Source organism: Coffea arabica, chromosome 5c (assembly GCF_036785885.1).
Source record: "Coffea arabica cultivar ET-39 chromosome 5c, Coffea Arabica ET-39 HiFi, whole genome shotgun sequence".
NCBI classification, from domain to species: Eukaryota; Viridiplantae; Streptophyta; class Magnoliopsida; order Gentianales; family Rubiaceae; genus Coffea; species Coffea arabica.
In genome coordinates, this window is record NC_092319.1 from 1,746,061 (window position 1) to 1,818,149 (window position 72,089).

The window sequence follows — 72,089 nt, forward strand, 5'->3', positions numbered from 1 at the left end:
ATAAATAAATCAAAATCAAGATTTAAAAAAAAATTGTTGAGAACATGTAAAAATTAAGGAAGATATTTACAATTTTGGGACAATCTCAAAATATAGTTTTACGTACAAAACGTGCATTTTTACACAATATTACCAGTCATTATAAAATGAACTACTATTTGCATTTGCAAGGGAAACAAATAATCATGATTAAATAAATTTCTGTTTGAACTCTTCTCTCCCTTCCTCTTACTCTGTCAACTTTAGGGCAATTTATTAAGGGTATATTCTCTTTTGTATTCTTCAATTATACCCTAATTCTCACTTTAATCCTTAAACTAAAATTTATAACCCTTTACTTCCTAAAATCTTACTATCTGTCAACGGAATATTATAGTTTTGCTCTCGCAATTTGACAGTTACAAGGCAGGAAGTAGCGTAATTTATGACAATTAACAATGAGTATAGACCATAAACTTGTCACAACATACTAGCCCCATTTTCCTGCAAATCAATAATGTCATCCTGCTGTTTTTTTAGTTGTTCTAGCCGAAAATTTTCCGTTTGACCAAGTCTATTTAGCCTCTTCTCCCATTGCATTAATCTATATTACATTTTTTTAGCTCCTTGAAAATTGTCCCTAGCCCATTCATCATAACTCACAATCTCCAACGGTGTAATTGAAACAATGGGCACCTTAGATCATTTATACTACAGTATTTACTCTCAAACGAAAATTTACTTATGGAAGATCTGAAAAGAAAGGGATATATCATATATACATAGACTTATTTCTAGGGTCTTAGTGTTTAGACTTTAGAGAAGGATTCTTAGAGTTCTCCTCACTGCTAAATTCAAGATTTGAATTCTGTGCTTGATATATAGTTAGGGATAGAAAGGACGTATGGAGGGTAAAATAAAAAAATAAAAAATAACATTTATGAATTAGCTAAATTGTTAAAGGTAACTTAATTCTGTCCAAAAACATTGATAATTTTTTACCAGGCAGGATTTCACCCTTTGATATTGCGAATTCCTGACTAGAAAAGTAGAAAACTATTAATACACTTATAAATTAGGAGCTCAACTCGTGGCAATTTTGGGGAAAAAAAAAAAAGGAAAACCATTTTATTTTGATTTGCTTGATTTTATTTTCGACTTAATTATTGAAGGCCTTGATCAGCCTACCCTATCAAGCCAATCTATTTGTCCTGGACTTTGTTAGATGCTAATGGTTATATACCAAAGCCTAACCAATTTCGTCCCAGCTTCTCTTGATCTTGATACATATGGTCTACAATCATGGGAGTTATATTCAAGTGTTGTTAACATTTTTTGCGACTATAATGACAATAATATTAAAATCCATGGGTCATTTTCTGTCTGCGAAGACCTTAATCAGCTGTTACAAGAATTTTATACTCAAGTTAGTTCTCCTTGTGGGCATATGTGAGGAGCATATTCTCTTCCCTATCCCATTCTCACTACTTAAACACAAATTCATTGATTATATCGATACTAATTAAAAATGAAGGGGATCCAATAACAGCAAAATATCTAAAGGGTTATTATATGATTGTGAATATAGTGTTAATAAATAGTAACTATATTCTCTAATTTAGTCTCATCGGTTATCTTCTGACTAAAATGACACGGGAAACTCTGTGATTGAACCAGTATGAAGCCAAATAAGCTAATGCTGCAAATCAATATGACATATAATGGACAAGAAGAATTCAATTCTGCTGCACTTTGTGAGATTTTTTTTTAAACAAACCTTGTTTTATAAGCTAACATTATGAATTAGATTAATATTTTTTACACTAATAGTTTATATAGTATTAGCGTTGGATGAATGACAATTATGTAAAATTTGAATTTAACATTCAACTTTTGCATATATATCATAGATTTGTCAGTGATAGGGTTCACAATGTCAGTATATATAAAATTTATTCTTATGAATTATTTACATTTTACTGTATTGTTTAATGCAGGATTCTATATATTTTCTAGAATTCCAAATGATTCATCTAGATATGCATATATTCACCTTGCAACAATTTCTTCTCGGATTCCAGTTTGTCAATTAAACATCGTAGAGACTATCAAAACAATATCAAATCTTCTGAATTTCATAAGTCATTATCCTAGTTAGTAAGTACTTGTATTATATCCGTATAATGTACATTCATATGCATAATTTAAAAAACTTCTGTATTTTATATATTTCAAAAATATTTTGAAAAATACTTGTACTTTTTCACGTAAATTTATAAAACACATAATATATTGTTGGCTATCCTACTTCCTGTATTACGCTTTAAATTTTGGAGAAAATTTAAAATTTGTATTTTAGTAATGACATATCTTGATAATTATATATAAGATAGCAGCTACTTATATCCTAATTTCAGTAGAATTATAGATGTAAACGTATTAATGTGATAAAGTTTTAATCTATGTGATGTTTGATACACAAGAATAAACGGTAAAAATGGTATTCATGTAGCATTACCTTTGAAAATTATAATAAATTTACTCTTATTTCCAATTCTATAACTTTCAAATATATTCATACTATTCACTTATAAATTTATATGTATAATTTTGTCAAACTCGTATTTTTGAGCCAAACTTTAAATTGTACTTTTGAAAAAAGTTCTATATGATATAAGTAAATATTATATTTCATATTATACATGTCCTGATTTTTACTAAGTATGGTCATTATATGGTAATTTTAAGTATAATGATTTGATGGCCCATTTGATACACATAGTCATTATATGTTGGACTAAATGCGTGACAATTAATTTTAATTTGAGTTTAACATCTAAATTTTGCATATATGACAAGCATCAAACATCAACAGTGTATAAACTGTCAATGTATAGAAGATTAATTCTATAAAATAACTTAAATGAGAAAGCCAATTTCTTTATTTACTTGAAATTTATTATGTGCAACAGCTGCACCTTCACCACATTAATTACTGCAAGGAATCAACTCTGATTAGGGCTAATGCTGGATCATGTAGCTTGATTCGAGCTCGCAAGCTACTCGGTCAGCAGGTTGGCTCGAGCTCGAGTTCGAGCTGCTTGATAGAAGCAGCGAGTCGAGCTCAAGCTTCAATATTTGACACTCGAAGGCTCGACGAGTCTAATCGAGTTTTTTATAATATGTATTTTAATTTTTATTATTGTAAAATGTCAATAATATCCTTTATTTAAAATTATATGTAAAATATTAATTTTTATTACGTGAGATTGATTAGGTTTGATTGAGCTCGAATAGGCTCGACTGAGCTTGATTTGAATTGATTATATTTAATTAAACTCGAGCTCGAGTAACGTAAATTGACGTCGAGTTCGAGCTTGAGCTCAAATTCTAAAAGTTCGACGATCTCGAGTTCGATCTCGAGCTTAGTTATTTTATCTCGAGTCAAGCTCGAGTAGTTCGAACGCACCCCTAACTCTTAACTCTGACGAACCACTAGATGGTTGATTATATTCATAATTTCCTCAATTTTAGATACTTCCCCTAAATGTAGACGAGGTCAAGCATCTGCTAGTTCTTACAGATTGACTCTATGCACTTTAATCATTTCACTAAATATGCTTCCAAAACATTTCTTTTTCTTCATAATCTTATGCACATGGAGTCTCTATTAGGGTGCAATCTAGTTGAGTTGAGGTCAAACAAAATATTACTCGAGCTCGACTCAAGTTAAAAAACTTCCACTCAAACTCAACCTTGCGGTCGTTGGGCTCTTGAAAGTCAAGTTTGAATTCGAGTTTGAACTCGATTTTGTTTTACTTTACTCAAGCACGAGCTCATGCTAGTGCAAATCAAACCCAATCAAGCTTAATTCGAACTCAGTCGAGTTTAATCGGGCCTAATTGAGTTTAAAAAATCTATATTTATATTTTGTATAATTTTAAACAAGGGACAAAATAGACATTTCATACTAATAAATAATTTTTTTAAAAAATATATAAGTGAAACTCGATTGAGTTCGATTAAAGTCAATGACTTTTGAACTTCACACATTAGATTCGGGTTGGAATTCATTAAGCAGCTTGAACTCGTACTCAAACTTGGTCAATACGAGTCCAAATTCGAGTTTTGATTGAGTAAACTCGTGAGCTACTCGACTGATTTCGACTCATTTGCATCTCTACTCTCCAATTGAACAAAAAAGTAGATAAATAAATAAACAAGTATTCAGATTACTCTAGATGCATCAAACTGTGCGTCACTGCCTAATCATCAGAAACCACTGCTGCTAATTAATTAATAATTAAATAGCTAAGTAATTACTAATGTAGAAGAGTTCTACAGATGTTTGAAACAGCTAGCTGCTAGTTAGTTGGCTATGACTTCATTAGAAGAACTAATCAAGAGGTTTCCCATCTCAACTTCATCCAACAACGATTTCCCCTTTAGTCGCTTTCCATTCGAGGTTTTTTATGTATATTTGTCCACTCAAATATACATATTAAATAATTTGCCACCAAGCAACCGACAGGGTCATGATTATGTTATTCCGTTAATCCATCTAATCTGATTGGTCGAGGCAACAATATAGACCATATTATAAATAATGGTGAGTAGGATTATAATTACGTTTTGGGTAAACTACTTAGGATTTTCTCAATAATTAACTTTTGGCCTTTCATCCATTTCAAATTGGCTCCTCAACAAGTGAAAGCGTCAATTTTGATCTTTCAATCTATCAACATCGTTAAAGCTAATGGATCTAAATTCTAATACAAAATTTCATGAATCTAAGTGTGAAAATTGACTGAAGGATCAAAAGTTAATAGTTTTTATTGTTGAGGAGTTAATTTGAGATTTGAAATAGATGAGGTGCCAAATCTTGACCATTGGAATAGTTTAGCGGTTCTCTAGGTAGTTTACCCTTATATTTCACTAATTATAACGAAAATAACGACTTTTTTTCCTTTCTTTTTTGTTATTAGGAGAGGATTGGGGAGCTAAATTTCTCAGCTTAGCCCTTTCAGACATGATGAAGCATTTTTAATAATGTGCAAAAATTTTCAATTTTCAACTTTTCAGCCAAGTAATTATGCTAAATGGACATAAAGATTAATCTGTTGCTTAGTTTAGAATAATTCAAATGGATGGAACTGTGGAATAATCAAGTTTTGGAGAGCTGCCTTATTTATTCTTCAACAGAAATGCTCTTCATTCTATTACAAGTCTCTAACACTACTTTTTAAAGTCACTTGCAAAAACTGTCATGGTGAGCTACAATGTGAGTGCTCAAACAAAACTAGTCCTTCTATTGAAAGTCCCTGCAAATGAATTTCAGGTAGTATTCTAATTCATAGAAGCCAAATACTAAAAACTTTGTTAAATTTAAAAAAAGATAAATGTAAAGAAAAAAACCCTTATTTATATTCCCACTTGAGGATGAATAAATGTTATATTTGCCATACTTCCTGAGGGTACCTTCACTCCCAAAGCTGCCAAGGTTTGTTTCATTTTTAGATTGTTTGGAGGCCATCAAGAATAACTAGTATTTAAGTGAAGTTTGGCCAAGTCCAAGCTAGTTTCTACCTCTGTTTCTTCTGGGAAACTTCCTATATAATTGAATATTTGATTTCGCCCTCAATCAGGCTTATAACATGGAGCAGGACAACAGTCACCAAACCATTACAATATCCTTATTGTTTCACGCATCTTCCGACTTTGATCAAGGGTTAGATCAGGTCATCAGACACATTGACTTTGTTGGCTTCAGTTTTCAGTTACTTGATCTCAGACCCTTTCCACATTGAACTCTAGCTATAGCTGATGGTTTCTGTTCAAAGAAATATGAACTTTTCCATCTGTTTACTGTAGATATGAAGTTATCAACTGAGGAAACAATCATGGGGAGGAACACTGATGACAAAAGAGCTGTACCAGTGGGAAGAAAGGTATGATCAACTTAACTCAAAAGCTAATGATTTATGTTGTAAGTCATAACACACATATGTATAACTGTTTCTCGGAAAATGCTCAAATGTCTGATATTTTGACTTCAACAAAATGGTCAGGGGACAAAGGAAGATGATCTGAGAAAATCTTTATTCAAATCTATCGCGAGATCACCTGTTGAAGATGGAAGACCAAGCAGTATGATTATTAGGGTAAGCTGGAAAAATAGTTGATGCTTTATGAAGCAGTAATTTTAGCTAAAATTGAGTTTCTGATGCACATTTGGCATTATACAGAAAAAGAACACAGTCATTCCGGCTCATATAGTAGCAGAAGCAATATCTACACTTCATGGTCTCGATCTACGATGGTCAGGGCCAATTACACCGGCTGAAATGCAATATGTTGAGCAATATGTCCTAGCCAAGTATCCCGAGTACTCGAGTGCGCTGGTGGAAGGTGGAGACAAGACGGATTTATATGATCTTTGCATCAAGGGAGAGTTCTCAGAGCTGTCACCTGATGACAAGAGAAAGTCACCTAGGACAAGTGTGGGATCCAGAGAACCATCTACACCCTCTTTTGGTAGCAATCTTCCTGATATGGACAAAATCCAATTGGAGCCATCAAGATTACTTGATATCTTAACCAAGAAATCATCTTTCTTAGGGAGCTTCATCTCAATCCCCGAAATTCAAGCTCGAAATAAAGTTCTAAACCACTGTGGATTACCTGAAGAGGACTATCTTGTTCTTTTCACCCAACAGTACAAAGATGCCATGATGTTGGTTGGAGAGAGCTATCCATTTTTCAGGGGAAACTTCTATTTAAGCATTATTGGCGAAGAATCAGATTATGTAAGGGAATTTGCAATGTTTAAGGAATCAAAAGTCATCCTAGCACCAGAGTCCTGGCTGGATTTGAGGATTAAGGGATCACAACTCAGCCAGTATTTCAGAAGAAAATGCAAGCACAGCCCGAAGGGGTTGTTTTCTTATCCAGCTGAGGTCAATGGGATGCGATACTCAATGCACTGGGTTTCTGAAGCTCACCGGAACTCATGGCATGTTCTGCTTGATGCGACAGCCCTCGTGGTAGGACAAGACAAGCTAAATCTTGCACTTCACAGGCCTGATTTTGTTCTTTGCAGCCTTGAGAATGGTCATGCCAACCCTTCAAAAATCACCTGCCTGCTTGTCAGGAGAAAATCGTTTGATGTGTCCATAGCTCCAGCTCAAGCATTCAAATAATAGTATTTGCTAGAACAGAAGAACCGTTAAAAAAGTTGTGCAATGCTGTAACATATTTACTTCAAGACAAACTTTTCCTGTTTATATATGCTTAACTAATCTGTCGAGCTTACAGGAAAAATCTTCAAATTCAGCATCCATGGTACACAACAGTTACCAGAAATTGTTGGCTTATTTTCATAACTAAATGTTATGAAATTTCTCGTGTAATTGTCAAGGAAACCACAAGATGGAAAAGGGAGAAATGCAGAAGAATTTTACAATGACTGACTTTTCTGTTCTGCTAACCCCTTTGTTTGCCTCTATTGTTTGATCAGGGATCAACTGAATTTCCCAATGTCGCAACTAAAGCTAGTTAAGATGAAATTTGGAGTACTTTTCAATAATTTTCGTCAGTTATTGCTAAGAACTTATAAACAAAGTTTTATTCAATCTTAAGCTACATAAGTTTAATTAGTTTCAAAACTAGGATTTTCATTTTGGCTTCTTACCTTCTATACATATATACTATTTTACTTCAAAAAAAAGGTGAGGAGTGCTTGACCAGTGGAATAATAATTCATTTTTTATGTTTCTTATTTTTATGTAGTAGTTCTTTTTCATTCTAAGAACAAGAGGTGGTGAAGATGGAAATTCTCAATTAACAGTAAAGTATTTAGGAACAGTCTGCAGTTGTTAGAGAGTTACTTAACTACAAGAGTATTGCTGCACATTTCCAACCTCACAGATCAAGATACCTTCTCAAATTGTTGAAAAATAGGAATTCAATCCCTTTTGGTAAAAACAAATCCTTCGCCTGGTGGAAATGCTAATCAAGTTTCTTGAATCCTTCGTGAACGCTTCTCTTGTTTGTTGTGGGATAAGCCAACTGAGGATTGACTGCGGTTGAGTGATAATAAACAGGAAAGGTTATTGAACGACGAACACATTTATCTAGATGCATCATGCTGAATTCTAAAGCATAATTGATTCTATAAATTCATGACCACAATATTTTTTTTCCATGCTCCTCTATGAAGACAGTCATGTAAGTAAGACAAGCACTCTCATTCAACATGCTACCGACAGGCTACTGCGGAAGTTAAAGAATGTAAATTCTGACATACCAGCTATTAGAAGTTTATGACTGCTAAAATGCTAAAACTACAAACCTACAAGTAGAAAAAGGACAAGATCATGAGAAGAAAAGAAAGCTCCAGAATAGAGTAAATGATGACTTTGTTCTGTTCTTCAATTATATGTCAAGCCGTAACAGAAAAAGAATTCACGTCAGAACCTGAGGCCACAGCAGACAACTATTGCTAGCAAATGACCATCTGGATAGGTCTACATCAGGCATGCAGTGATTTCACAATGTTGAAAGCCATATCTTTAAACATGTAAGTTATATATATTCAAAAACGATGCCTTTGTCTCATTTGTTAGATTAGAGTTCAACTATATTTCCCATTATAGCAATTAAGAATTAGAAAGATAAAAGCAGCTAAGAAATGAGATTAATTTTTTTAAACCTTCCAAGATCTAGGAATTTCATTTTGGCTTCTTACTTTCTGTAGAGTATTCTTTTCTTTACTCGATATAAAAGGTAAGGAATTCTTTGTCAGAGCATGACTATTCCCTTTTCTGATGTTTCTCGTATTCATACTGTAGTTTTCTTTTATTGTAAGAAAGAGGGGTGGTGAATATGGACATGCTGATCTGAGCACATGAGAATACGTTAAGGAACAGTGCAGAGTTAAGGTGCAAAGCTTTGTAACTACAAGGTATTGTCGCAGATTACCATCCTCACTGATCAAACTGTTGGAGTCTAGGAGCTCAAATCCTCGTCTATAACCAATTCCTTCATCTATCTTGCTTGTTGCATCCTTCAAGATTGTTTCCCTTGTTAGTTGAGGGCTAAGCCAAATGATCATTGACTGAAGAAAATTAGGAGGAATGGTTATTGAAGGGTGAACACTGATTAGCCTAAGATGCATCTTACTGGATTCCGAAGTATAATATTTGAATAAAACAGCACAAGGATACCTTGTTTCACACTTACTTGTCAAGACTCAAGGCAATCATATAAGAACAGGAAAGTATTTAACACGCTGTTGACAAGAAGAAAAGAGAGCTCCAGAGTACAGAAAATTACAGGCTTATATATATGGTTGTACAATACTATGTTGATCCATAAAAGAAAAAGAAAACATGCTAGCAAAGGACCATCTGAATAGTTCCACATCAGCCATGCTGTATGTTTGATGAAATAGGACACCTTAGAACATGTAAATATGTAGATATTCAAAAACAATGTCTAAAATAAAAAAAGATGATAATTCTTGGATTCCACATGATCGTTTCTCTTGCCTGTAGAGGGCTAAACGCAAATGAAGAACAGGGAGAAATTTCCTTACCTATGTCATACCTGTTTGATAACCTAATTTAGCACTTAAATTTAATGGATTTCTTAATATATTCAGATCATTTGATAATAAAAAATTGAACATCTGAATTAATTAACTGGCATTGAATTTCCTAGACAAAACTTGCTTCCAAAATTAAGTGATAAACTATTTACTTATTACTGAATATGATATGTATTCAAATGTATTAGATTTAATACTTAACAATTCAATAACTTAATAGATGTAGACTTCATATTTCAGTTTTATCAAACACACAATGTCTCTTCCAAATGTGGAGAAAATGCTTATATATGAAGTCATCAGCACACTAACAGCAACACTTCGATCAAGATGTTATTTTGGAAGTCAAAAATCAAAATGAAGAACATCACTCATTAGCCAGTTCAGAAGCTTTCAGTTAAAATAACATCTTAATACATCATAAGAAGAAGAAAAGAGACAGTGCCAACAAACAGCAAGAAACAACACTTTTCACAAGTGGAATAATATGTTCGCAGTAAGCAGAAAGCATAATTTTGCTCCTCTTCTGGGATCTCATTTATAGAAAACTGTCAATTGCTAAAAATAGATGGTCAGCAGCTCGCGAGACAACTCAATGCTTTCATTGTAATGTCAACAAAAAGCCACATGCGCTGCTGAACCTATGACACTTGCATGAATCCTAATGTGGTATGCACACAACAATTACAAAACTGCACACAGCTGATAATTTAAGTGGCGTATACTCCAGTTGAAGAGTAGGAGTAATGCAACTATTGCGTTGGCCTTGCGTTAGGATTGCAATTGACAACCCCCACTCAGTAAAGCATCTAAGTTAAGTTACCCGACACTGTGTAGGATACCGTATGTCAGGGAGCCTGCCGACAAGTAGCCTATCAAGCTTGTTTGTCTGATGATCATATGAATAAACAATTGTAAAGCAACTGGGCTTCTTATTTGGTAGGTCGGAAAATAATATCTGCCCAGTAGGGAGGCTGCCAACATAAGCTGTTCCCCTTGCCAAAACTTCTGAAGGCAAGGGAATGTCATGCCTGCTCCAGGATTTACCTTCATTAATGTACGAGTGACAAAACACCTAAGAGTTTCAAAATCAGTGGGAATCAACAGACCTATACGTCTCATGAATTGTACAAGCTCCCATCTGTTTCCCTTTATCCTGAATAATGCATCGTCTGGCAGTTCTATCAATTGGAATTTCTCTATGTTGAGATCAAAAGAAATCAGCCTTCTACAATCATCCTCACAATCAACTACCCAATACAGGATCCCACCAACCAAAGGCTCTCACTTGAAAAGATTTTTCTATCGAATTTTATCAGACGTACAAGTGTTGAGTAAAAGAACTGAAATTCTACGGGTGCTTCTGTGTCAGGGTTTTCTAGTTGATCAGATCTGGCATCAATGTAGACTGGGATGAACATTGGGATGCCACCATGATATGATTGAGCACCAATACTTTGAAAGGCACTTGCACTTGTGCAGATTCTTGACCCTTCGAAGCCTTACAAGTATTTCAAAAACCAAGTCATCTGATAACTGCTTCTGTTGTGAGATTATTGAGCCATTTACAGCAGTGCCTTCTGCTGTTTGATTAGAATTCTGACGATTCCTCTCATCCATTTTTTGATCATCAAGTGTCTGAATCCATGATCTTCTCCTTGGAATATGGTCTGCTTCTTCCAGGTGAGCTGAATCAGGGATTATTCCCCAAATCCGTGGAAAATACTAAACTTGGATGTAGGAAGATATCCTACAGGAAAGATAAACAATCCCACAAAATAATACATCAGTAGCCTTGGACTAATACATATATGTAGACTGCTAAGATTTCTATAGCATGGTTTCCAAACCAACAAAGGAATCAATTATACAATCGGACTCCAGCTTCTACAATTTGGCAACTATCAAATAAAAGAAACTTGATTTAATTCCTAGGTTTCCAAGATAGTAAATAAAGTTCCCCCACAAATCCTATCGTTCTCTTCATAAGAGTTGGAATCCTTATTCCTTTATTATTTCATCTACATTTTCCTGTTTTCTTATTATATCCCATCTGGTTTAGATCCTAGAATAAAATGTATAAAGCTACAGCAAAGAATGTAAACAAAAAAAAAATCCAATTTCTAATATGATATGATATGATGTCTGCGATTATTATTTCGCAGCATAAGAAACTTGATTTAAGTTCAACAGCGTCCACTACTTCCTAATGACCCTCACTGAGCAAAAAATCTAATGGGGCAAGATTTTCCTCTATAAAAGTTACCCCAACACCTAAATTTGTAGCATGACGTATCTGAGGTGGGCTGCCAACCAACAGCCTCTCAAACCTATTTTTCTGATGATCATATGAATAAATTGGCACGCAAGCTGACTTCGACTTCTTCTGATCTAGTAACTTAAGGTTGGAAAACAATATTTGGCCGGTGGGAAGATTGCCAACAAATACGGCAGTTCTCTCTTCTGAATCTGATCCAAGTGGCCAGGGGATATATTGCTTGATCCAACATTTGGCGTCATTACCATCATGATCTAGCAAGTGAACCCCAAAACAGACATAATCAGAATTCAACAGGCCTAGGTGTCCCTTGAACTGCACAAATTGCCATTCCTTTGGATGGACTAAAAATTTGTAATCCGGCGGGGGTTGAATCAGATCAAACCTGTCTTTCTTGAAGTCAAAAGAAACTAGTCTTGGCTGATTATCAAGGCAATTAACAATCCAATACATTACTCCTTTAACTAAAAGGTACCAAGCAGAGGAAAGGCCTGACCCTTCAGAAGACACGACCTCGTCCAGCTCTGGGGAGTCGACGTCTAGTGCTGCAGAGGAGTCGGCCGAGGAGGGAACTGTCGAGACCACCCCAGGGTTGGAATGGGTGGTTCCGAGATCTTATATAATGACGATCTCGGAACTGAAATACCCCACAATGAGGGCGTGCTGGAGCCGGTCGCACCAAAGGATGTCGCTGAAATAAACTTCGGCAAGATGCTAACAGGTGTCGAGCCTGTGCAATAAAAAATACCTGCTCGAGAAAAATAAATTTTCTGTGTATAGTAGTGAGCAGGGTCGAATCCACAGGAACTGGAAAAAATTCGATTCTTTTTAAATTCGAGACACGGGGGATTTTTTTTATCAGATAAAACTAAAAATAAATAATTTAACAATTTAACTAAAAATAATTAATTAATTAATTAATACAAATGTAAATAGCAATCTAATAAATAATAAATAAATTCTAGCCAAGGATACAACTACGCAAACACAGTCCATTCATCCGATCATTGATGCAAAGAAGGTTCACTTAATTTTATTAACAGGTTAGTTATAGTCGCCGATAAACTCTAACGACCAGCTTTTCCTTAATTTATTGATAACCAAGGTACGGCCGTTGATTATCCCTAACCAGGAAATACTCCTAGGTACGACCATAGGAATTAATTTCCTAATTGCATTAAAAACTATAAAAACCTAACCCAAATTAATAACACGCTACGAGGGTTATTTAAATCAGATTGCATGTTCCCCTAGTATGTGAAAATGCTAGTTGTCACTAATATTAACCAACTAAACAATTACGGATTTAATTGATTAATTTGACAAGAGATTAATAAGTCAAATTGCACATCGGGCCCTTGATATCCAATTAACAAAATAATCCCATGGAAATTCAAATAGAAACATATTAACAAATTAAGGAACACGTAAAATTAATTAGATCTCACAGATATTTGGGACTGCATCTTCGCGTTGATCCTTGACTAAATGAGAAAATTAGCCACTCCTCATAAGAAAATTCCCACGCAATTTAATTAGAATCAAATACATAAATAACTAACTAAGAATTTAGAAAGAAACTTGAGTCTCCGTAGACTCTTTGAAGAAAAGTTTCGCACCACACAACAAGAGAAGGAAGAACTCCTCCTCCGAAAACCAAAAACTACCTCTATCATCCTACGGAGCTTCTTTGGAGAGAACTCAAAACTAGTTTTTATATATTCTGCCTTCTCTCATAGCTTTTTTTTTTATTTAGCAGAGATTTGGATTTGACTGGTATTTCTTTAATTTGCTGCTTATCTTACTGTTGTCTTGATGAATAAATGTGGCATCTCACTCGTCTATTGCTGGTTATGATTTGTTCTATGAATTTAGTTTAAGTGGCAAGTAAACGCATGTTATCTTCATGAATATCATGAGTTTAATGACTTGGTGCAAATTGTGGTTAACTTGTTTAGGCAATATAAATATTTTATTAGCAATTGTTGTGTGGATTGGGCAATTGTTGATCTTAGTTCTCCATATTAGGAGATGACGTGGGCCATGATCTTTAATTATCTGGTATTCTGGTGCTTTAATTGTGATTAATAAATGACTCTACTCCGCTAGTGCCGTCACCCAGTAACCGGGAGTCTTCACCACAAGTGTCGACTTTCGCGTCAAAAAGTGGCGATATCTATGAGTAGTTAGTCCTGAAGCTGTGAAAAGTTGAGTAACTGGGCTCTTTTATCTAAAAATGTCAGAGTTCACGTCAAAAGACTTGAATAGCTTGGGACTGAGCATTTATTGAAATTTTTTTTATTATTATCAAAAAAAAAAGAAAAAAAAAGAGAAGAAAATAATAAGTAAGCTTATGATCATATTGGTCTGCCGATCCTTGTTCTTCAATGTTGAGATTTTAATTTTCAGTTGACCCAATTGCTAACTTTTGCTAGTTTAATATTTTGATTTCTTAGACGAGTTAGCCATGAATTGGACGAGTCTATGATTTCAGGAGCTAACCGGGAGAAATATGTCTTGACACTTAGCCACTAAAACTTGATTTTGGGATAAGCGTAGCTTGGCAGTAAATGAAATAAGAGTTAGCCATTGTTGAGTTTAGTATTCCCATACTTGAGGACAAGCATGATTTAAGTGTGGGGGGAATTGATAGGGTATTAATTGTTAGTAATTTTATCATTAATTCTCCTCTTTATCCTTGCCAAATATTGTTTTAATTGTCAATATATATTTATATTTGGTATTTGGATACAATTTCAAGGAATGGAGCAGAAAACTACTAAAAAGGGGTACTTTCTTGAGAAGATTAATCTACACGTGAAAGCTTCTGAAAGCTTCACACAACTAGCCCACATTGTGCAAACCAAAGGATTTCCTTCCCTTTCTGCTAATGAAGAATTGACTTGATCTGATGAAATTCACTACCAATAAGAAATTAAAAGAAAGGAAATGACCAACATCTCAATTAGGCGGGGACCACGTAGAAAGTTTGTTCTTATTGTGGGAGATATACTCATTAGCCAAGGTGTTGGCTTTGATGATTGAGCTTTTCCAATTTGCTTCTTACGTCACTAGTTTCTAAGAAGCAAATTGGAAAAGCTCAATCATCAAAACCAACACCTTGGCTAATGAGTATATCTCCCGCAATAAGAACAAACTTTCTACGTGGTCCCCGCCTAATTGAGATGTTGGTCATTTCCTTTCTTTTGATTTCTTATTGGTAGTGGATTTCATCAGATCAAGTCAATTCTTCATTAGCAGAAAGGGAAGGAAATCCTTTGGTTTGCACAATGTGGGCTAGTTGTGTGAAGCTTTCAGAAGCTTTCACGTGTAGATTAATCTTCTCAAGAAAGTACCCCTTTTTAGTAGTTTTCTGCTCCATTCCCTGAAATTATATCCAAATACCAAATATAAATATATATTGACAATTAAAACAATATTTGGCAAGGATAAAGAGGAGAATTAATGATAAAATTACTAACAATTAATACCCTATCAATTCCCCCCACACTTAAATCATGCTTGTCCTCAAGTATGGGAATACTAAACTCAACAATGGCTAACTCTCATTTCATTTACTGCCAAGCTACGCTTATCCCAAAATCAAGTTTTAGTGGCTAAGTGTCAAGACATATTTCTCCCGGTTAGCTCCTGAAATCATAGACTCGTCCAATTCATGGCTAACTCGTCTAAGAAATCAAAATATTAAACTAGCAAAAGTTAGCAATTGGGTCAACTGAAAATTAAAATCTCAACATTGAAGAACAAGGATCGGCAGGCCAACATGATCATAAGCTTACTTATTATTTTCTTCTCTTTTTTTTTCTTTTTTTTTTTGATAATAATAAAAAAAATTTCAATAAATGCTCAGTCCCAAGCTATTCAAGTCTTTTGACGTGAACTCTGACATTTTTAGATAAAAGAGCCCAGTTACTCAACTTTTCACAGCTTCAGGACTAACTACTCATAGATATCGCCACTTTTTGACGCGAAAGTCGACACTTGTGGTGAAGACTCCCGGTTACTGGGTGACGGCACTAGCGGAGTAGAGTCATTTATTAATCACAATTAAAGCACCAGAATACCAGATAATTAAAGATCATGGCCCACGTCATCTCCTAATATGGAGAACTAAGATCAACAATTGCCCAATCCACACAACAATTGCTAATAAAATATTTATATTGCCTAAACAAGTTAACCACAATTTGCACCAAGTCATTAAACTCATGATATTCATGAAGATAACATGCGTTTACTTGCCACTTAAACTAAATTCATAGAACAAATCATAACCAGCAATAGACGAGTGAGATGCCACATTTATTCATCAAGACAACAGTAAGATAAGCAGCAAATTAAAGAAATACCAGTCAAATCCAAATCTCCCCCCTCACTTAAAGCACACATTGCCCTCAATGTGACAATTAAACAGTAAAAATAAGAAGAAGGGCAACGAAACTCCCCTGAAGTTGTCAAAACAGCGCGGGTTAGGCGGAAGTTGAGGTTCAACACCCACGTGGTGCATAAACGCCGCCAAATTCTGTGCCATGCTATGCACATTAACATCAATTTTTGATACTTGAGCTTCCAATTTCTGAACTCGCATCTGGAGTTGGTGCCAGTTATCAGCCCCCTGGGATTGGAGGAGGCGGAGCGGAGGTCGAAGGGCCAGGGTCACCGCTAGTAGTGGAGGAACGGGCAAAAGATGAACGAGGGGGAATACGAGATGGTCCCGGCGGTGGAACCTCCCACCCATTGTCACCCTCCCTAACCAAGCCCATTTTCTCTAGACAAGGGATGTCTAAGGGCTCCATTTGATATGCTACATGCAAATCATGGTTAGAGAGATCAAGCACATGCAAATTAACAGCCAAATGGGTAATGTATGATCCAAAAATCAAGAGGCGCTTCTTTTTAGTCAAAATAGACTTGAATTGAGAAGCTAGCCAGCAGCCCAAATTAACTTTAATGTTATTATGCATGCACCAAATAAAGAAAAACTCCGACTTAGACAAAATGCCCGAGCTATCTCGCCTGCCTGAGAAACTATAAGCCAAGAAACGTTGGATGTAACGAGAAGCCAGGTCCTTGAGATAAGAGCTCTTGGACTTTCGGGGGTTGTAAGGATCATAGTCTACGGACATTTCTTTCCAAATAGAGCTATAGCGGGAGAAGAAGGGTTCTACGTAGTCACAAGCACTCTCGGCATACTCACGAGAGTCGGCGTAGGCCCTATCAATAAAACCAAAGGCTAGATTGAAATCAGTAATGGAGTGGTGGAATTCTTGACCCACTAATCGAAAACGAATGACATTGGGGGTGGAGACTGCGTAACCAGTGGAAATGGTAAACTCAAATGTGGTATAGAACTCCCTAACCAAGTCAACAAATGCCGGACAGTAAACAATAGATGTGTAAGGATGCCACCCTATGGCATTAATCAAGCGGTCAAAGTCAACTGGTATATTCAAAAGACTTAAGGTGGCAGCGTCCTGATAGCGGCAAGGAATAATTCGCCGTTCACAACGAATAGCATATCGCTGTTTGTCGGCGGCTCTGGTGAAATTCAAATTACCACCAAAATGTGAAGGGTCAGAAATATGGACGCCTCTCTGTCTCCCAAGACGAGCCCTTCTCCCAGAGGAAGAGGAATCGTGCGAGGGGTCAGAGGCGGGAATGGTGGGTTGAGGTGGGGGAGGCCTAGAGGTCCTAGGTGTCCTAGACCTAGAAGAGGATTTGGGTTTCACCATTTTCTCCAAATATCACTCAAATCAACAACAGACAACAATTTTCAACAAAATTTAGAACCAACAAATTCAAAGCAATAACAATTGTAATAACCACTGTGGCCTCTCTATTAGTCAATTTGAGACCCAATTAATGCCCACCAATTCAATTAATGCCCGAAAACAATGCCAAACAATGCAACAATTAAATTTAACGGGCAAAGGACATCCAACCAAGTTGACTTGAGCAAACTATAAGTAGTGTTAATGTCTAAACAAATCATCAAATTTCAGCAATTAGACATAATACTACCCAAAATCTCAATAACTGTCTCTAATTCGACAATCAATTTCTCACTCAACTAACCCTAATAAGCATCCAAATCAACAAACAAACGGAGAAAGGAGTTACACACAAGATCAGAACACAGCTCCCAATAATGCAATAAAACAACAACTCAAGTAAATCAAAACAACAAATATGAGCAATTGGTCACAATTCTTCCCAGAATCTCAACAAATGTCTCCAAGAAATGAACTCAAATTAATAGCACAGAGGCAGCTCATTATTTAATTGAGTCCACAGAAATACTTACCTCTTACCCACTGGCGTCGTTGGTGGGTGTCCGTGAGCTGGGTTGGGGAAGCATGAGAAGATGCGAGAGCAGGGGTCGTGTGTGAGTAGAGAGGAGAGCTGCGTGCTCGAGGATGGGGGATAAAAGGAGCTGCGTGCGGTGAGAGGAGCCTCGTGCGCGCGGGCTAGGTGGGCTGATGAGCTAGCTCGATGACTGATGGGTGGGTAGTGGACAGTGGCCGTGGGGTGGAGCTTGCGATGTGGTGGTGGCATGCAGAGGTGGATGCGTTGGTCGCCGGCTGTGCAGTGGTCAAAAGTTGAGCTTGCGCGGCTGCTTGGTGTTGTTGGTGGAGACTGAAGGAAGATCTCCACGTGGCTGTGGAGCTGGTTGTGGGTAGAGAGCTGGACTGCCGTGGGTTTCAGGCGGCAGTCGGCTGCGGCTATGGGCTGGGAGGAGGAGCTGCGCGAAGACTGGATGAGAGAGAGAGCGACGGTGCGAGGAAGAGAGGAGAGCTAACGGTGTGGGCTGGTGGTGACTCGCGCAAGTGGAGGAGCTTCAGTGGTGAAGCTTGGAAAACGAGGTAGGCGTTGCTCTGGTGGTTGCTTGCGCAGTGAGGAGGAGCTGCGCGGCGAGCTGGTGGAGCTCCATGAGCTGGTGGTGGGCGCGAGGTGAGAGAGAGAAGAGGAGGCGAGCTGCTGGTGGACGTGGGCTGGTGGTGACTCGCGCAAGTGGAGGTTGCGCAAGGAGAAGAGAGCGAGGCGGAGTGCGCGAGGAAGAATAAGGAATCGGGGAAGAAGAAGAAAGAAAAAGGAAAGATAGGAAAGAAAAGAAAAAGAAAGAAAGAAAAAGAAGAAAAGAGAAAAAGAAAGGAAAAAAAATAGTTTTTGGTCTTACATTTTTTTTTAAAAAAAAATTCAGAAATTGAATTGCTGAAAAACTAACCGAATGTTAAGAAAGGAAGTAATTGTATTTTGATTTTTTAATTATTATTATTTTTTTATTGCAAAAATTCGAATTTTTGAAAAGAAAAACATAATGAAGGCTAAAAAGGAAAATAATTTTATTTTATATATATATATATATTTTTAATAATTTTTTTAATTTAAATTTCAAAAATTTAATTGCTAAATTAATTTTATTTGTATATTATTATTTTTTCCTCAGAAAAAAAATAAGAATAAAAATAAATTTTTTTTTTCTGGTTCATCAATCATGGCATGGGCACGCCAAGATTAGTAAACATCCTCTGACCTTGAGAATCAGTTTTTGAACATTAACGCGTGCCCTCTCTGCGTGGGCACGCCAAGATTCTACTTCAGAATGTTGAGATTTTACCAGTATGGCGTGGGCACGCCATGTTTTAGAAACATCCTCTGACCTTGAAGTAGAAACTTGTAAGATTAATGCGTGCCCTCCTCGCGTGGGCACGACATGATCACCCGTCCTGGTCATAGTAGAGAAAATATCAAGTTTAAGCAATACCCAAGTGAGAAACAACATATTTAACGAATTGAACAACAAAAACCAATAAAATCAAAGGTTGGGTTGCCTCCCAAAAGCGCCTTTCTTTAACGTCTTTGGCTAGACGGAGTTCAGAATTTGCTTAAACTAAGCAAATCGGGTCTTCCAGTTGCATCATCTCCTCCCGTTCAATTGGAAATCCTTCATAATACGGCTTGAGACGGTGACAATTCACCACAAATTTCTTCTCCATTTTTAAACTCTGGATCTCCACTGCACCATAATGAAAGACATTAGTCACAACAAAAGGACCAATCCAACGAGAATGTAATTTACCTGGAAATAGTTTCAATTTGGAGTGGTACAGTAGAACTTTTTGCCCACAGACGAATGTCTTCCTTGATATCTGTTGATCATGAAATACCTTATTCTTTTCTTTATAAATCACCGCGTTCTCGTATGCTTCATTTCGAATCTCCTCCAATTCTTGTAATTATAACTTTCTTTGAATTCCGCCTTCCTCGATATCCATATTGCATTGTTTGACCGCCCAAAATGCTCTATGCTCAAACTCAACCGGGAGATGACATGACTTTCTAAATATCAATCGGTAATGGGACATGCCAATGGGTGTTTTGTATGCCGTCCTATATGCCCATAGTGCATCCTCTAGTCTCATACTCCAATCCTTCCTATCGAGTCGGACCATCTTTTCTAGAATTGATTTGATCTCTCGGTTCGATGCTTTCGTTTGACCATTTATCTGAGGATGGTAGGATGTAGAAACTTTATGCAAGACACCGTATCTCCTAAAAACTGCAGCAATCGTCTTGTTACAGAAATGAGTACCCCGATCACTTACAATTGCTCGCGGCATTCCAAAGCGGACAAAAATATTAGATTTAACGAATTTTGCAACCACTTTAGAATTATTAGTGCGGGTGGCCTTTGCTTCTACCCACTTTGAAACATAATCTATAGCAGGCAATATATATAAAAAATCAAAGAACATAGGAAAAGGACCCATAAAGTCAATGCCCCAAACGTCAAAAATTTCAACAAAAATCATTGGGGTTTGAATCATTTGATCCCTACAAGAGATATTACCTACTCGTTGACACTTATCACAAGACTTACAAAATGAGTAGGCATCATTGAATAGAGTTGGCCAATAGAATCCACTCTCTAGCACCTTACGAGCCGTTCTCTTCGGTCCAAAGTGATCTCCACATGTAAAAGAATGACAATAGGCTAGAATAGATTGAAATTCAGCTTCACTTACACATCTACGGATGATTTGATCGGCACCCCGCTTCCAGAGGTAAGGATCATCCCAAATGTAAGACTTTGCATCGCTTCCCAAGTTGTCTCTCTTCGCCTTAGGCCATCCTGTAGGAAATTTGTTAGTGACTAGAAAATTAACAATATCTGCATACCAAGGCAAAGATTAATTAATAGAAAATAAATGCTCATCGGGGAATGCTTCTCTCAATGGGATGTCATTTTCGACGACTTGTACTCGACTCAAGTGATCTGCTACCAGATTCTCCACTCCTTTCTTATTTCGGATCTCCAGGTTGAACTCTTGTAGCAATAATATCCACCGTATCAATCGCGGTTTTGCCTCTTTCTTGGTCAACAGATACCGCAAAGCCGCATGATCAGAAAAAATAATAACTTTAGCACCAAGTAAATAAGACCGAAATTTCTCTAAGGCAAAAACAACTGCTAAAAGCTCCTTTTCGGTGGTTGAATAATTCAATTGAGCTCCGTTCAAGGCTCGAGATGCGTAGTAGATAGCATGAGCTGTTTTTCCTACTCTTTGACCCAATACTGCACCAACTGCATAGTCACTGGCGTCGCACATGATCTCGAATGGGAGGTTCCAGTCAGGGGGTTGGATAATAGGTGAGGAGGTCAATAACTCCTTTAATTTATCAAATGCCCCCTTACATGTTTCATTAAATTCGAAGGATACATATTTTTGTAAAAGCTGGAATAAGGGTGCTCCAATTTTCAAGAAATCCTTGATGAATGTTCTATAGAAATCTGCGTGACCCAAGAAAGAACGAACTTCCCGCACACTCGCGGGGTAAGGTAAAGTAGATATAACATCTATTTTTGCCTTATCAACCTCGATACCTGTAAATGATACTACATGACTCAAAACTATCCCGTGTTCAAGCATAAAATGACATTTTTCCCAATTAAGCACGAGATTAGTTTCCATACACCTTACTAAGATCAATTTCAGGTTATCTAAACAGTTTTCAAAACTTTCACCATATACATTGAAATCGTCCATGAAAATCTCAATAATTTTCTCAACATATTCTGAAAAGATACTTACCATGCATCTTTGGAAGGTAGCAGGTGCATTGCACAATCCAAATGGCATTCTTCGGTATGCAAATGTTCCAAATGGGCATGTGAAAGTAGTTTTCTCTTGGTCCTCGGTGCTATGGCAATTTGAAAATAACCTGAAAATCCATCCAAGAAACAGTAGTAAGCTCGACATGCTAATCACTCTACCATTTGGTCAATGAAAGGGAGGGGAAAATGGTCCTTTTTCGTGACGGCGTTTAGCTTCCGGTAATCGATACACTGTCGCCATCCGGTGGACTTTCGAATTGGTACGAGCTCACCCTCTTGGTTTGGTTCTACCGTCACCCCTGCCTTTTTCGGGATCACCTGTATTGGACTTACCCACGGACTATCTGATATTGCAAATATAATTCCAACGTCCAGTAGTTTGAGGATCTCTTTCTTCACTACCTCCATCATGAGAGAATTTAATCTCCGTTGAGCTTGCCGTACGGGTTTAGCATTCTCTTCGAGTCGAATTCGATGCATACACACCGTAGGACTAATTCCCTTGATATCGGTGATGGTCCATCCTATCGCCTGCTTATGTTTCCTGAGAATTCGAAATAGTTTATCTTCTTGAATCTTTGATAAACCCGCAGAGATGATCACTAGAAGTGTCTCCCCTTCACCCAAGTATGCATACTTCAGGTGTTTCGGCAGCGGTTTCAGTTCCAAAACAGGTGCCTGCACCACAGATGGAAGTAACCTTTTGTGAGGTTCAGGTATAAAAATGGGTGCGAGATCATACCTTGTCTTTGTGGTTGGTGACGTTTGCAACGATCCAATCACACATTTGAGCACTTCACTCAACTCTACCCCAGAGGTCGTTTCAGACTCGAAGTGCCTAGTTAAGACGACCTCTAACTCATCCCTGCCTTCAATTTCAAAAACCTCCTGTATAGCAGGGTCAATAACATTTATCGAGAAAACAGAGCCAACATTTGAATCGGATGGATATTTCATTGTCTCAAAGATGTTAAAGTGAACAATCTCATTATCAAATTTCATAGACAAAGTACCCTTATTAACATCAATTTTGGTTCGGGTTGTGCTAAAAAAGGGTCTACCTAACAACAAAAGTGACGGATCACGGGAGTGTTCATCCTCCATGTCGAGCACATAAAAATCAGTTGGAAAAACCAATTCATTAATTTTTATCAAAACATCTTCAATCAACCCGTCAGGGATGCATTGGTCCTGTCAGCTAATTGAATTATTATCCCAATCTCTTTCAAATGGCCTAAATTCAAGGAAGCATAAATGGACTTTGGTATGACATTAATTGAGGCTCCTAGGTCTAACATGGCCTTTCCAATCAAAATATTACCTATTCTATAAGGAATAATAAACATACCTGGATCTCTGCATTTTGGTGAAAGTTTCCTTTGTAGAATTGCTGAAACATTCTCCCCAACTATAATTCGTTCATCCCCCTTCAACCGCTTGCGGTTGGTACACTGGTCCCTCAAAAACTTTGCGTATCTAGGTACTTGTTTAATCGCATCCAGTAGGGGTATGTTGATTTTCATCTTGCGAAAGATCTCCAAAACTTCTTTTTCCTTATCTTGCTTCTTTGGTTTCTCCAACTTGTTAGGAAAGGGAGGTGAATTAGTTTTACCTGTAGTAATTGGGTTCGGGAGTACCTTTACATTTGTGTTGTCTCTGCCCTTCTCTTCCAATTTTTTCTCAATCCGTTCCTCATCCTTGTCTTTAGGAATCACAGGTTCAGGTCCTTGGACTTCCTTGCCACTCCTCAAGGTTATTGCACTTACATTCTTTGGATTCGTCTCAGGTTGCGATAGCAACTTTCTTTGAAATTTGGACTCCAAACGGTTGATCGTTATGGCCATTTGATTCATTTGATTTTGCAATGATTGCACCTGTCCCAGTTGATTCCTCATGCTTTGCAAGTCTGAATCCATCTTTTGTTGGTTAGCAAGAAATTGCTTCATCATCTCTTCCATGGACAGACTTGAGTTTGAAGGGGGTGGTGGGCGAGGATGGTACTGCTGTTGGTGTCCTTGTGGTCTATTTGGCACAAAGTTAGACTGTCTATTCCCTCCATAACTAAGATTGGGGTGATCTCTCCAACCAGAATTGTAGGTACTTGAATATGGGTCGTATTGCTTTCTTGGTCCGGGCGCGTAGTCAGCCATGTTCACCTGTTCTGCAGTTTCTTCTTGAACTAATGGACACATTTCCGTAGGATGACCCACGACAGTGTATACCCCACACACTTTGGCTTGCGATGCATTTCCCACAGCTAGTTGTCGCACAAAAGATGTCAATTCAGAGAGTTGCTGTTGAATAGAAGATGTTTCTGTCTCATTCACCTTACGCGTAGGGATGTCCTCTCTTGAACCAAACTGCTGTGAGTTCTCAGCCATCCCTTCAATCAACTCCCATGCTCCTCGAGGAGTTTTGTTCACCAATGCCCCTTCACTTGCAGCATCGATTATGCTTCTGTCCCTAAAAAGCAACCCTTCATAGAAATATTGAATGAGCAGTTGCTCACTTATCTGATGTTGAGGGCATTTGGTGCATAGTTTCTTAAACCTCTCCCAGTACTCATAGAGTGACTCGCCTGGGTGTTGTTTGATGCCACATATCTCCTTCCTTAGGCTTGCAGCTCGAGACGTCGGAAAGTATTTATCCAAGAATTTTTTCTGCAGTTAGTCCCACGTGGTGATACTACCAGGTGATAGGTAGTAGAGTCAGTCTTTTGCGGAGTCCTTCAAAGTGAAGGGGAAGGCCCTCATCTTTATTTGCTCTTCTGTAATTCCCGAAAGTTTCATACTGTTGCAAACGACGTCGAACTCTTACAAGTGCTTGTAGGGCTCCTCACCTGGAAAACCATGGAAAGATGGTAAGAGATGATTTAGACCAGATTTTAGTTCAAATGGAGTGTCATCATTTAAATGTGAAAAAGTAATGCACAAGGGCTGCTGATTTAAATTAGGAGCAGCCAACTCCCTTAGTGTTCGTGTATTTGCCATAGTGACTTCCTCTTGGTCTGAATCACTCGAATTGTCACCAGACAAATTTGTCGGCTCAACCTCTGGATCAAGTTCCTGAGGTGCAATACCGTCTTGCTCCTCCCTGAGCTGCCTGGTTTCTTTCCTCGTTCTACGCGCTGTTTTCTCTACTTCAGGGTCGAAAATTAATTCGCCTGTACGAGAAGAGCGAGGCATAAACTGAAAAAATACCAGAAAAAAATGAATTTAAAAAGAAACAAATGATTAACGCCAGTCCCCGGCAACGGGGCAAAAAATTGACAGGTGTCGATCTTGTGCAATAAAAAATACCTGCTCGAGAAAAATAAATTTTCTGTGTATAGTAGTGAGCAGGGTCGAATCCACAGGAACTGAAAAAAATTTGATTTTTTTTAAAATTCGAGACACGGGGGATTTTTTTTATCAGATAAAACTAAAAATAAATAATTTAACAATTTAACTAAAAATAATTAAACAATTTAACCAAAAATAATTAATTAATTAATTAATACAAATGTAAATAGCAATCTAATAAATAATAAATAAATTCTACCCAAGGATACAACTACGCAAACACAGTCCATTCATCCGATCATTGATGCAAAGAAGGTTCACTTAATTTTATTAACAGGTTAGTTATAGTCGCCGATAAATTCTAACGACCAGCTTTTCCTTAATTTATTGATAACCAAGGTACGGCCGTTGATTATCCCTAACCAGGAAATACTCCTAGGTACGACCATAGGAATTAATTTCCTAATTGCATTAAAAACTATAAAAACCTAACCCAAATTAATAACACGCTACGAGGGTTATTTAAATCAGATTGCATGTTCCCCTAGTATGTGAAAATGCTAGTTGTCACTAATATTAACCAACTAAACAATTACGGATTTAATTGATTAATTTGACAAGAGATTAATAAGTCAAATTGCACATCGGGCCCTTGATATCCAATTAACAAAATAATCCCATGGAAATTCAAATAGAAACATACAAATATTAACAAATTAAGGAACACGTAAAATTAATTAGATCTCACAGATATTTGGGACTGCATTTTCGCGTTGATCCTTGACTAGATGAGAAAATTAGCCACTCCTCATAAGAATATTCTCACGCAATTTAATTAGAATCAAATACATAAATAACTAACTAAGAATTTAGAAAGAAACTTGAGTTTCCGTAGACTCTTTGAAGAAAAGTTTCACACCACACAACAAGAGAAGGAAGAACTCCTCCTCTGAAAACCAAAAACTATCTCTTTCTTCCTACGGAGCTTCTTTGGAGAGAACTCAAAACTAGTTTTTATATATTCTGCCTTCTCTCATAGCTTTTTTTTTATTTTTTTATTTAGCACTAGTTTCCTAAGAGAACTAGTGACGTAAGAAGCAAATTGGAAAAGCTCAATCATCAAAGCCAACACCTTGGCTAATGAGTATATCTCCCACAATAAGAACAAACTTTCTACGTGGTCCCCGCCTAATTGAGATGTTGGTCATTTCCTTTCTTTTGATTTCTTATTGGTAGTGGATTTCATCAGATCAAGTCAATTCTTCATTAGCAGAAAGGGAAGGAAATCCTTTGATTTGCACAATGTGGGCTAGTTGTGTGAAGCTTTCAGAAGCTTTCACGTGTAGATTAATCGTCTCAAGAAAGTATCTCTTTTTAGTAGTTTTCTGCTCCATTCCCTGAAATTATATCCAAATACCAAATATAAATATATATTGACAATTAAAACAATATTTGGCTAGGATAAAGAGGAGAATTAATGATAAAATTACTAACAATTAATACCCTATCAAATGCCAACGTTTAAGAGCCGTGTCGGAAGAGATAGGGCCGAAAAGGTGATAAGAAAATACCCCTTTAGGCCTGGGTATCTCATCAGGTCACCTGGGCCGAATGACTCAGCCGAGAAGCCCCCAATGGGCACTGTGGCGATTTACCTCCAACAATTGGAGGCTAGGCTGAGAATGCCGACGTCAAGATTCTTCAGGGATGTACTCCGGCACTTCGGCATCAGGGTTACTCAGCTCACCTCGAACGCAGTCCGCATCTTGGTGGGGTTTGAGATGCTATGCCGACACCAAGAGTTAACCCCCACTGTTAATCTTTTTCATCGGTGCTACACCTTCAAGGCACATAGAACGGATAAGAGATGGTTCTATATTTGCAACCGGAATAATACTATCCCGAAACTCGTGGTCGACGCCCCCATCTCGATAAAGAACTGGAAGCGTGACTTCATCTTCGTCCCGGCCGGAGACTTCCCTTGGGGTTTTTGGTGGAGGTCGCTTAAATCGAAAGCCGACCCTTCCGCGGGGGATCATGACGAGGTGGCCTTTCAGAAGTTAATGGGGTCAGAGTTTCGAATTAATTGTTGGGACTACCTCGAGGCAGTGTTGGTCGACGGGGGAATTAGTCGAACTGTGATCGACTCTGACAGGCCTCCTTTCTTTTTCACTAGACTCTCGAAGCCTTGTAATTTTTCTTTCTTAGCTTTCTTTTCACTTTGGCTGTTACAAATAATAATGTTTGCTCCTTATACAGTGGCTAAACTGTCCGATATTATAACCTCCAGTTCGACTGAGGTGGCCAAGAGGCCAAAAAAAAAAAGCTCGGGTGAGACATCAGCACCACAGCCAAAGAAGAAAACACAAGAACCGGTGTTCATGACTACGGCGGCTGAGAGCATCCCGGCCACGGCGGCCAAAAGCAGTTCGGCCACAGGGTCCACTTCATCGGTGCCAGAAGGCGTGCCTCTCCAGGGAGTCACAACGGCACTCCCGCCTCCTCATGGCCGAGGCAAAAAACTAAAGTCCTCAGTTAATCTGGTCACGGGGACCTCACTATGGAATCGTTTTCATAGCCCCCCTGTATTTTCTGGAAAAAACAAGACGCATCCCGGCAAACACTGGTGCCCAGACTGGACGCTCTCGGTCAACGACAGATGCACCCAATCTCGGGTTGCACAGAAGTTAGTGATGCAGTCGAGCTTACCAAGGGACGTGAAGTTTACGAGGAAACTGATTCCAGCCGAGGTGGTCCAGAGCGTCATGGTGGCCACGGCCTCCAATACAGCATTTGTGGCCGAGATGGCCCACCAGTATTGTGCCCTAGTCGAGGAACAGGATACCGGTAAGTTACAAAATAAGATTTCCAAGTTGAAAAAAAAACTTGCGGTGTTCGAGTCCGAAAAGATGGAGCTCTAGAGACGACTTCAGCAAGCCGAAACAAAGGAGGAGGAGGCTGAGGCTACAATAAATAGCCTTAGATCGGCTCTTGAGGAGGAGCAGAAAAGGGGGGACGAGGTGAAAAAGTCCCACGAGCAGGCACTCGAGGGTGCTGGAGCCTCAGCGGTGGAGGCATTCTGGAAGTCCGAGGCCATCACCAAAAACCTCGGCGAGCTGACTAGGTCGAGTTTCATGTTTGGCTACACATCTGCCATTGACGAGACCGCTCCCCACCTCACCTCCGAGGCCTTGGAATCCTTGAGGAACAATGCCAACTACAACAAGGACTCCCAGGAGCTGTGCGATAGGATGACCGAGGGCATCCAAGCTGGAAGAAACCTGGCCGAGATCCAGGACGAATTTAACAAATGATTATCCGAACTCGACGAGGTGCTCGAGGAGGAAGGGGGAGGAGAAGAGGTTAATCACAGCGGGGAAGAGGCCGGCGAGAAGACCGGGAAGGAGCACGAGGGAGGAGGGGAGCCTTATCCCGTCGGGGGAGAGACCGGCCAAGAGGGGGCCGAGGCCGGGGTCTAGGCTTGTCAGTGTTGAGGGAATACCGAGGTGGGAGATGTTTAGTAGCGCTCCTGGTCTCGGTTATTGTATTCTTTTTGTAATGTTCTTTTTTATGAAATGAACTTTCTATTTCCTCTTATCTCGGCTCTTTTACTTTCTTATTTCGTCCCCTGCTTGTCCCCTTTATTTTTTAATACCGGATGTGGGGTATCAAGATATTAAAAAATAACGAAGTGACTAAATTCACAGTCTGTTAAAATTCTTAAGTATAATACAATCTAAGACTCTCGGTGTGCCAAGTTCTCGGCACTAAAGAACCATCTCGGTAGGCTAACTTACAATACCCGTTGAGATTAGATTCCACGACTTGATAAGGGCCCTCCCATTTAGGGGATAATTTGCCTTGTGGCTCAGCTCGGCTGATGGAGTTTTTCCTAAGGACCAAGTTTCCTCGTTGGAATCGACGATGTTTCACGCGGGCATTGTAGTAGCGGGTCTAGGCTTTTTTGTATGAAGCCACTCATGCCGAGGCGATATCCCTTTTTTCCTCGGCAAGGTCAAGATCCACAAGTCTTTCTTCCTTATTCATCTTGCCCGCGTAGGCCGTGATCCGAAGACTAGGTGTCAGGATTTCAGCCGGAATGACCGCCTCAGAGCCATATGTCAGAGAAAGGGGGTCTCTTGTGTGGCCGACCTCGGCGTAGTCCGATAAGACCACAGGACACTAGGGAGTTCCTCCACCCATGATGATCTGGCCTAGTGCAGCCGGGTTTTGAGGCCATGTAAGAGAGTTCGTTGAAGTTTTTGGCCTGACCGTTGGCCTAGGGGTAGCCTACCGAAGTGAAGTATTGCTTAATGTCGAGATCCTTACACCAGTCTTTAAACGGGTTCTCAGCGAACCGCCTCCCATTATCTGAAATGATAATTTGGGGTATGCCGAAATAGCAAACGATGCATTTTCAGAAGAATTTTTGGACTGCCAATCCGGTGATGGTCCTTAGAGGCTCTGCCTCGACCCATTTGGAGAAATAATCCACAGCGGTCACCAGGAAGACATATCCTCCTACAACTCTGGGGAAATGACCGATAATATCTGTCCCCCACTGCTCAAACGGCCACGGGGAGGTGATGAAGACCATGAGGTTGGCAGGCTAGTGGTGCTCCGGGGCATGGGTCTGGCAGGAAGGGTAGCCGAGGATAAGGGTTTGAGCGTCTTGTCGAATAGAGGGTCAGAAGTATCCAAGAAATAGGGCCTTCTTGGCCAACATCCTGTGGCCGACGTGAGCCCCACATAGGCTTTCATGTATCTCGTGGAGAACGTGGCGCCCTTCCTCGGGCGTAATGCATCTCAGCCATGGGCCGAGATAAGATCGTTTGTATAGTACTTCGTCATGGAGTGCGTACCGAGCAGCTTTGCATTGGATCCTCCTTGCCTCGGCTCGATTCTCGGGAAAGATTCCCTGACTTAAGAAGAGAATAAATTGGCTCATCCAGGTGTCACCTGGGTGTACGGGACAAGCTACCCCTTCCATGTATCCCGGTTCGCTCAGCACTTCTACGAGGACCGTCTTGTTGAGGTCGAAAAATGATGTGGAAGCCAGTTGGGATAGGGCGTCGGTCCTTCTTTTCTAAGACCGGGGTATTTTTTGGATTTCGAAAGACTCGAAGTACGCAGTGAGTTGGTGAACTTTGGAAAGATACCATTGCATGGTTTCATCCTTAGCCTCATATTCATCAAGAACTTGGCATACTACCAGTTGCGAGTCGCTGCGGACATGGATCCGCTGAGCACCGAGTCTGCGGGCTAGCTGGAGTCCTGCAATCAAGACCTATATTCAGCTTCGTTATTTGTGGCAGGGAAATCGAAGCGGAGGGTATATGAGCACACTTCTCCATGAGGACCCTCCAAAAACAATCCTGTACCGTTGCCATCTCCGTTAGATGATCCGTCCACATACAACGTCCATGAGTGCGGGTCGGACACTTCGGCGATTGCGGGAGTGGACTCTCGGCTCTCTGTGAATGTGAGCTCGGCAAGAAAATCAGCCAACGCTTGAGTTTTATGGCAGTGTGTGGTTCGTACGACAAATCATACTCTCCTAACTCGACAGCCCACTTGGTGAGGTGCCCGGAAGCCTCGGGACGCCCAGTATCTGTCGAAGAGGCTGATCTGTCTTAACAGAGACGAGATGAGTTAGGAAATAAGGCTTCAGCCGTCGAGCTGCATGAACTAATCCTAGCACGAGTTTCTCCGCCTGAATGTATCGGGTTTCTGGCCCGCGGAGAGCTCGGCTGACATAGTAGACAAGCACTTGAGTGCCCTCATCTCGAATGAGCATAGCGCTAACAGCTTCGTCGGCAGCGGAAAGATAGAGGTACAGCTTCTTTTTAGGTCGAGGTGAAGCGAGGGTAGGCAGGTGATGCAGATACTGTTTCAATTGGTCGAAAGCTTGCTGGCACTCTTCGGTCCAGGCGAATTGGTTAGCCTTTTTTAGCACCTTAAAGAAGGGTAAGGCCTTCTCAACAGATTGAGACAGGAAGCGGTTCAACGCGGCTAGGAATCTGTTCAGCCTCTGAACTTCTCGGAAGTTCCGAGGTGGGGACATGTCTTAGATGGCCTTGACCTTGTCGGGGTTAGCTTCGATTCCCCGGCGGAAAATCAGATACCCCAAAAATTTTTCTGAGGTGACGCCAAAGACGCATTTCTTAGGATTTAACTTCATCATTGAGTCCCACAGGACGCTGAGGACCTCCTCCATATCTGACAAGAAGGTCGAAGTGGTTAGGCTCTTGACAAGGATGTCGTCCACATAGATCTCCACATTGCGGCCGATCTGATATTTGAAGAAGCGGTTGACTAGTTTTTGGTAGGTCGCTCCAGCGTTCTTTAACCCGAATGGCATCGTGGTGTAACAGTAGATACCTCGATCGGTGTAAAATACTGTCTTCTCCCGGTCTTCCTCATTCATTCTTATTTGATGGTAACCCTTGAAGGCATCTAGGAAATAGAGGATCGCATGTCCCATCGCCGAGTCGACGAGAGCGTCTATCATTGGCAATGGGTAGCAATTTTTAGGGCAAGTCTTATTAAGGTCGGTGAAATCCACACACATCCTCCACCCACCGGTGTTCTTTTTAACCATGCCGAGGTTGGACAGTTAGGTGGGGTATTGGACTTCATGGATCATCCTGGCAGGTAAGAGTTTATCGACCTCATCTGATATAACTTTGCTACATTCGGAGCCGAAATGCCTACGTTTTTGTCTCACATGACGGGCCTGTGGACTGATGTTAAACTTGTGACTCATAAGCTCGGAGGGCACTCCGACCACCTCATCAGCGGACCACGCAAAGACGTTTCAGTGATCTTTTATCAGGTGGATCATCTCTTCTTTTAAGGGCGAGGGGAGACTCGTCCCCACTTGGACCATTTGGTCAGGTCTCGCCTCATCCAGGACCACCTCCTCCACCTCGTCCCCGGACTCAAGTCTACCGAGCTTTCCAGTCCTCTAGAGATCAATACTGTCTATAGAGAGGACAGTTGGCCTCTTCTCCTTAGCCCTTGACGCAGTACGGGGAGTGACCACAGCCTGGATAGTGGCGAGGTAGCATTCTCGGGCGACATTCACGTCGCTGCTCACCTCGGCCATCCCCACGGGTGTCGAAAATTTGAAACTCAGGTGGTAGGTGGAGTACACGGCTCTCAAAGCGTTGAGCGTGGGCCGGCCTAATAACATGTTGTAAGGGGAGTCTGCTTTGATTACCGCAAAGCTAACGGGTATGGTTCGGCAGCGGAGGTGACGCCTGATAGTCACCATTTAGGATACCATTCCCTCCGGGTGGACCACGTGTCCCCCGAATCCGACGAGAGGAGTTCTGACAGGAGTGAGCTGCTCTCTGGTCAGTTTCAAATTTTTAAAGGTCCGGTAGTACAAGACGTCTACCGAACTATCGGGATCGACATAGACCTTCCTGACTATATAGTTATTAGTGAGTACTTCAATCACGAGGATTTCATGGTTGCTGGAGGCAGCAGGGACAGGGTTGCTGGAACCATAGGTGATCACCTCGGATAACCTTGAGCTTGGATCGGCAGCTTCTAGACCAGCTTGACGGTAGGCCCTTTTTCGGGAGTTCTGGCTGTCTCTTCCCGTCGGATCACCCGCGATCGTGTTGATTACTTCAGGGATGCTTGGACTGTAGCCCGGGGATCCGTCCTGCGGAGGCCGCTGGTCCTCCCTAGGTTTCTCGGGCCCACGACAAGGAATCTGCGGGTCTCGCCTGTCCGCTCGGCGAGGGCCTTGGTTGTCTCGGTGAGAGGCACTTCGGTTGAAACCTCCATCCTTGCGGACGAATTGCTTCAGATGTCCCTGCCAAATCAGGTTCTCGATCTCTCTCTTTAGATCGTTGTAGTCCTCAGTCTCATGCTCAACATCTCGGTGGTAGGCACAATAGAGACTAGAGTTCCTCTTCTCCCTCCTTCCCATAATTTCGGGAGGGGCTTGGGCGAGATGGTTCTGTCTCATCACGGCCAGAATGTGAGACCGACTGGAATTGAGGGGAATCAGCTCGGCTTCCGAGGTGGACGACCTTCCCTTCACTATCCTGTCAAAGACACTCCGGCGATCTCGAAACTGACTCGACGGGCTACTGGGGCCTTGTTCGATGTACACCTTATCACCCTCACTGGCCAGTCACCTCACAAACTTGCCCAGGCGAAAGAAATCACAAACTTGAGCTTGAGTCACAAGCTCGGGTCACAAACTTGGTCCACATACTCGGTGAACCGGGTTCACAAACTTGGTGACCTCAAACCAGGTTGGACTGACTTCGACCAATCCCCAACCGGCTCGAATAGTCCATCTAGGTATTAAGATCGCCCCACAAACTTCACAAAATTTCTCAAAAGTCACCCCGAACCACAAGCTCAAGGGGTTTAGTTCCAAAATGGTTCATATACATATGTCATGTACAAATATGTGCACAAATTAGGGTTTAGGTCGAGTGCGATAAAGTACACCCCCGCCTAAGTACCCTCTTCATGCAAATCGAAACACATAATCAACGAACACACAAGAGCGGCCCGAATACTTACTCAAAATACCAAAAGCAGTACAAGAACAAAATCGCTTCGCGCGTTTTCGCTAGTAGTGGGCCCCACCGGCTCCGCCTAACTCACCACGGTCTGAAATAGAAGATTTTATCACATAATATCACAAACGACTACTAACAGATCCAAAATAAGCAAAACGGCAAAATTGGCACACGAAATTGCGGAAACGGCAAAAAGGGCGCACGCGCTTACGCGGAACGGCAAACGGAAACGGCCAAATCGGCCATCTCAAACCGTTTTGATCAAAAGTGAGGCTAGGAATATTGGATCAAGGTGAACAAGACACCGTTTCGAAGCTATGAGGAAGGCCTACAATCCTCATGAAGATACCTTAAGCTAGATCCGAATCAAAACAGGTCAAAATCATGGAAAACGGTACCAGAAGTTTACATTTTGAATGGCAGACAGGGTCTGCTTACGGGACCATAACTCCCAGCTCACAAGTCCAAATCAGGAAATTCCAAAGGCATTAGAAAGCTGAGACATAAGGCTAAAACTTTGATGTTTTGGCCAAGACCTGAATCCACTCAGGACAGAACGAAATTCGGGTGTCAAAATACCCGTCAGAACTGTCCAGATACAAGGCAGTTCTGACGATCGCTTTTGTTTCGGTCATAACAGGAGCTACGGAACTCGGATTTCGACGTACTTTATACCGTTTCGAAGCTGAGACCAAGATCTAAATTTCATATGAAGGGATCAGCACCCAGTTCGTACATGATCAACACGGAAAAACCCACGATCAGAAACTAAAATTCAAAACGTACACAAACTAATGTCTAAAACAGGCCTGAGGGTTTGGTCCATAACTCAGGATACTCTAATCCGTTTGACCTGAGATTTTACAGGTAGATTGAGGACTTAAGAGGCTACAATATTGAAGAAGGCCACTCAACCCAATTTCGAGTGTAACTACGTCAAAAATGTAACATATTATACCAGAATCTCATAACAGGTTCACAAACCGTATTCTAGTGCAAACATCATAAAACAGCCTATATAAGTCCAAATCCAGAAATTCCAAAGCCATCCGAAAGCTTAGAAACAGGGCTATAAATCATCAGAAGGCCTCAACTACTGATTCCAAAGCATTCCCAACAAAAACAACCAATTACAATCGCAGTTCCTACACTCGGGTAAAACCAGAACAGCAATAGTAATTTCGACTTATCTCACTCTACACTACTCCGATTGACCTGAAATTTTGCAGGCACCTCTAAAATGTCATTCCCTAAAACTTTCATGTTTTAAGCCAAGGCCAATTCGGCCTCTAACGAGGACCTAAAATTTCGGACAGAATGTTCTTATCAAAAACCCTAATTTTCTAAAATGCTTCCAAACCAGAAATTGATTGCAATTAATCACTTTTTCCACCCCCTAGAGTCATTATATACCATTTCTAATCATCATAGATAGTCACACAATCATGCTTATATTAAAACAGAAAAATCCCCAAAATAATAAAAGTTCATCACTTCAACCATAAATCAAGAAATAATCCATAAACTTGCATCTTATACTACCACTAAGCATGATTTAAGCATCAATTAAAGGAGGAGGGTGATTCTTCACAACTTACCCTAAACACAAGAGGGAGAGAGCTATAAGTCTTCTTGGCTTCCCAAATACTTCCACACAACACCTCACAAGCACTAAACTAAGAGGTTTTATGGAAGGAAATCAAGATTAAATGGTTAGTTTGTGAGATTGGACAAGTTTGGAGCAAGAAACTTGGAAGCTTTTCTTTCTTTTCTTGGAGGAAGTGGTTCGGCCAAGCTTAGAGGAAAAATGGGGAATTTTTGGTGATTTATTTAGTCAATGGTAAGACAATGAATAGTGGTCTTAAGGTTGGACCACTCAAATGGTGACACTTGTCCCTCATTTAATGACTTGCCTACCTTTCTTTTCTCTCTCCTCCACCTATCCACTTAATACCTATAAATATCTCTTCACACCTATAAATATCTCTTCACACCCGATAATTTAAATCCAGTATCCAAAACTTAACCTAGTTGGCCGAATTTTTCCGAACTTTTCGCACTAGTGGGTCCCACGTCCGATATACGTTCTTAATTTCTCAAAAACTAACCGATACTAGAAAAATCATCTAAAACCTATATTTACTCATAAAATTTATCTGGGGAATTTTTCTAATAAAGAAAATGTGGAAAAAGACGGGCGATAAATAAAACTCCACTTAAGCTTTCTAACATTGTGACACTAGAGGTTTACTAATCCAGAGTTTACTAACCATTTTCAAACTTGTTAAACCTCTGTAAACTATAACGAATCCTATTTCTTCTTGTGCCAAAACACACACTAGAATACCGCATAAACTAGGGTTTTATCGTAAGCAAAGTTAGGGTTTTCAATCTTGGCCGAGATTAGGGTTTCTCCTTAGCCCTAAAACCTTAATTCAACCGTACAAAATAATGAATAACCCTAATCTCAACGTACGAACGGACTAGGTCCTCACAATCTCCCCCACTTAAAAGAATTTCGTCCTCGAAATTCCAACTTGCACTAATCAAATCAAATAACCCTCAAAAGCAGTCAAGTACACAACAGGCAATGCCTCAAAAGTTCAACCACACAAGTAGTAGCCGGTCTACAACCACACAAGTACTCAAATAAGTTCAAAAGCCGGGTTCAAACAAATAAGCTCAAAAGATTATACTCAAATATACATATTTTTACAAAGTCACACTAAAAATATACAAGTTATCCGACATCCGGTTTGTGCAAAATCCATTATTTACGTGAGCACTACGGCTCCAAAAATGTAGTCAATCATCGGGTAACAAAAGAAACCAGGCATACTGGTTATAACAAAATAAACATGGCAGATATAACAAAATAAACATATCAGATAGTCAAAAGGAAATCCCATCAACGGCCCTACGCGCCTCCCGTACGGAACCTACCTAATCCACTAGCACCGCCCCGGCAGCCCTAGGGTGCAAACCTAAAGAATAGGTCCAAATAGCTAACTTCAATATTAAGTAAGAACCAAATCGATTCACACTGGGACTGGCCATCTCCAAGTGCAATCAACTCAATCCCCACTTTGCCTTATGGAAAAATTACCAAAGTCAATATCAAAATCTTAGCATTCAATATTTACCTTAATAGCCAAGTATCCCACAGTCCGGCATCCTAAACTTCAAGGTTAGGATACACTACAAAAATCTGAAACCTAAGCTCTGATACCAACTGTGACAGTTCTCAGGGTCACATCACAGGGTACCTATCAGCTTGCCACCCGCACGCGGGCATCCCCTACGGAGAGTTTCGCTTCGTGACTCTTCACGAACGAGAGGCTCGGGGCTTTTCCAGACGAAGGACGTAAAGTCCCAACTGTCGGCATATGGCTCTGATACCATCTGTGACGACCCCACTTCTCCCAAGGGCGAACCCAAGGGTATCGGCGGGCCGCCTGCCTAACTCGCGCCAGGACTCAAAACTTAAAGCAATAAAACTAGATAAATCGAAAGAGCACTTTATACAATATATACAACCACCAAAAGTTCTATTTACAGCTTCAAGAGTATTGAGTCAACCCACTCTAATATACTATGACCACAACCAGCAGAAGATAGACCCTAAGAAGGGTCCTTATACAAACCGCCAAAACAAAGAAACAAACATACTATATGTCCAACTATTACAATCAAACCTAACTAGACTAGCGTACGTGCCAAAAGTCCCCGCATCGGCCCCTGCTAAGGAAAACAAAAGGAAAGGGGTAAGCTATATGCTTAGTAAGTAAACAGGGGCGAAAGCGTAAATTTCACGTAACAACATTTACACAGTAAGAGTAAAGCAAAAGCAGAAAAGTAACATCACATAATAAGGATATAGATGGCTCCAAAGCCAAGTCATTTGCCATGCGTGATCTCTCGACACTGTCGACCATAAATAATAGTCCGTAGAACTTCACTTGTACTCCCACCGTACACCTTATCACCCTCACTGGCCAGTCACCTCACAAACTTGCCCAGGCGAAAGAAATCACAAACTTGAGCTTGAGTCACAAGCTCGGGTCACAAACTTGGTCCACATACTCGGTGAACCGGGTTCACAAACTTGGTGACCTCAAACCAGGTTGGACTGACTTCGACCAAGCCCCAACCGGCTCGAATAGTCCATCTAGGTATTAAGATCGCCCCACAAACTTCACAAAATTTCTCAAAAGTCACCCAGAACCACAAGCTCAAGGGGTTTAGTTCCAAAATGGTTCATATACATATGTCATGTACAAATATGTGCACAAATTAGGGTTTAGGTCGAGTGCGATAAAGTACACCCCCGCCTAGGTACCCTCTTCATGCAAATCGAAACACATAATCAACGAACACACAAGAGCGGCCCGAATACTTACTCAAAATACCAAAAGCAGTACAAGAACAAAATCGCTTCGCGCGTTTTCGCTAGTAGTGGGCCCCACCGGCTCCGCCTAGCTCACCACGGTCTGAAATAGAAGATTTTATCACATAATATCACAAACGACTACTAACAGATCCAAAACAAGAAAAACGGCAAAATTGGCACACGAAATTGCGGAAACGGCAAAAAGGGCGCACGCGCTTACGCGGAACGGCAAACGGAAACGGCCAAATCGGCCATCTCAAACCGTTTTGATCAAAAGTGAGGCTAGGAATATTGGATCAAGGTGAACAAGACACCGTTTCGAAGCTATGAGGAAGGCCTACAATCCTCATGAAGATACCTTAAGCTAGATCCGAATCAAAACAGGTCAAAATCATGGAAAACGGTACCAGAAGTTTACATTTTGAATGGCAGACAGGGTCTGCTTACGGGACCATAACTCCCAGCTCACAAGTCCAAATCAGGAAATTCCAAAGGCATTAGAAAGCTGAGACATAAGGCTAAAACTTTGATGTTTTGGCCAAGACCTGAATCCACTCAGGACAGAACGAAATTCGGGTGTCAAAATACCCGTCAGAACTGTCCAGATACAAGGCAGTTCTGACGATCGCTTTTGTTTCGGTCATAACAGGAGCTACGGAACTCGGATTTCGACGTACTTTATACCGTTTCGAAGCTGAGACCAAGATCTAAATTTCATATGAAGGGATCAGCACCCAGTTCGTACATGATCAACACGGAAAAACCCACGATCAGAAACTAAAATTCAAAACGTACACAAACTAATGTCTAAAACAGGCCTGAGGGTTTGGTCCATAACTCAGGATACTCTAATCCGTTTGACCTGAGATTTTACAGGTAGATTGAGGACTTAAGAGGCTACAATATTGAAGAAGGCCACTCAACCCAATTTCGAGTGTAACTATGTCAAAAATGTAACATATTATACCAGAATCTCATAACAGGTTCACAAACCGTATTCTAGTGCAAACGTCATAAAACAGCCTATATAAGTCCAAATCCCGAAATTCCAAAGCCATCCGAAAGCTTAGAAACAGGGCTATAAATCATCAGAAGGCCTCAACTACTGATTCCAAAGCATTCCCAACAAAAACAACCAATTACAATCGCAGTTCCTACACTCGGGTAAAACCAGAACAGCAATAGTAATTTCGACTTATCTCACTCTACACTACTCCGATTGACCTGAAATTTTGCAGGCACCTCTAAAATGTCATTCCCTAAAACTTTCATGTTTTAAGCCAAGGCCAATTCGGCCTCTAACGAGGACCTAAAATTTCGGACAGAATGTTCTTATCAAAAACCCTAATTTTCTAAAATGCTTCCAAACCAGAAATTGATTGCAATTAATCACTTTTTCCACCCCCTAGAGTCATTATATACCATTTCTAATCATCATAGATAGTCACACAATCATGCTTATATTAAAACAGAAAAATCCCCAAAATAATAAAAGTTCATCACTTCAACCATAAATCAAGAAATAATCCATAAACTTGCATCTTATACTACCACTAAGCATGATTTAAGCATCAATTAAAGGAGGAGGGTGATTCTTCACAACTTACCCTAAACACAAGAGGGAGAGAGCTATAAGTCTTCTTGGCTTCCCAAATACTTCCACACAACACCTCACAAGCACTAAACTAAGAGGTTTTATGGAAGGAAATCAAGATTAAATGGTTAGTTTGTGAGATTGGACAAGTTTGGAGCAAGAAACTTGGAAGCTTTTCTTTCTTTTCTTGGAGGAAGTGGTTCGGCCAAGCTTAGAGGAAAAATGGGGAATTTTTGGTGATTTATTTAGTCAATGGTAAGACAATGAATAGTGGTCTTAAGGTTGGACCACTCAAATGGTGACACTTGTCCCTCATTTAATGACTTGCCTACCTTTCTTTTCTCTCTCCTCCACCTATCCACTTAATACCTATAAATATCTCTTCACACCTATAAATATCTCTTCACACCCGATAATTTAAATCCAGTATCCAAAACTTAACCTAATTGGCCGAATTTTTCCGAACTTTTCGCACTAGTGGGTCCCACGTCCGATATACGTTCTTAATTTCTCAAAAACTAACCGATACTAGAAAAATCATCTAAAACCTATATTTACTCATAAAATTTATCTGGGGAATTTTTCTAATAAAGAAAATGTGGAAAAAGACGGGCGATAAATAAAACTCCACTTAAGCTTTCTAACATTGTGACACTAGAGGTTTACTAATCCAGAGTTTACTAACCATTTTCAAACTTGTTAAACCTCTGTAAACTATAACGAATCCTATTTCTTCTTGTGCCAAAACACACACTAGAATACCGCATAAACTAGGGTTTTATCGTAAGCAAAGTTAGGGTTTTCAATCTTGGCCGAGATTAGGGTTTCTCCTTAGCCCTAAAACCTTAATTCAACCGTACAAAATAATGAATAACCCTAATCTCAACGTACGAACGGACTAGGTCCTCACAATCTCCCCCACTTAAAAGAATTTCGTCCTCGAAATTCCAACTTGCACTAATCAAATCAAATAACCCTCAAAAGCAGTCAAGTACACAACAGGCAATGCCTCAAAAGTTCAACCACACAAGTAGTAGCCGGTCTACAACCACACAAGTACTCAAATAAGTTCAAAAGCCGGGTTCAAACAAATAAGCTCAAAAGATTATACTCAAATATACATATTTTTACAAAGTCACACTAAAAATATACAAGTTATCCGACATCCGGTTTGTGCAAAATCCATTATTTACGTGAGCACTACGGCTCCAAAAATGTAGTCAATCATCGGGTAACAAAAGAAACCAGGCATACTGGTTATAACAAAATAAACATGGCAGATATAACAAAATAAACATATCAGATAGTCAAAAGGAAATCCCATCAACGGCCCTACGCGCCTCCCGTACGGAACCTACCTAATCCACTAGCACCGCCCCGGCAGCCCTAGGGTGCAAACCTAAAGAATAGGTCCAAATAGCTAACTTCAATATTAAGTAAGAACCAAATCGATTCACACTGGGACTGGCCATCTCCAAGTGCAATCAACTCAATCCCCACTTTGCCTTATGGAAAAATTACCAAAGTCAATATCAAAATCTTAGCATTCAATATTTACCTTAATAGCCAAGTATCCCACAGTCCGGCATCCTAAACTTCAAGGTTAGGATACACTACAAAAATCTGAAACCTAAGCTCTGATACCAACTGTGACAGTTCTCAGGGTCACATCACAGGGTACCTATCAGCTTGCCACCCGCACGCGGGCATCCCCTACGGAGAGTTTCGCTTCGTGACTCTTCACGAACGAGAGGCTCGGGGCTTTTCCAGACGAAGGACGTAAAGTCCCAACTGTCGGCATATGGCTCTGATACCATCTGTGACGACCCCACTTCTCCCAAGGGCGAACCCAAGGGTATCGGCGGGCCGCCTGCCTAACTCGCGCCAGGACTCAAAACTTAAAGCAATAAAACTAGATAAATCGAAAGAGCACTTTATACAATATATACAACCACCAAAAGTTCTATTTACAGCTTCAAGAGTATTGAGTCAACCCACTCTAATATACTATGACCACAACCAGCAGAAGATAGACCCTAAGAAGGGTCCTTATACAAACCGCCAAAACAAAGAAACAAACATACTATATGTCCAACTATTACAATCAAACCTAACTAGACTAGCGTACGTGCCAAAAGTCCCCGCATCGGCCCCTGCTAAGGAAAACAAAAGGAAAGGGGTAAGCTATATGCTTAGTAAGTAAACAGGGGCGAAAGCGTAAATTTCACGTAACAACATTTACACAGTAAGAGTAAAGCAAAAGCAGAAAAGTAACATCACATAATAAGGATATAGATGGCTCCAAAGCCAAGTCATTTGCCATGCGTGATCTCCTGTCGACACTCCGTCGACCATAAATAATAGTCCGTAGAACTTCACTTGTACTCCCACCGTACACCTTATCACCCTCACTGGCCAGTCACCTCACAAACTTGCCCAGGCGAAAGAAATCACAAACTTGAGCTTGAGTCACAAGCTCGGGTCACAAACTTGGTCCACATACTCGGTGAACCGGGTTCACAAACTTGGTGACCTCAAACCAGGTTGGACTGACTTCGACCAAGCCCCAACCGGCTCGAATAGTCCATCTAGGTATTAAGATCGCCCCACAAACTTCACAAAATTTCTCAAAAGTCACCCAGAACCACAAGCTCAAGGGGTTTAGTTCCAAAATGGTTCATATACATATGTCATGTACAAATATGTGCACAAATTAGGGTTTAGGTCGAGTGCGATAAAGTACACCCCCGCCTAGGTACCCTCTTCATGCAAATCGAAACACATAATCAACGAACACACAAGAGCGGCCCGAATACTTACTCAAAATACCAAAAGCAGTACAAGAACAAAATCGCTTCGCGCGTTTTCGCTAGTAGTGGGCCCCACCGGCTCCGCCTAGCTCACCACGGTCTGAAATAGAAGATTTTATCACATAATATCACAAACGACTACTAACAGATCCAAAACAAGAAAAACGGCAAAATTGGCACACGAAATTGCGGAAACGGCAAAAAGGGCGCACGCGCTTACGCGGAACGGCAAACGGAAACGGCCAAATCGGCCATCTCAAACCGTTTTGATCAAAAGTGAGGCTAGGAATATTGGATCAAGGTGAACAAGACACCGTTTCGAAGCTATGAGGAAGGCCTACAATCCTCATGAAGATACCTTAAGCTAGATCCGAATCAAAACAGGTCAAAATCATGGAAAACGGTACCAGAAGTTTACATTTTGAATGGCAGACAGGGTCTGCTTACGGGACCATAACTCCCAGCTCACAAGTCCAAATCAGGAAATTCCAAAGGCATTAGAAAGCTGAGACATAAGGCTAAAACTTTGATGTTTTGGCCAAGACCTGAATCCACTCAGGACAGAACGAAATTCGGGTGTCAAAATACCCGTCAGAACTGTCCAGATACAAGGCAGTTCTGACGATCGCTTTTGTTTCGGTCATAACAGGAGCTACGGAACTCGGATTTCGACGTACTTTATACCGTTTCGAAGCTGAGACCAAGATCTAAATTTCATATGAAGGGATCAGCACCCAGTTCGTACATGATCAACACGGAAAAACCCACGATCAGAAACTAAAATTCAAAACGTACACAAACTAATGTCTAAAACAGGCCTGAGGGTTTGGTCCATAACTCAGGATACTCTAATCCGTTTGACCTGAGATTTTACAGGTAGATTGAGGACTTAAGAGGCTACAATATTGAAGAAGGCCACTCAACCCAATTTCGAGTGTAACTATGTCAAAAATGTAACATATTATACCAGAATCTCATAACAGGTTCACAAACCGTATTCTAGTGCAAACGTCATAAAACAGCCTATATAAGTCCAAATCCCGAAATTCCAAAGCCATCCGAAAGCTTAGAAACAGGGCTATAAATCATCAGAAGGCCTCAACTACTGATTCCAAAGCATTCCCAACAAAAACAACCAATTACAATCGCAGTTCCTACACTCGGGTAAAACCAGAACAGCAATAGTAATTTCGACTTATCTCACTCTACACTACTCCGATTGACCTGAAATTTTGCAGGCACCTCTAAAATGTCATTCCCTAAAACTTTCATGTTTTAAGCCAAGGCCAATTCGGCCTCTAACGAGGACCTAAAATTTCGGACAGAATGTTCTTATCAAAAACCCTAATTTTCTAAAATGCTTCCAAACCAGAAATTGATTGCAATTAATCACTTTTTCCACCCCCTAGAGTCATTATATACCATTTCTAATCATCATAGATAGTCACACAATCATGCTTATATTAAAACAGAAAAATCCCCAAAATAATAAAAGTTCATCACTTCAACCATAAATCAAGAAATAATCCATAAACTTGCATCTTATACTACCACTAAGCATGATTTAAGCATCAATTAAAGGAGGAGGGTGATTCTTCACAACTTACCCTAAACACAAGAGGGAGAGAGCTATAAGTCTTCTTGGCTTCCCAAATACTTCCACACAACACCTCACAAGCACTAAACTAAGAGGTTTTATGGAAGGAAATCAAGATTAAATGGTTAGTTTGTGAGATTGGACAAGTTTGGAGCAAGAAACTTGGAAGCTTTTCTTTCTTTTCTTGGAGGAAGTGGTTCGGCCAAGCTTAGAGGAAAAATGGGGAATTTTTGGTGATTTATTTAGTCAATGGTAAGACAATGAATAGTGGTCTTAAGGTTGGACCACTCAAATGGTGACACTTGTCCCTCATTTAATGACTTGCCTACCTTTCTTTTCTCTCTCCTCCACCTATCCACTTAATACCTATAAATATCTCTTCACACCTATAAATATCTCTTCACACCCGATAATTTAAATCCAGTATCCAAAACTTAACCTAATTGGCCGAATTTTTCCGAACTTTTCGCACTAGTGGGTCCCACGTCCGATATACGTTCTTAATTTCTCAAAAACTAACCGATACTAGAAAAATCATCTAAAACCTATATTTACTCATAAAATTTATCTGGGGAATTTTTCTAATAAAGAAAATGTGGAAAAAGACGGGCGATAAATAAAACTCCACTTAAGCTTTCTAACATTGTGACACTAGAGGTTTACTAATCCAGAGTTTACTAACCATTTTCAAACTTGTTAAACCTCTGTAAACTATAACGAATCCTATTTCTTCTTGTGCCAAAACACACACTAGAATACCGCATAAACTAGGGTTTTATCGTAAGCAAAGTTAGGGTTTTCAATCTTGGCCGAGATTAGGGTTTCTCCTTAGCCCTAAAACCTTAATTCAACCGTACAAAATAATGAATAACCCTAATCTCAACGTACGAACGGACTAGGTCCTCACAATCTCCCCCACTTAAAAGAATTTCGTCCTCGAAATTCCAACTTGCACTAATCAAATCAAATAACCCTCAAAAGCAGTCAAGTACACAACAGGCAATGCCTCAAAAGTTCAACCACACAAGTAGTAGCCGGTCTACAACCACACAAGTACTCAAATAAGTTCAAAAGCCGGGTTCAAACAAATAAGCTCAAAAGATTATACTCAAATATACATATTTTTACAAAGTCACACTAAAAATATACAAGTTATCCGACATCCGGTTTGTGCAAAATCCATTATTTACGTGAGCACTACGGCTCCAAAAATGTAGTCAATCATCGGGTAACAAAAGAAACCAGGCATACTGGTTATAACAAAATAAACATGGCAGATATAACAAAATAAACATATCAGATAGTCAAAAGGAAATCCCATCAACGGCCCTACGCGCCTCCCGTACGGAACCTACCTAATCCACTAGCACCGCCCCGGCAGCCCTAGGGTGCAAACCTAAAGAATAGGTCCAAATAGCTAACTTCAATATTAAGTAAGAACCAAATCGATTCACACTGGGACTGGCCATCTCCAAGTGCAATCAACTCAATCCCCACTTTGCCTTATGGAAAAATTACCAAAGTCAATATCAAAATCTTAGCATTCAATATTTACCTTAATAGCCAAGTATCCCACAGTCCGGCATCCTAAACTTCAAGGTTAGGATACACTACAAAAATCTGAAACCTAAGCTCTGATACCAACTGTGACAGTTCTCAGGGTCACATCACAGGGTACCTATCAGCTTGCCACCCGCACGCGGGCATCCCCTACGGAGAGTTTCGCTTCGTGACTCTTCACGAACGAGAGGCTCGGGGCTTTTCCAGACGAAGGACGTAAAGTCCCAACTGTCGGCATATGGCTCTGATACCATCTGTGACGACCCCACTTCTCCCAAGGGCGAACCCAAGGGTATCGGCGGGCCGCCTGCCTAACTCGCGCCAGGACTCAAAACTTAAAGCAATAAAACTAGATAAATCGAAAGAGCACTTTATACAATATATACAACCACCAAAAGTTCTATTTACAGCTTCAAGAGTATTGAGTCAACCCACTCTAATATACTATGACCACAACCAGCAGAAGATAGACCCTAAGAAGGGTCCTTATACAAACCGCCAAAACAAAGAAACAAACATACTATATGTCCAACTATTACAATCAAACCTAACTAGACTAGCGTACGTGCCAAAAGTCCCCGCATCGGCCCCTGCTAAGGAAAACAAAAGGAAAGGGGTAAGCTATATGCTTAGTAAGTAAACAGGGGCGAAAGCGTAAATTTCACGTAACAACATTTACACAGTAAGAGTAAAGCAAAAGCAGAAAAGTAACATCACATAATAAGGATATAGATGGCTCCAAAGCCAAGTCATTTGCCATGCGTGATCTCCTGTCGACACTCCGTCGACCATAAATAATAGTCCGTAGAACTTCACTTGTACTCCCACCGTACACCTTATCACCCTCACTGGCCAGTCACCTCACAAACTTGCCCAGGCGAAAGAAATCACAAACTTGAGCTTGAGTCACAAGCTCGGGTCACAAACTTGGTCCACATACTCGGTGAACCGGGTTCACAAACTTGGTGACCTCAAACCAGGTTGGACTGACTTCGACCAAGCCCCAACCGGCTCGAATAGTCCATCTAGGTATTAAGATCGCCCCACAAACTTCACAAAATTTCTCAAAAGTCACCCAGAACCACAAGCTCAAGGGGTTTAGTTCCAAAATGGTTCATATACATATGTCATGTACAAATATGTGCACAAATTAGGGTTTAGGTCGAGTGCGATAAAGTACACCCCCGCCTAGGTACCCTCTTCATGCAAATCGAAACACATAATCAACGAACACACAAGAGCGGCCCGAATACTTACTCAAAATACCAAAAGCAGTACAAGAACAAAATCGCTTCGCGCGTTTTCGCTAGTAGTGGGCCCCACCGGCTCCGCCTAGCTCACCACGGTCTGAAATAGAAGATTTTATCACATAATATCACAAACGACTACTAACAGATCCAAAACAAGAAAAACGGCAAAATTGGCACACGAAATTGCGGAAACGGCAAAAAGGGCGCACGCGCTTACGCGGAACGGCAAACGGAAACGGCCAAATCGGCCATCTCAAACCGTTTTGATCAAAAGTGAGGCTAGGAATATTGGATCAAGGTGAACAAGACACCGTTTCGAAGCTATGAGGAAGGCCTACAATCCTCATGAAGATACCTTAAGCTAGATCCGAATCAAAACAGGTCAAAATCATGGAAAACGGTACCAGAAGTTTACATTTTGAATGGCAGACAGGGTCTGCTTACGGGACCATAACTCCCAGCTCACAAGTCCAAATCAGGAAATTCCAAAGGCATTAGAAAGCTGAGACATAAGGCTAAAACTTTGATGTTTTGGCCAAGACCTGAATCCACTCAGGACAGAACGAAATTCGGGTGTCAAAATACCCGTCAGAACTGTCCAGATACAAGGCAGTTCTGACGATCGCTTTTGTTTCGGTCATAACAGGAGCTACGGAACTCGGATTTCGACGTACTTTATACCGTTTCGAAGCTGAGACCAAGATCTAAATTTCATATGAAGGGATCAGCACCCAGTTCGTACATGATCAACACGGAAAAACCCACGATCAGAAACTAAAATTCAAAACGTACACAAACTAATGTCTAAAACAGGCCTGAGGGTTTGGTCCATAACTCAGGATACTCTAATCCGTTTGACCTGAGATTTTACAGGTAGATTGAGGACTTAAGAGGCTACAATATTGAAGAAGGCCACTCAACCCAATTTCGAGTGTAACTATGTCAAAAATGTAACATATTATACCAGAATCTCATAACAGGTTCACAAACCGTATTCTAGTGCAAACGTCATAAAACAGCCTATATAAGTCCAAATCCCGAAATTCCAAAGCCATCCGAAAGCTTAGAAACAGGGCTATAAATCATCAGAAGGCCTCAACTACTGATTCCAAAGCATTCCCAACAAAAACAACCAATTACAATCGCAGTTCCTACACTCGGGTAAAACCAGAACAGCAATAGTAATTTCGACTTATCTCACTCTACACTACTCCGATTGACCTGAAATTTTGCAGGCACCTCTAAAATGTCATTCCCTAAAACTTTCATGTTTTAAGCCAAGGCCAATTCGGCCTCTAACGAGGACCTAAAATTTCGGACAGAATGTTCTTATCAAAAACCCTAATTTTCTAAAATGCTTCCAAACCAGAAATTGATTGCAATTAATCACTTTTTCCACCCCCTAGAGTCATTATATACCATTTCTAATCATCATAGATAGTCACACAATCATGCTTATATTAAAACAGAAAAATCCCCAAAATAATAAAAGTTCATCACTTCAACCATAAATCAAGAAATAATCCATAAACTTGCATCTTATACTACCACTAAGCATGATTTAAGCATCAATTAAAGGAGGAGGGTGATTCTTCACAACTTACCCTAAACACAAGAGGGAGAGAGCTATAAGTCTTCTTGGCTTCCCAAATACTTCCACACAACACCTCACAAGCACTAAACTAAGAGGTTTTATGGAAGGAAATCAAGATTAAATGGTTAGTTTGTGAGATTGGACAAGTTTGGAGCAAGAAACTTGGAAGCTTTTCTTTCTTTTCTTGGAGGAAGTGGTTCGGCCAAGCTTAGAGGAAAAATGGGGAATTTTTGGTGATTTATTTAGTCAATGGTAAGACAATGAATAGTGGTCTTAAGGTTGGACCACTCAAATGGTGACACTTGTCCCTCATTTAATGACTTGCCTACCTTTCTTTTCTCTCTCCTCCACCTATCCACTTAATACCTATAAATATCTCTTCACACCTATAAATATCTCTTCACACCCGATAATTTAAATCCAGTATCCAAAACTTAACCTAATTGGCCGAATTTTTCCGAACTTTTCGCACTAGTGGGTCCCACGTCCGATATACGTTCTTAATTTCTCAAAAACTAACCGATACTAGAAAAATCATCTAAAACCTATATTTACTCATAAAATTTATCTGGGGAATTTTTCTAATAAAGAAAATGTGGAAAAAGACGGGCGATAAATAAAACTCCACTTAAGCTTTCTAACATTGTGACACTAGAGGTTTACTAATCCAGAGTTTACTAACCATTTTCAAACTTGTTAAACCTCTGTAAACTATAACGAATCCTATTTCTTCTTGTGCCAAAACACACACTAGAATACCGCATAAACTAGGGTTTTATCGTAAGCAAAGTTAGGGTTTTCAATCTTGGCCGAGATTAGGGTTTCTCCTTAGCCCTAAAACCTTAATTCAACCGTACAAAATAATGAATAACCCTAATCTCAACGTACGAACGGACTAGGTCCTCACAATCTCCCCCACTTAAAAGAATTTCGTCCTCGAAATTCCAACTTGCACTAATCAAATCAAATAACCCTCAAAAGCAGTCAAGTACACAACAGGCAATGCCTCAAAAGTTCAACCACACAAGTAGTAGCCGGTCTACAACCACACAAGTACTCAAATAAGTTCAAAAGCCGGGTTCAAACAAATAAGCTCAAAAGATTATACTCAAATATACATATTTTTACAAAGTCACACTAAAAATATACAAGTTATCCGACATCCGGTTTGTGCAAAATCCATTATTTACGTGAGCACTACGGCTCCAAAAATGTAGTCAATCATCGGGTAACAAAAGAAACCAGGCATACTGGTTATAACAAAATAAACATGGCAGATATAACAAAATAAACATATCAGATAGTCAAAAGGAAATCCCATCAACGGCCCTACGCGCCTCCCGTACGGAACCTACCTAATCCACTAGCACCGCCCCGGCAGCCCTAGGGTGCAAACCTAAAGAATAGGTCCAAATAGCTAACTTCAATATTAAGTAAGAACCAAATCGATTCACACTGGGACTGGCCATCTCCAAGTGCAATCAACTCAATCCCCACTTTGCCTTATGGAAAAATTACCAAAGTCAATATCAAAATCTTAGCATTCAATATTTACCTTAATAGCCAAGTATCCCACAGTCCGGCATCCTAAACTTCAAGGTTAGGATACACTACAAAAATCTGAAACCTAAGCTCTGATACCAACTGTGACAGTTCTCAGGGTCACATCACAGGGTACCTATCAGCTTGCCACCCGCACGCGGGCATCCCCTACGGAGAGTTTCGCTTCGTGACTCTTCACGAACGAGAGGCTCGGGGCTTTTCCAGACGAAGGACGTAAAGTCCCAACTGTCGGCATATGGCTCTGATACCATCTGTGACGACCCCACTTCTCCCAAGGGCGAACCCAAGGGTATCGGCGGGCCGCCTGCCTAACTCGCGCCAGGACTCAAAACTTAAAGCAATAAAACTAGATAAATCGAAAGAGCACTTTATACAATATATACAACCACCAAAAGTTCTATTTACAGCTTCAAGAGTATTGAGTCAACCCACTCTAATATACTATGACCACAACCAGCAGAAGATAGACCCTAAGAAGGGTCCTTATACAAACCGCCAAAACAAAGAAACAAACATACTATATGTCCAACTATTACAATCAAACCTAACTAGACTAGCGTACGTGCCAAAAGTCCCCGCATCGGCCCCTGCTAAGGAAAACAAAAGGAAAGGGGTAAGCTATATGCTTAGTAAGTAAACAGGGGCGAAAGCGTAAATTTCACGTAACAACATTTACACAGTAAGAGTAAAGCAAAAGCAGAAAAGTAACATCACATAATAAGGATATAGATGGCTCCAAAGCCAAGTCATTTGCCATGCGTGATCTCCTGTCGACACTCCGTCGACCATAAATAATAGTCCGTAGAACTTCACTTGTACTCCCACCGTACACCTTATCACCCTCACTGGCCAGTCACCTCACAAACTTGCCCAGGCGAAAGAAATCACAAACTTGAGCTTGAGTCACAAGCTCGGGTCACAAACTTGGTCCACATACTCGGTGAACCGGGTTCACAAACTTGGTGACCTCAAACCAGGTTGGACTGACTTCGACCAAGCCCCAACCGGCTCGAATAGTCCATCTAGGTATTAAGATCGCCCCACAAACTTCACAAAATTTCTCAAAAGTCACCCAGAACCACAAGCTCAAGGGGTTTAGTTCCAAAATGGTTCATATACATATGTCATGTACAAATATGTGCACAAATTAGGGTTTAGGTCGAGTGCGATAAAGTACACCCCCGCCTAGGTACCCTCTTCATGCAAATCGAAACACATAATCAACGAACACACAAGAGCGGCCCGAATACTTACTCAAAATACCAAAAGCAGTACAAGAACAAAATCGCTTCGCGCGTTTTCGCTAGTAGTGGGCCCCACCGGCTCCGCCTAGCTCACCACGGTCTGAAATAGAAGATTTTATCACATAATATCACAAACGACTACTAACAGATCCAAAACAAGAAAAACGGCAAAATTGGCACACGAAATTGCGGAAACGGCAAAAAGGGCGCACGCGCTTACGCGGAACGGCAAACGGAAACGGCCAAATCGGCCATCTCAAACCGTTTTGATCAAAAGTGAGGCTAGGAATATTGGATCAAGGTGAACAAGACACCGTTTCGAAGCTATGAGGAAGGCCTACAATCCTCATGAAGATACCTTAAGCTAGATCCGAATCAAAACAGGTCAAAATCATGGAAAACGGTACCAGAAGTTTACATTTTGAATGGCAGACAGGGTCTGCTTACGGGACCATAACTCCCAGCTCACAAGTCCAAATCAGGAAATTCCAAAGGCATTAGAAAGCTGAGACATAAGGCTAAAACTTTGATGTTTTGGCCAAGACCTGAATCCACTCAGGACAGAACGAAATTCGGGTGTCAAAATACCCGTCAGAACTGTCCAGATACAAGGCAGTTCTGACGATCGCTTTTGTTTCGGTCATAACAGGAGCTACGGAACTCGGATTTCGACGTACTTTATACCGTTTCGAAGCTGAGACCAAGATCTAAATTTCATATGAAGGGATCAGCACCCAGTTCGTACATGATCAACACGGAAAAACCCACGATCAGAAACTAAAATTCAAAACGTACACAAACTAATGTCTAAAACAGGCCTGAGGGTTTGGTCCATAACTCAGGATACTCTAATCCGTTTGACCTGAGATTTTACAGGTAGATTGAGGACTTAAGAGGCTACAATATTGAAGAAGGCCACTCAACCCAATTTCGAGTGTAACTATGTCAAAAATGTAACATATTATACCAGAATCTCATAACAGGTTCACAAACCGTATTCTAGTGCAAACGTCATAAAACAGCCTATATAAGTCCAAATCCCGAAATTCCAAAGCCATCCGAAAGCTTAGAAACAGGGCTATAAATCATCAGAAGGCCTCAACTACTGATTCCAAAGCATTCCCAACAAAAACAACCAATTACAATCGCAGTTCCTACACTCGGGTAAAACCAGAACAGCAATAGTAATTTCGACTTATCTCACTCTACACTACTCCGATTGACCTGAAATTTTGCAGGCACCTCTAAAATGTCATTCCCTAAAACTTTCATGTTTTAAGCCAAGGCCAATTCGGCCTCTAACGAGGACCTAAAATTTCGGACAGAATGTTCTTATCAAAAACCCTAATTTTCTAAAATGCTTCCAAACCAGAAATTGATTGCAATTAATCACTTTTTCCACCCCCTAGAGTCATTATATACCATTTCTAATCATCATAGATAGTCACACAATCATGCTTATATTAAAACAGAAAAATCCCCAAAATAATAAAAGTTCATCACTTCAACCATAAATCAAGAAATAATCCATAAACTTGCATCTTATACTACCACTAAGCATGATTTAAGCATCAATTAAAGGAGGAGGGTGATTCTTCACAACTTACCCTAAACACAAGAGGGAGAGAGCTATAAGTCTTCTTGGCTTCCCAAATACTTCCACACAACACCTCACAAGCACTAAACTAAGAGGTTTTATGGAAGGAAATCAAGATTAAATGGTTAGTTTGTGAGATTGGACAAGTTTGGAGCAAGAAACTTGGAAGCTTTTCTTTCTTTTCTTGGAGGAAGTGGTTCGGCCAAGCTTAGAGGAAAAATGGGGAATTTTTGGTGATTTATTTAGTCAATGGTAAGACAATGAATAGTGGTCTTAAGGTTGGACCACTCAAATGGTGACACTTGTCCCTCATTTAATGACTTGCCTACCTTTCTTTTCTCTCTCCTCCACCTATCCACTTAATACCTATAAATATCTCTTCACACCTATAAATATCTCTTCACACCCGATAATTTAAATCCAGTATCCAAAACTTAACCTAATTGGCCGAATTTTTCCGAACTTTTCGCACTAGTGGGTCCCACGTCCGATATACGTTCTTAATTTCTCAAAAACTAACCGATACTAGAAAAATCATCTAAAACCTATATTTACTCATAAAATTTATCTGGGGAATTTTTCTAATAAAGAAAATGTGGAAAAAGACGGGCGATAAATAAAACTCCACTTAAGCTTTCTAACATTGTGACACTAGAGGTTTACTAATCCAGAGTTTACTAACCATTTTCAAACTTGTTAAACCTCTGTAAACTATAACGAATCCTATTTCTTCTTGTGCCAAAACACACACTAGAATACCGCATAAACTAGGGTTTTATCGTAAGCAAAGTTAGGGTTTTCAATCTTGGCCGAGATTAGGGTTTCTCCTTAGCCCTAAAACCTTAATTCAACCGTACAAAATAATGAATAACCCTAATCTCAACGTACGAACGGACTAGGTCCTCACAATCTCCCCCACTTAAAAGAATTTCGTCCTCGAAATTCCAACTTGCACTAATCAAATCAAATAACCCTCAAAAGCAGTCAAGTACACAACAGGCAATGCCTCAAAAGTTCAACCACACAAGTAGTAGCCGGTCTACAACCACACAAGTACTCAAATAAGTTCAAAAGCCGGGTTCAAACAAATAAGCTCAAAAGATTATACTCAAATATACATATTTTTACAAAGTCACACTAAAAATATACAAGTTATCCGACATCCGGTTTGTGCAAAATCCATTATTTACGTGAGCACTACGGCTCCAAAAATGTAGTCAATCATCGGGTAACAAAAGAAACCAGGCATACTGGTTATAACAAAATAAACATGGCAGATATAACAAAATAAACATATCAGATAGTCAAAAGGAAATCCCATCAACGGCCCTACGCGCCTCCCGTACGGAACCTACCTAATCCACTAGCACCGCCCCGGCAGCCCTAGGGTGCAAACCTAAAGAATAGGTCCAAATAGCTAACTTCAATATTAAGTAAGAACCAAATCGATTCACACTGGGACTGGCCATCTCCAAGTGCAATCAACTCAATCCCCACTTTGCCTTATGGAAAAATTACCAAAGTCAATATCAAAATCTTAGCATTCAATATTTACCTTAATAGCCAAGTATCCCACAGTCCGGCATCCTAAACTTCAAGGTTAGGATACACTACAAAAATCTGAAACCTAAGCTCTGATACCAACTGTGACAGTTCTCAGGGTCACATCACAGGGTACCTATCAGCTTGCCACCCGCACGCGGGCATCCCCTACGGAGAGTTTCGCTTCGTGACTCTTCACGAACGAGAGGCTCGGGGCTTTTCCAGACGAAGGACGTAAAGTCCCAACTGTCGGCATATGGCTCTGATACCATCTGTGACGACCCCACTTCTCCCAAGGGCGAACCCAAGGGTATCGGCGGGCCGCCTGCCTAACTCGCGCCAGGACTCAAAACTTAAAGCAATAAAACTAGATAAATCGAAAGAGCACTTTATACAATATATACAACCACCAAAAGTTCTATTTACAGCTTCAAGAGTATTGAGTCAACCCACTCTAATATACTATGACCACAACCAGCAGAAGATAGACCCTAAGAAGGGTCCTTATACAAACCGCCAAAACAAAGAAACAAACATACTATATGTCCAACTATTACAATCAAACCTAACTAGACTAGCGTACGTGCCAAAAGTCCCCGCATCGGCCCCTGCTAAGGAAAACAAAAGGAAAGGGGTAAGCTATATGCTTAGTAAGTAAACAGGGGCGAAAGCGTAAATTTCACGTAACAACATTTACACAGTAAGAGTAAAGCAAAAGCAGAAAAGTAACATCACATAATAAGGATATAGATGGCTCCAAAGCCAAGTCATTTGCCATGCGTGATCTCCTGTCGACACTCCGTCGACCATAAATAATAGTCCGTAGAACTTCACTTGTACTCCCACCGTACACCTTATCACCCTCACTGGCCAGTCACCTCACAAACTTGCCCAGGCGAAAGAAATCACAAACTTGAGCTTGAGTCACAAGCTCGGGTCACAAACTTGGTCCACATACTCGGTGAACCGGGTTCACAAACTTGGTGACCTCAAACCAGGTTGGACTGACTTCGACCAAGCCCCAACCGGCTCGAATAGTCCATCTAGGTATTAAGATCGCCCCACAAACTTCACAAAATTTCTCAAAAGTCACCCAGAACCACAAGCTCAAGGGGTTTAGTTCCAAAATGGTTCATATACATATGTCATGTACAAATATGTGCACAAATTAGGGTTTAGGTCGAGTGCGATAAAGTACACCCCCGCCTAGGTACCCTCTTCATGCAAATCGAAACACATAATCAACGAACACACAAGAGCGGCCCGAATACTTACTCAAAATACCAAAAGCAGTACAAGAACAAAATCGCTTCGCGCGTTTTCGCTAGTAGTGGGCCCCACCGGCTCCGCCTAGCTCACCACGGTCTGAAATAGAAGATTTTATCACATAATATCACAAACGACTACTAACAGATCCAAAACAAGAAAAACGGCAAAATTGGCACACGAAATTGCGGAAACGGCAAAAAGGGCGCACGCGCTTACGCGGAACGGCAAACGGAAACGGCCAAATCGGCCATCTCAAACCGTTTTGATCAAAAGTGAGGCTAGGAATATTGGATCAAGGTGAACAAGACACCGTTTCGAAGCTATGAGGAAGGCCTACAATCCTCATGAAGATACCTTAAGCTAGATCCGAATCAAAACAGGTCAAAATCATGGAAAACGGTACCAGAAGTTTACATTTTGAATGGCAGACAGGGTCTGCTTACGGGACCATAACTCCCAGCTCACAAGTCCAAATCAGGAAATTCCAAAGGCATTAGAAAGCTGAGACATAAGGCTAAAACTTTGATGTTTTGGCCAAGACCTGAATCCACTCAGGACAGAACGAAATTCGGGTGTCAAAATACCCGTCAGAACTGTCCAGATACAAGGCAGTTCTGACGATCGCTTTTGTTTCGGTCATAACAGGAGCTACGGAACTCGGATTTCGACGTACTTTATACCGTTTCGAAGCTGAGACCAAGATCTAAATTTCATATGAAGGGATCAGCACCCAGTTCGTACATGATCAACACGGAAAAACCCACGATCAGAAACTAAAATTCAAAACGTACACAAACTAATGTCTAAAACAGGCCTGAGGGTTTGGTCCATAACTCAGGATACTCTAATCCGTTTGACCTGAGATTTTACAGGTAGATTGAGGACTTAAGAGGCTACAATATTGAAGAAGGCCACTCAACCCAATTTCGAGTGTAACTATGTCAAAAATGTAACATATTATACCAGAATCTCATAACAGGTTCACAAACCGTATTCTAGTGCAAACGTCATAAAACAGCCTATATAAGTCCAAATCCCGAAATTCCAAAGCCATCCGAAAGCTTAGAAACAGGGCTATAAATCATCAGAAGGCCTCAACTACTGATTCCAAAGCATTCCCAACAAAAACAACCAATTACAATCGCAGTTCCTACACTCGGGTAAAACCAGAACAGCAATAGTAATTTCGACTTATCTCACTCTACACTACTCCGATTGACCTGAAATTTTGCAGGCACCTCTAAAATGTCATTCCCTAAAACTTTCATGTTTTAAGCCAAGGCCAATTCGGCCTCTAACGAGGACCTAAAATTTCGGACAGAATGTTCTTATCAAAAACCCTAATTTTCTAAAATGCTTCCAAACCAGAAATTGATTGCAATTAATCACTTTTTCCACCCCCTAGAGTCATTATATACCATTTCTAATCATCATAGATAGTCACACAATCATGCTTATATTAAAACAGAAAAATCCCCAAAATAATAAAAGTTCATCACTTCAACCATAAATCAAGAAATAATCCATAAACTTGCATCTTATACTACCACTAAGCATGATTTAAGCATCAATTAAAGGAGGAGGGTGATTCTTCACAACTTACCCTAAACACAAGAGGGAGAGAGCTATAAGTCTTCTTGGCTTCCCAAATACTTCCACACAACACCTCACAAGCACTAAACTAAGAGGTTTTATGGAAGGAAATCAAGATTAAATGGTTAGTTTGTGAGATTGGACAAGTTTGGAGCAAGAAACTTGGAAGCTTTTCTTTCTTTTCTTGGAGGAAGTGGTTCGGCCAAGCTTAGAGGAAAAATGGGGAATTTTTGGTGATTTATTTAGTCAATGGTAAGACAATGAATAGTGGTCTTAAGGTTGGACCACTCAAATGGTGACACTTGTCCCTCATTTAATGACTTGCCTACCTTTCTTTTCTCTCTCCTCCACCTATCCACTTAATACCTATAAATATCTCTTCACACCTATAAATATCTCTTCACACCCGATAATTTAAATCCAGTATCCAAAACTTAACCTAATTGGCCGAATTTTTCCGAACTTTTCGCACTAGTGGGTCCCACGTCCGATATACGTTCTTAATTTCTCAAAAACTAACCGATACTAGAAAAATCATCTAAAACCTATATTTACTCATAAAATTTATCTGGGGAATTTTTCTAATAAAGAAAATGTGGAAAAAGACGGGCGATAAATAAAACTCCACTTAAGCTTTCTAACATTGTGACACTAGAGGTTTACTAATCCAGAGTTTACTAACCATTTTCAAACTTGTTAAACCTCTGTAAACTATAACGAATCCTATTTCTTCTTGTGCCAAAACACACACTAGAATACCGCATAAACTAGGGTTTTATCGTAAGCAAAGTTAGGGTTTTCAATCTTGGCCGAGATTAGGGTTTCTCCTTAGCCCTAAAACCTTAATTCAACCGTACAAAATAATGAATAACCCTAATCTCAACGTACGAACGGACTAGGTCCTCACAATCTCCCCCACTTAAAAGAATTTCGTCCTCGAAATTCCAACTTGCACTAATCAAATCAAATAACCCTCAAAAGCAGTCAAGTACACAACAGGCAATGCCTCAAAAGTTCAACCACACAAGTAGTAGCCGGTCTACAACCACACAAGTACTCAAATAAGTTCAAAAGCCGGGTTCAAACAAATAAGCTCAAAAGATTATACTCAAATATACATATTTTTACAAAGTCACACTAAAAATATACAAGTTATCCGACATCCGGTTTGTGCAAAATCCATTATTTACGTGAGCACTACGGCTCCAAAAATGTAGTCAATCATCGGGTAACAAAAGAAACCAGGCATACTGGTTATAACAAAATAAACATGGCAGATATAACAAAATAAACATATCAGATAGTCAAAAGGAAATCCCATCAACGGCCCTACGCGCCTCCCGTACGGAACCTACCTAATCCACTAGCACCGCCCCGGCAGCCCTAGGGTGCAAACCTAAAGAATAGGTCCAAATAGCTAACTTCAATATTAAGTAAGAACCAAATCGATTCACACTGGGACTGGCCATCTCCAAGTGCAATCAACTCAATCCCCACTTTGCCTTATGGAAAAATTACCAAAGTCAATATCAAAATCTTAGCATTCAATATTTACCTTAATAGCCAAGTATCCCACAGTCCGGCATCCTAAACTTCAAGGTTAGGATACACTACAAAAATCTGAAACCTAAGCTCTGATACCAACTGTGACAGTTCTCAGGGTCACATCACAGGGTACCTATCAGCTTGCCACCCGCACGCGGGCATCCCCTACGGAGAGTTTCGCTTCGTGACTCTTCACGAACGAGAGGCTCGGGGCTTTTCCAGACGAAGGACGTAAAGTCCCAACTGTCGGCATATGGCTCTGATACCATCTGTGACGACCCCACTTCTCCCAAGGGCGAACCCAAGGGTATCGGCGGGCCGCCTGCCTAACTCGCGCCAGGACTCAAAACTTAAAGCAATAAAACTAGATAAATCGAAAGAGCACTTTATACAATATATACAACCACCAAAAGTTCTATTTACAGCTTCAAGAGTATTGAGTCAACCCACTCTAATATACTATGACCACAACCAGCAGAAGATAGACCCTAAGAAGGGTCCTTATACAAACCGCCAAAACAAAGAAACAAACATACTATATGTCCAACTATTACAATCAAACCTAACTAGACTAGCGTACGTGCCAAAAGTCCCCGCATCGGCCCCTGCTAAGGAAAACAAAAGGAAAGGGGTAAGCTATATGCTTAGTAAGTAAACAGGGGCGAAAGCGTAAATTTCACGTAACAACATTTACACAGTAAGAGTAAAGCAAAAGCAGAAAAGTAACATCACATAATAAGGATATAGATGGCTCCAAAGCCAAGTCATTTGCCATGCGTGATCTCCTGTCGACACTCCGTCGACCATAAATAATAGTCCGTAGAACTTCACTTGTACTCCCACCGTACACCTTATCACCCTCACTGGCCAGTCACCTCACAAACTTGCCCAGGCGAAAGAAATCACAAACTTGAGCTTGAGTCACAAGCTCGGGTCACAAACTTGGTCCACATACTCGGTGAACCGGGTTCACAAACTTGGTGACCTCAAACCAGGTTGGACTGACTTCGACCAAGCCCCAACCGGCTCGAATAGTCCATCTAGGTATTAAGATCGCCCCACAAACTTCACAAAATTTCTCAAAAGTCACCCAGAACCACAAGCTCAAGGGGTTTAGTTCCAAAATGGTTCATATACATATGTCATGTACAAATATGTGCACAAATTAGGGTTTAGGTCGAGTGCGATAAAGTACACCCCCGCCTAGGTACCCTCTTCATGCAAATCGAAACACATAATCAACGAACACACAAGAGCGGCCCGAATACTTACTCAAAATACCAAAAGCAGTACAAGAACAAAATCGCTTCGCGCGTTTTCGCTAGTAGTGGGCCCCACCGGCTCCGCCTAGCTCACCACGGTCTGAAATAGAAGATTTTATCACATAATATCACAAACGACTACTAACAGATCCAAAACAAGAAAAACGGCAAAATTGGCACACGAAATTGCGGAAACGGCAAAAAGGGCGCACGCGCTTACGCGGAACGGCAAACGGAAACGGCCAAATCGGCCATCTCAAACCGTTTTGATCAAAAGTGAGGCTAGGAATATTGGATCAAGGTGAACAAGACACCGTTTCGAAGCTATGAGGAAGGCCTACAATCCTCATGAAGATACCTTAAGCTAGATCCGAATCAAAACAGGTCAAAATCATGGAAAACGGTACCAGAAGTTTACATTTTGAATGGCAGACAGGGTCTGCTTACGGGACCATAACTCCCAGCTCACAAGTCCAAATCAGGAAATTCCAAAGGCATTAGAAAGCTGAGACATAAGGCTAAAACTTTGATGTTTTGGCCAAGACCTGAATCCACTCAGGACAGAACGAAATTCGGGTGTCAAAATACCCGTCAGAACTGTCCAGATACAAGGCAGTTCTGACGATCGCTTTTGTTTCGGTCATAACAGGAGCTACGGAACTCGGATTTCGACGTACTTTATACCGTTTCGAAGCTGAGACCAAGATCTAAATTTCATATGAAGGGATCAGCACCCAGTTCGTACATGATCAACACGGAAAAACCCACGATCAGAAACTAAAATTCAAAACGTACACAAACTAATGTCTAAAACAGGCCTGAGGGTTTGGTCCATAACTCAGGATACTCTAATCCGTTTGACCTGAGATTTTACAGGTAGATTGAGGACTTAAGAGGCTACAATATTGAAGAAGGCCACTCAACCCAATTTCGAGTGTAACTACGTCAAAAATGTAACATATTATACCAGAATCTCATAACAGGTTCACAAACCGTATTCTAGTGCAAACATCATAAAACAGCCTATATAAGTCCAAATCCAGAAATTCCAAAGCCATCCGAAAGCTTAGAAACAGGGCTATAAATCATCAGAAGGCCTCAACTACTGATTCCAAAGCATTCCCAACAAAAACAACCAATTACAATCGCAGTTCCTACACTCGGGTAAAACCAGAACAGCAGTAGTAATTTCGACTTATCTCACTCTACACTACTCCGATTGACCTGAAATTTTGCAGGCACCTCTAAAATGTCATTCCCTAAAACTTTCATGTTTTAAGCCAAGGCCAATTCGGCCTCTAACGAGGACCTAAAATTTCGGACAGAATGTTCTTATCAAAAACCCTAATTTTCTAAAATGCTTCCAAACCAGAAATTGATTGCAATTAATCACTTTTTCCACCCCCTAGAGTCATTATATACCATTTCTAATCATCATAGATAGTCACACAATCATGCTTATATTAAAACAGAAAAATCCCCAAAATAATAAAAGTTCATCACTTCAACCATAAATCAAGAAATAATCCATAAACTTGCATCTTATACTACCACTAAGCATGATTTAAGCATCAATTAAAGGAGGAGGGTGATTCTTCACAACTTACCCTAAACACAAGAGGGAGAGAGCTATAAGTCTTCTTGGCTTCCCAAATACTTCCACACAACACCTCACAAGCACTAAACTAAGAGGTTTTATGGAAGGAAATCAAGATTAAATGGTTAGTTTGTGAGATTGGACAAGTTTGGAGCAAGAAACTTGGAAGCTTTTCTTTCTTTTCTTGGAGGAAGTGGTTCGGCCAAGCTTAGAGGAAAAATGGGGAATTTTTGGTGATTTATTTAGTCAATGGTAAGACAATGAATAGTGGTCTTAAGGTTGGACCACTCAAATGGTGACACTTGTCCCTCATTTAATGACTTGCCTACCTTTCTTTTCTCTCTCCTCCACCTATCCACTTAATACCTATAAATATCTCTTCACACCTATAAATATCTCTTCACACCCGATAATTTAAATCCAGTATCCAAAACTTAACCTAATTGGCCGAATTTTTCCGAACTTTTCGCACTAGTGGGTCCCACGTCCGATATACGTTCTTAATTTCTCAAAAACTAACCGATACTAGAAAAATCATCTAAAACCTATATTTACTCATAAAATTTATCTGGGGAATTTTTCTAATAAAGAAAATGTGGAAAAAGACGGGCGATAAATAAAACTCCACTTAAGCTTTCTAACATTGTGACACTAGAGGTTTACTAATCCAGAGTTTACTAACCATTTTCAAACTTGTTAAACCTCTGTAAACTATAACGAATCCTATTTCTTCTTGTGCCAAAACACACACTAGAATACCGCATAAACTAGGGTTTTATCGTAAGCAAAGTTAGGGTTTTCAATCTTGGCCGAGATTAGGGTTTCTCCTTAGCCCTAAAACCTTAATTTAACCGTACAAAATAATGAATAACCCTAATCTCAACGTACGAACGGACTAGGTCCTCACAATCTCCCCCACTTAAAAGAATTTCGTCCTCGAAATTCCAACTTGCACTAATCAAATCAAATAACCCTCAAAAGCAGTCAAGTACACAACAGGCAATGCCTCAAAAGTTCAACCACACAAGTAGTAGCCGGTCTACAACCACACAAGTACTCAAATAAGTTCAAAAGCCGGGTTCAAACAAATAAGCTCAAAAGATTATACTCAAATATACATATTTTTACAAAGTCACACTAAAAATATACAAGTTATCCGACATCCGGTTGGTGCAAAATCCATTATTTACGTGAGCACTACGGCACCAAAAATGTAGTCAATCACCGGGTAACAAAAGAAACCAGGCATACTGGTTATAACAAAATAAACATGACAGATATAACAAAATAAACATATCAGATAGTCAAAAGGAAATCCCATCAACGGCCCTACGCGCCTCCCCTACGGAACCTACCTAATCCACTAGCACCGCCCCGGCAGCCCTAGGGTGCAAACCTAAAGAATAGGTCCAAATAGCTAACTTCAATATTAAGTAAGAACCAAATCGATTCACACTGGGACTGGCCATCTCCAAGTGCAATCAACTCAATCCCCACTTTGCCTTATGGAAAAATTACCAAAGTCAATATCAAAATCTTAGCATTCAATATTTACCTTAATAGCCAAGTATCCCACAGTCCGGCATCCTAAACTTCAAGGCTAGGATACACTACAAAAATCTGAAACCTAAGCTCTGATACCAACTGTGACAGTTCTCAGGGTCACATCACAGGGTACCTATCAGCTTGCCACCCGCACGCGGGCATCCCCTACGGAGAGTTTCGCTTCGTGACTCTTCACGAAGGAGAGGCTCGGGGCTTTTCCAGACGAAGGACGTAAAGTCCCAACTGTCGGCATATGGCTCTGATACCATCTGTGACGACCCCACTTCTCCCAAGGGCGAACCCAAGGGTATCGGCGGGCCGCCTGCCTAGCTCGCGCCATGACTCAAAACTTAAAGCAATAAAACTAGATAAATCAAAAGAGCACTTTATACAATATATACAACCACCAAAAGTTATATTTACAGCTTCAAGAGTATTGAGTCAACCCACTCTAATATACTATGACCACAACCAGCAGAAGATAGACCCTAAGAAGGGTCCTTATACAAACCGCCAAAACAAAGAAACAAACATACTATATGTCCAACTATTACAATCAAACCTAACTAGACTAGTGTACGTGCCAAAAGTCCCCGCATCGGCCCCTGCTAAGGAAAACAAAAGGAAAGGGGTAAGCTATATGCTTAGTAAGTAAACAGGGGCGAAAGCGTAAATTTCACGTAACAACATTTACACAGTAAGAGTAAAGCAAAAGCAGAAAAGTAACATCACATAATAAGGATACAGATGGCTCCAAAGCCAAGTCATTTGCCATGCGTGATCTCCTGTCGACACTCCGTCGACCATAAATAATAGTCCGTAGAACTTCACTTGTACTCCCACCGTACACCTTATCACCCTCACTGGCCAGTCACCTCACAAACTTGCCCAGGCGAACGAAATCACAAACTTGAGCTTGAGTCACAAGCTCGGGTCACAAACTTGGTCCACATACTCGGTGAACCGGGTTCACAAACTTGGTGACCTCAAACCAGGTTGGACTGACTTCGACCAAGCCCCAACCGGCTCGAATAGTCCATCTAGGTATTAAGATCGCCCCACAAACTTCACAAAATTTCTCAAAAGTCACCCCGAACCACAAGCTCAAGGGGTTTAGTTCCAAAATGGTTCATATACATATGTCATGTACAAATATGTGCACAAATTAGGGTTTAGGTCGAGTGCGATAAAGTACACCCCCGCCTAGGTACCCTCTTCATGCAAATCGAAACACATAATCAACGAACACACAAGAGCGGCCCGAATACTTACTCAAAATACCAAAAGCAGTACAAGAACAAAATCGCTTCGCGCGTTTTCGCTAGTAGTGGGCCCCACCGGCTCCGCCTAGCTCACCACGGTCTGAAATAGAAGATTTTATCACATAATATCACAAACGACTACTAACAGATCCAAAACAAGCAAAACGGCAAAATTGGCACACGAAATTGCGGAAACGGCAAAAAGGGCGCACGCGCTTACGCGGAACGGCAAACGGAAACGGCCAAATCGGCCATCTCAAACCGTTTTGATCAAAAGTGAGGCTAGGAATATTGGATCAAGGTTAACAAGACACCGTTTCGAAGCTATGAGGAAGGCCTACAATCCTCATGAAGATACCTTAAGCTAGATCCGAATCAAAACAGGTCAAAATCATGGAAAACGGTACCAGAAGTTTACATTTTGAATGGCAGACAGGGTCTGCTTACGGGACCATAACTTCCAGCTCACAAGTCCAAATCAGGAAATTCCAAAGGCATTAGAAAGCTGAGACATAAGGCTAAAACTTTGATGTTTTGGCCAAGACCTGAATCCACTCAGGACAGAACGAAATTCGGGTGTCAAAATACCCGTCAGAACTGTCCAGATACAAGGCAGTTCTGACGATCGCTTTTGTTTCGGTCATAACAGGAGCTACGGAACTCGGATTTCGACGTACTTTATACCGTTTCGAAGCTGAGACCAAGATCTAAATTTCATATGAAGGGATTAGCACCCAGTTCGTACATGATCAACACGGAAAAACCCACGATCAGAAACTAAAATTCAAAACGTACACAAACTAATGTCTAAAACAGGCCTGAGGGTTTGGTCCATAACTCAGGATACTCTAATCCGTTTGACCTGAGATTTTACAGGTAGATTGAGGACTTAAGAGGCTACAATATTGAAGAAGGCCACTCAACCCAATTTCGAGTGTAACTACGTCAAAAATGTAACATATTATACCAGAATCTCATAACAGGTTCACAAACCGTATTCTAGTGCAAACATCATAAAACAGCCTATATAAGTCCAAATCCAGAAATTCCAAAGCCATCCGAAAGCTTAGAAACAGGGCTATAAATCATCAGAAGGCCTCAACTACTGATTCCAAAGCATTCCCAACAAAAACAACCAATTACAATCGCAGTTCCTACACTCGGGTAAAACCAGAACAGCAATAGTAATTTCGACTTATCTCACTCTACACTACTCCGATTGACCTGAAATTTTGCAGGCACCTCTAAAATGTCATTCCCTACAACTTTCATGTTTTAAGCCAAGGCCAATTCGGCCTCTAACGAGGACCTAAAATTTCGGACAGAATGTTCTTATCAAAAACCCTAATTTTCTGAAATGCTTCCAAACCAGAAATTGATTGCAATTAATCACTTTTTCCACCCCCTAGAGTCATTATATACCATTTCTAATCATCATAGATAGTCACACAATCATGCTTATATTAAAACAGAAAAATCCCCAAAATAATAAAAGTTCATCACTTCAACCATAAATCAAGAAATAATCCATAAACTTGCATCTTATACTACCACTAAGCATGATTTAAGCATCAATTAAAGGAGGAGGGTGATTCTTCACAACTTACCCTAAACACAAGAGGGAGAGAGCTATAAGTCTTCTTGGCTTCCCAAATACTTCCACACAACACCTCACAAGCACTAAACTAAGAGGTTTTATGGAAGGAAATCAAGATTAAATGGTTAGTTTGTGAGATTGGACAAGTTTGGAGCAAGAAACTTGGAAGCTTTTCTTTCTTTTCTTGGAGGAAGTGGTTCGGCCAAGCTTAGAGGAAAAATGGGGAATTTTTGGTGATTTATTTAGTCAATGGTAAGACAATGAATAGTGGTCTTAAGGTTGGACCACTCAAATGGTGACACTTGTCCCTCATTTAATGACTTGCCTACCTTTCTTTTCTCTCTCCTCCACCTATCCACTTAATACCTATAAATATCTCTTCACACCTATAAATATCTCTTCACACCCGATAATTTAAATCCAGTATCCAAAACTTAACCTAGTTGGCCGAATTTTTCCGAACTTTTCGCACTAGTGGGTCCCACGTCCGATATACGTTCTTAATTTCTCAAAAACTAACCGATACTAGAAAAATCATCTAAAACCTATATTTACTCATAAAATTTATCTGGGGAATTTTTCTAATAAAGAAAATGTGGAAAAAGACGGGCGATAAATAAAACTCCACTTAAGCTTTCTAACATTGTGACACTAGAGGTTTACTAATCCAGAGTTTACTAACCATTTTCAAACTTGTTAAACCTCTGTAAACTATAACGAATCCTATTTCTTCTTGTGCCAAAACACACACTAGAATACCGCATAAACTAGGGTTTTATCGTAAGCAAAGTTAGGGTTTTCAATCTTGGCCGAGATTAGGGTTTCTCCTTAGCCCTAAAACCTTAATTTAACCGTACAAAATAATGAATAACCCTAATCTCAACGTACGAACGGACTAGGTCCTCACAATCTCCCCCACTTAAAAGAATTTCGTCCTCGAAATTCCAACTTGCACTAATCAAATCAAATAACCCTCAAAAGCAGTCAAGTACACAACAGGCAATGCCTCAAAAGTTCAACCACACAAGTAGTAGCCGGTCTACAACCACACAAGTACTCAAATAAGTTCAAAAGCCGGGTTCAAACAAATAAGCTCAAAAGATTATACTCAAATATACATATTTTTACAAAGTCACACTAAAAATATACAAGTTATCCGACATCCGGTTGGTGCAAAATCCATTATTTACGTGAGCACTACGGCACCAAAAATGTAGTCAATCACCGGGTAACAAAAGAAACCAGGCATACTGGTTATAACAAAATAAACATGACAGATATAACAAAATAAACATATCAGATAGTCAAAAGGAAATCCCATCAACGGCCCTACGCGCCTCCCCTACGGAACCTACCTAATCCACTAGCACCGCCCCGGCAGCCCTAGGGTGCAAACCTAAAGAATAGGTCCAAATAGCTAACTTCAATATTAAGTAAGAACCAAATCGATTCACACTGGGACTGGCCATCTCCAAGTGCAATCAACTCAATCCCCACTTTGCCTTATGGAAAAATTACCAAAGTCAATATCAAAATCTTAGCATTCAATATTTACCTTAATAGCCAAGTATCCCACAGTCCGGCATCCTAAACTTCAAGCCTAGGATACACTACAAAAATCTGAAACCTAAGCTCTGATACCAACTGTGACAGTTCTCAGGGTCACATCACAGGGTACCTATCAGCTTGCCACCCGCACGCGGGCATCCCCTACGGAGAGTTTCGCTTCGTGACTCTTCACGAAGGAGAGGCTCGGGGCTTTTCCAGACGAAGGACGTAAAGTCCCAACTGTCGGCATATGGCTCTGATACCATCTGTGACGACCCCACTTCTCCCAAGGGCGAACCCAAGGGTATCGGCGGGCCGCCTGCCTAGCTCGCGCCAGGACTCAAAACTTAAAGCAATAAAACTAGATAAATCAAAAGAGCACTTTATACAATATATACAACCACCAAAAGTTATATTTACAGCTTCAAGAGTATTGAGTCAACCCACTCTAATATACTATGACCACAACCAGCAGAAGATAGACCCTAAGAAGGGTCCTTATACAAACCGCCAAAACAAAGAAACAAACATACTATATGTCCAACTATTACAATCAAACCTAACTAGACTAGTGTACGTGCCAAAAGTCCCCGCATCGGCCCCTGCTAAGGAAAACAAAAGGAAAGGGGTAAGCTATATGCTTAGTAAGTAAACAGGGGCGAAAGCGTAAATTTCACGTAACAACATTTACACAGTAAGAGTAAAGCAAAAGCAGAAAAGTAACATCACATAATAAGGATACAGATGGCTCCAAAGCCAAGTCATTTGCCATGCGTGATCTCCTGTCGACACTCCGTCGACCATAAATAATAGTCCGTAGAACTTCACTTGTACTCCCACCGTACACCTTATCACCCTCACTGGCCAGTCACCTCACAAACTTGCCCAGGCGAACGAAATCACAAACTTGAGCTTGAGTCACAAGCTCGGGTCACAAACTTGGTCCACATACTCGGTGAACCGGGTTCACAAACTTGGTGACCTCAAACCAGGTTGGACTGACTTCGACCAAGCCCCAACCGGCTCGAATAGTCCATCTAGGTATTAAGATCGCCCCACAAACTTCACAAAATTTCTCAAAAGTCACCCCGAACCACAAGCTCAAGGGGTTTAGTTCCAAAATGGTTCATATACATATGTCATGTACAAATATGTGCACAAATTAGGGTTTAGGTCGAGTGCGATAAAGTACACCCCCGCCTAGGTACCCTCTTCATGCAAATCGAAACACATAATCAACGAACACACAAGAGCGGCCCGAATACTTACTCAAAATACCAAAAGCAGTACAAGAACAAAATCGCTTCGCGCGTTTTCGCTAGTAGTGGGCCCCACCGGCTCCGCCTAGCTCACCACGGTCTGAAATAGAAGATTTTATCACATAATATCACAAACGACTACTAACAGATCCAAAACAAGCAAAACGGCAAAATTGGCACACGAAATTGCGGAAACGGCAAAAAGGGCGCACGCGCTTACGCGGAACGGCAAACGGAAACGGCCAAATCGGCCATCTCAAACCGTTTTGATCAAAAGTGAGGCTAGGAATATTGGATCAAGGTTAACAAGACACCGTTTCGAAGCTATGAGGAAGGCCTACAATCCTCATGAAGATACCTTAAGCTAGATCCGAATCAAAACAGGTCAAAATCATGGAAAACGGTACCAGAAGTTTACATTTTGAATGGCAGACAGGGTCTGCTTACGGGACCATAACTTCCAGCTCACAAGTCCAAATCAGGAAATTCCAAAGGCATTAGAAAGCTGAGACATAAGGCTAAAACTTTGATGTTTTGGCCAAGACCTGAATCCACTCAGGACAGAACGAAATTCGGGTGTCAAAATACCCGTCAGAACTGTCCAGATACAAGGCAGTTCTGACGATCGCTTTTGTTTCGGTCATAACAGGAGCTACGGAACTCGGATTTCGACGTACTTTATACCGTTTCGAAGCTGAGACCAAGATCTAAATTTCATATGAAGGGATTAGCACCCAGTTCGTACATGATCAACACGGAAAAACCCACGATCAGAAACTAAAATTCAAAACGTACACAAACTAATGTCTAAAACAGGCCTGAGGGTTTGGTCCATAACTCAGGATACTCTAATCCGTTTGACCTGAGATTTTACAGGTAGATTGAGGACTTAAGAGGCTACAATATTGAAGAAGGCCACTCAACCCAATTTCGAGTGTAACTACGTCAAAAATGTAACATATTATACCAGAATCTCATAACAGGTTCACAAACCGTATTCTAGTGCAAACATCATAAAACAGCCTATATAAGTCCAAATCCAGAAATTCCAAAGCCATCCGAAAGCTTAGAAACAGGGCTATAAATCATCAGAAGGCCTCAACTACTGATTCCAAAGCATTCCCAACAAAAACAACCAATTACAATCGCAGTTCCTACACTCGGGTAAAACCAGAACAGCAATAGTAATTTCGACTTATCTCACTCTACACTACTCCGATTGACCTGAAATTTTGCAGGCACCTCTAAAATGTCATTCCCTACAACTTTCATGTTTTAAGCCAAGGCCAATTCGGCCTCTAACGAGGACCTAAAATTTCGGACAGAATGTTCTTATCAAAAACCCTAATTTTCTGAAATGCTTCCAAACCAGAAATTGATTGCAATTAATCACTTTTTCCACCCCCTAGAGTCATTATATACCATTTCTAATCATCATAGATAGTCACACAATCATGCTTATATTAAAACAGAAAAATCCCCAAAATAATAAAAGTTCATCACTTCAACCATAAATCAAGAAATAATCCATAAACTTGCATCTTATACTACCACTAAGCATGATTTAAGCATCAATTAAAGGAGGAGGGTGATTCTTCACAACTTACCCTAAACACAAGAGGGAGAGAGCTATAAGTCTTCTTGGCTTCCCAAATACTTCCACACAACACCTCACAAGCACTAAACTAAGAGGTTTTATGGAAGAAAATCAAGATTAAATGGTTAGTTTGTGAGATTGGACAAGTTTGGAGCAAGAAACTTGGAAGCTTTTCTTTCTTTTCTTGGAGGAAGTGGTTCGGCCAAGCTTAGAGGAAAAATGGGGAATTTTTGGTGATTTATTTAGTCAATGGTAAGACAATGAATAGTGGTCTTAAGGTTGGACCACTCAAATGGTGACACTTGTCCCTCATTTAATGACTTGCCTACCTTTCTTTTCTCTCTCCTCCACCTATCCACTTAATACCTATAAATATCTCTTCACACCTATAAATATCTCTTCACACCCGATAATTTAAATTCAGTATCCAAAACTTAACCTAGTTGGCCGAATTTTTCCGAACTTTTCGCACTAGTGGGTCCCACGTCCGATATACGTTCTTAATTTCTCAAAAACTAACCGATACTAGAAAAATCATCTAAAACCTATATTTACTCATAAAATTTATCTGGGGAATTTTTCTAATAAAGAAAATGTGGAAAAAGACGGGCGATAAATAAAACTCCACTTAAGCTTTCTAACATTGTGACACTAGAGGTTTACTAATCCAGAGTTTACTAACCATTTTCAAACTTGTTAAACCTCTGTAAACTATAACGAATCCTATTTCTTCTTGTGCCAAAACACACACTAGAATACCGCATAAACTAGGGTTTTATCGTAAGCAAAGTTAGGGTTTTCAATCTTGGCCGAGATTAGGGTTTCTCCTTAGCCCTAAAACCTTAATTTAACCGTACAAAATAATGAATAACCCTAATCTCAACGTACGAACGGACTAGGTCCTCACAATCTCCCCCACTTAAAAGAATTTCGTCCTCGAAATTCCAACTTGCACTAATCAAATCAAATAACCCTCAAAAGCAGTCAAGTACACAACAGGCAATGCCTCAAAAGTTCAACCACACAAGTAGTAGCCGGTCTACAACCACACAAGTACTCAAATAAGTTCAAAAGCCGGGTTCAAACAAATAAGCTCAAAAGATTATACTCAAATATACATATTTTTACAAAGTCACACTAAAAATATACAAGTTATCCGACATCCGGTTTGTGCAAAATCCATTATTTACGTGAGCACTACGGCTCCAAAAATGTAGTCAATCACCGGGTAACAAAAGAAACCAGGCATACTGGTTATAACAAAATAAACATGGCAGATATAACAAAATAAACATATCAGATAGTCAAAAGGAAATCCCATCAACGGCCCTACGCGCCTCCCCTACGGAACCTACCTAATCCACTAGCACCGCCCCGGCAGCCCTAGGGTGCAAACCTAAAGAATAGGTCCAAATAGCTAACTTCAATATTAAGTAAGA

The 72,089-nt window shown here is 40.3% G+C and overlaps 4 protein-coding genes, 1 long non-coding RNA gene and 1 other non-coding gene across 13 annotated transcripts; 2 read left to right on the top strand and 4 right to left on the bottom strand.

Moving 5' to 3' along the window:
• Positions 1-5,493: 5,493 nt before the first annotated feature.
• Positions 5,494-7,441, top strand: LOC113690826 (uncharacterized). 3 transcript variants are annotated; one of them, XM_072050408.1, is made up of 4 exons: positions 5,494-5,755; positions 5,851-5,927; positions 6,048-6,140; positions 6,225-7,441. In XM_072050408.1, the coding sequence occupies exons 2-4, from the start codon at positions 5,853-5,855 to the stop codon at positions 7,176-7,178; spliced, it is 1,122 nt and encodes a 373-aa protein (XP_071906509.1). In that variant the 5' UTR covers positions 5,494-5,755; positions 5,851-5,852; the 3' UTR covers positions 7,179-7,441. The 3 variants fall into 3 exon arrangements, with proteins under 3 accessions (XP_071906509.1, XP_071906510.1, XP_027064702.1); XM_072050409.1 differs by having other exon boundaries at positions 5,494-5,717; XM_027208901.2 differs by having other exon boundaries at positions 5,494-5,927.
• On the bottom strand, positions 6,062-18,985 carry LOC140007614 (uncharacterized). 6 transcript variants are annotated; one of them, XR_011814905.1, is made up of 4 exons: positions 18,190-18,985; positions 8,959-12,612; positions 7,916-8,057; positions 6,062-7,118 (listed from the first exon to the last, which is right to left on the bottom strand). It is a non-coding gene; the product is annotated as an uncharacterized lncRNA (long non-coding RNA). The 6 variants fall into 6 exon arrangements; XR_011814908.1 differs by lacking the exon at positions 18,190-18,985 and having other exon boundaries at positions 8,959-11,336; positions 12,361-14,914; XR_011814907.1 differs by lacking the exon at positions 18,190-18,985 and having other exon boundaries at positions 8,959-12,257; positions 12,361-14,914.
• Positions 18,986-19,374: 389 nt separating this feature from the next.
• Positions 19,375-23,106, bottom strand: LOC140007682 (uncharacterized). The gene is made up of 6 exons (XM_072050718.1): positions 22,275-23,106; positions 21,154-21,771; positions 20,767-21,057; positions 20,479-20,604; positions 19,966-20,035; positions 19,375-19,612 (listed from the first exon to the last, which is right to left on the bottom strand). Exons 1-6 carry the CDS (start codon positions 23,104-23,106, stop codon positions 19,375-19,377), a joined length of 2,175 nt encoding a protein of 724 aa, XP_071906819.1.
• Positions 23,107-23,168: 62 nt separating this feature from the next.
• LOC140007683 (uncharacterized) lies at positions 23,169-25,187 on the bottom strand. The gene is made up of 2 exons (XM_072050719.1): positions 24,842-25,187; positions 23,169-24,478 (listed from the first exon to the last, which is right to left on the bottom strand). The coding sequence occupies exons 1-2, from the start codon at positions 25,185-25,187 to the stop codon at positions 23,169-23,171; spliced, it is 1,656 nt and encodes a 551-aa protein (XP_071906820.1).
• Positions 24,514-24,620, top strand: LOC140007926 (small nucleolar RNA R71). Its single transcript, XR_011815368.1, has one exon. It is a non-coding gene; the product is annotated as a small nucleolar RNA R71 (small nucleolar RNA).
• A 7,372-nt stretch (positions 25,188-32,559) lies between the features above and the next one.
• Positions 32,560-33,228, bottom strand: LOC140007684 (uncharacterized). The gene has a single exon (XM_072050720.1). It carries the CDS (start codon positions 33,226-33,228, stop codon positions 32,560-32,562), a length of 669 nt encoding a protein of 222 aa, XP_071906821.1.
• Between the last annotated feature and the right edge of the window lie 38,861 nt (positions 33,229-72,089).

What these genes read in the sequence shown, in the direction of transcription:
- LOC113690826 (XM_027208901.2), top strand. Translation starts at nt 5,853, where the DNA reads ATGAAGTTATCAACTGAGGAAACAATCATGGGGAGGAACACTGATGAC. An exon ending in CTGTACCAGTGGGAAGAAAG is followed by an intron (nt 5,928 to 6,047) that starts GTATGATCAACT and finishes CAAAATGGTCAG; the next exon opens with GGGACAAAGGAAGATGATCT. An exon ending in CAAGCAGTATGATTATTAGG is followed by an intron (nt 6,141 to 6,224) that starts GTAAGCTGGAAA and finishes GGCATTATACAG; the next exon opens with AAAAAGAACACAGTCATTCC.
- LOC140007682 (XM_072050718.1), bottom strand. Translation starts at nt 23,106, where the DNA reads ATGGAGGATGAACACTCCCGTGATCCGTCACTTTTGTTGTTAGGTAGA. An exon ending in GGTAGAACCAAACCAAGAGG is followed by an intron (nt 21,772 to 22,274) that starts GTGAGCTCGTAC and finishes TATCATTTACAG; the next exon opens with GTATCGAGGTTGATAAGGCA. An exon ending in TCTGGTAGCAGATCACTTGA is followed by an intron (nt 21,058 to 21,153) that starts GTCGAGTACAAG and finishes CTTGGTATGCAG; the next exon opens with ATATTGTTAATTTTCTAGTC.
- LOC140007683 (XM_072050719.1), bottom strand. Translation starts at nt 25,187, where the DNA reads ATGCCTCGCTCTTCTCGTACAGGCGAATTAATTTTCGACCCTGAAGTA. An exon ending in ATCTTTCCATGGTTTTCCAG is followed by an intron (nt 24,479 to 24,841) that starts GTGAGGAGCCCT and finishes ATTTCTATGAAG; the next exon opens with GGTTGCTTTTTAGGGACAGA.
- LOC140007684 (XM_072050720.1), bottom strand. Translation starts at nt 33,228, where the DNA reads ATGGGAAGGAGGGAGAAGAGGAACTCTAGTCTCTATTGTGCCTACCAC.